The 60,948-nt window shown below is 51.4% G+C and overlaps 3 protein-coding genes across 4 annotated transcripts in view; 1 reads left to right on the forward strand and 2 right to left on the reverse strand.

Annotated features, from left to right (window-relative positions):
- GOSR1 (golgi SNAP receptor complex member 1) overlaps positions 1–19,466 on the forward strand; it is a 27,185-nt gene extending 7,719 nt beyond the window's left edge. For both annotated transcript variants that reach the window (XM_082294474.1, XM_082294475.1), the window contains exons 7-9: positions 10,279–10,308; positions 15,916–15,998; positions 17,237–19,466. In XM_082294474.1, coding sequence (XP_082150600.1) covers positions 10,279–10,308; positions 15,916–15,998; positions 17,237–17,361 — 238 coding nt within the window. In that variant the 3' untranslated portion in view covers positions 17,362–19,466. The remainder of the gene's footprint in view (positions 1–10,278; positions 10,309–15,915; positions 15,999–17,236) is intronic.
- A 14,717-nt stretch (positions 19,467–34,183) lies between these two features.
- Positions 34,184–40,194, reverse strand: TRARG1 (trafficking regulator of GLUT4 (SLC2A4) 1; the record flags this gene model as incomplete). The annotated part of the gene is made up of 3 exons (XM_082294895.1): positions 34,184–34,191; positions 34,759–34,891; positions 39,805–40,194. 3 exons carry the CDS (start codon positions 40,192–40,194, stop codon positions 34,184–34,186), a joined length of 531 nt encoding a protein of 176 aa, XP_082151021.1.
- Positions 40,195–42,896: 2,702 nt separating this feature from the next.
- On the reverse strand, positions 42,897–43,634 carry BHLHA9 (basic helix-loop-helix family member a9; the record flags this gene model as incomplete). The annotated part of the gene is made up of 1 exon (XM_082294552.1): positions 42,897–43,634. One exon carries the CDS (start codon positions 43,632–43,634, stop codon positions 42,897–42,899), a length of 738 nt encoding a protein of 245 aa, XP_082150678.1.
- Between the last annotated feature and the right edge of the window lie 17,314 nt (positions 43,635–60,948).

Here is a 60,948-nt window from a genome sequence, read left to right on the forward strand (position 1 = left end):
TGCATGGGAAAGAGAAAAGAGGAATCAGAGAAGTGAGCAAAAGAAATAATGGGAACCTGCAGCAGTTGTGTAATGGTGCTAATTAATAATACATACCTGAGATGATGAGGAGAAACTAATGTTTGTGCAGTACTTCACGTATGTGAAGTACTCTGGAGTACTAAATACTTTCATTACATTCGTTATGGCATTTTGTTATCAGCAGAACTATTTCAGATTTCCTGCTGTTGTTTGGGCAGAAAGGGGCACATTCAGTCGAGAATAATCGCCAGGAAAACTGCTTCCAAACTTTGTTGGTGATACGGGGAAGATCTTAACAGAGGGAGTGACTTACGGACTGGTTTTCCTTTAAATTTTGTCTTTCCTTACAAATTTTCACTTCAGCACTGATTTGCAGAGAGAAATCAGCTCAGCAATATGCAGAGACGCCTTGCAGGGTTTTTGATTACAGGTGACCTGATCTTTTGGGAAAAAGCTGCCAGTTTTCTACCTTAATAGAACTTCTTTTTTCTTTTGTTGTCCCTGTTCTCTATTCTGCATGCCCTGATTTCCACTCACTGTGCTGCTGCTGCTGCTCAGGTTCCTGTGGATTTCAGTGGAACTTCAGTGTTGGATTAAGACCAGAGAACTGTTGTTGCCTCCCTACCCATCGCCTCCAGTTGCAGGGGAGGACCCACAGATGGCTGGGCAGGAACTGCTCCAGCTGACACACAATTCACCACTACATCTTCTTCATCTTCTCTTGGAAACAGAGGATGCAGGAAAAAACAGCTAATTCACCAATTCCTTTTTCCATCCCAAGGTGGCTGGGGAAGCAGCAGGGAGGGAGGAATGTGATGAGCCTCTTCCCTGGGTGCCTGCTGCCTGCCTGCTCTGCAGCCTCAGAACTGCTGAGCTCCACTTTAGTCAGGCCCAGTAAGGGCTTTTTTTTTTATTATTTTTTTAATTACCAAACTTACCTCTTAATTAAACTTATTTTTTGTTCATGTCAGAGCAGAATGCGGCGTTCTTGTGGTTCCATTCTCTTAATTTGAATGCAGATTTTAACTGAAGCAGCACTTGGGAATGAATAATCTTCTTTGCTCTGTAGCAGTTATGAAAAAACCCCAAACAGCTCTGCCCTGGGAGGACAGAGGAGCCCTCCATGGCCCTGGGTTGGAGGGTTTGCACTGGATCTGGTGCTCTTTGGGTGCAGACCTTCTGTGCAGTGCTGGCGAAGGGCTGCAGCACTTAGCCCATTGAAGTGGAAGTTACAGTGCAAGGAGGGATTGGGGAATCTGGGTTTCTCTGCTGGCCATTAATTGCAAGAGCTCTGGCAACGGTGTGCCACTGTTTTCCCAAACACCACTGGCTTGTTTTCTTTGTTTCTGGAATAAGGAAGTTGGAGAAATGCTGCATTAAAAGTGTGTGCCAGTGCCAGGATGGCTGTGGTAATCACCTTACTGCCTTAACCACTGAGCAACTCAGACTTCTGGGGCAGGGCTGTGTGCTCTGTCTGAGCAGCAGCACAAAGAAAATGGTTTTCAAAGAAGGGATTTGAGCAAAGGAGGATTTTTGGTGTTGCAAAGGCTCACTTAAGGATGCACAACAGCTTCTCCTGTAATCCTGTTTCAAAATACAATTCTAGTCTGTCTTTCTGCTTTGTCTCCTATTGCTGCAGAATTTTTTTGATTGCATCAGTGATTCTTTCCTTTAGCCTTATCTCTGCCTGGGGTTGCCAAGGCTGCTGGCAGAACCTCTGTCTCCTGAAGACTCGTGGCAGAGGGATGCAAGGCCACTCTGGAAGTGGCTGGATCAGCTTCCCCTGTAACAGTCCCAGACTGAATATGACACTTGGGCACATCATATACTCAACTGCAGCACCAGGCTGAGAATAATTTGCTGTTTTCTTATTTTAATAGTAAATACTGTTCAGAGAGGGAGTCAGTTCCTGTCTCCTGGAAAAGGAGAAGCTTCACTGTGTATAATTATATGACTGTATGAGCAAGTTACTGAAGTAGTTTAATGAGAATTTGGGGAGGTTCAAAGCTTCCAGGCAATGAGGGAAGATGCTCTCTTGGGTATTATTATTATTTATAAATAACTTAATAAAAGATCATGAAAATCAGCCAAGCAATTCAGGATTTAAGAGGTTTTTTCCTCTAAAAATAGCTTGAGTTTCATTAAGGTAAAATCAACTATTTCTTTTAATCTTCCTGTTTAGGACTTAAAAAAACCCTACCCCAAACCACTAAACCAAAGATTCTATGTTTCAATGTTTATTTACATGCTTTGCTGATAGTTGGATTGCTTTAACAATACTGTAATCAATAATTTCCCTGACACTGATGACTGTTGTGACATTTTTATACCTCAATATGTCTAAAGTGATGGGGACACCAAATGAAAAAAAAAACATCAAACCCACCACAGACAGCACAAAACTTAATTTGGGAATTTCCTTTGTAACTTCCAGTACAAAACTGAATTATCTGGGTGACAAAGGATGCAGCCACACATTGAGCATTAAGAGCTTCAAGCTCATTGTTTGCTTTTCACCTTTATAAAAAGTGAAGGTTTATGGATGGAATTCCATGTACCCCAGGGAAAGTGGCTATGGAAACTCTTGTAGGTCTTTATGAATGTCTGCAGAAGCTAAAGAGCAAACCCTCACAGAGTGAAAGATTACCTGAATGTATCATGGAAAAAAGTCTGCTCTGGTTCTCAATTCTGGGCTTCCCCTTAGAAACAGCACTTTGTTCTTATTGGGGGACGGGAAGGATATAAAGCCACACTTCAAACTTCAGGGCTCTGTGGTTTCTTCTGAAGTTTCTTGCTCCTTTCAGAAATAAACAAGTCGGTGATGCATGTTTTATTTGTTTTTAGCTTTCCTTTCAACACTGTTTCTTAACTAGGACAGCTTCCCCCCTCCAAGGTCTGTATTGAAATTAGGGCTTTCATGAGTGCTGAAATCCATCCTGCATGGGTTGGTTTTGAAAAGCAGGTGCAGCTTTTCAACAGAATCAACAATTGTGGAGTTTTATAGAATTCCTTTTGTGCAATCTGAGGATCACTTTTATTATTCTAATGCAGTATGTAGTTTTTTTGTCAGTGTGGCTGTGCACTTCATTATTCTTTAGGGCCAGAAGTGCTTGCTCATTATTTGCTATTGGATCCTCCAGTAAAAACAAGCTGTTGAACTCAATTTGATGTGCATGGGTATGTTAAATAGTGATTATTTCCATTTTCTCATATACAGAGTGTATCTCTGGAAAGTTACCACACTACTGCATAAATGTCATTCTTGAGTTTTATTTAATTTCTGCCTCTCCTAATGCATCAGAATTAGGTTCTCCTCATTCTTGGCTGCTGAATGGTTGCTGTGCAGATATCTTTGTGTTCTATCAAATCCACGATCCTGAGCAGAACTAGATCCAAATTCCCCTTAAAGCATCCTTATTTTAGCCTAATAATAGAGTTCTGTTTAGAACTTTTCAAGGACCTTAGTTCTGTTGTGATTTGAAGGATGCAGAGTGTTTTCCTCTCACTTGAGAGACTTGTTTACATCAAGTATAGTTGCACTTCTGGAAGAATGCATCTTGTTCAGTCTCAGATAAAAAGCCCTAAGAACGCTGGGAAATTGGGTCAGAAGAAAAATGCTGCGATCTTTACCCATTAATGAATTGCATCCTGAATTTGGCTTGTGCGTGGTTTAAATGTAGTGTGCACTTTACATTTTGAACCACAAGTGTTTGTTATGTTGCAGAGTTAACTATGGAGCTTTAAGAATAATTTTCTGAAACTTAATTAACAGGCAGGTAGAGAGTTGTAAATCAAGTACCACGGCCAAATCCTTGATGAAAGCCACAGAGCTTCTCCCAAAAAACCCTCAAAACCACAGCAGGTGAAAATGCAGTTAGGGAGCAGAGCACGTGTCTGTCAGTGTGGGTTTTAGGTTTTCATACTATATTAAAGTGGGGTTGTCATCCTAGGGATACTTCTCACTTCATTTCTGTGTTAGCTCGACTGGAAATTAAAAAGATATTAATTATGAAGTTGTTTATGTTATCAGGCTCTTCTAGAAAACATTCCCCCTTGTGTTCTCCTGGTTACTTAGGAGTGTGTGAGTTGTGAAATAGTTCTTTAGCTTTGCCAAGCTGTAGTCAAAAAACACTGAGCTAGAAAAGTGATACAATCTATTTTGTTACAGCACAGATTACAAACAGCTTGTGTTTGTTGTAAGCTGAGCATCTCACGTCTGTGTGCGCCCAACAAATCAGCCGTGACAGGTTATCCTGGGAGAGCTCGGTTTTAGTCAGGTCAGTGTCAGATATCAGAGCCTTGTGCTGCTTGGTTTTGAGGGTTTTTCCCTTTAGGAAAAGGTCCCACCTAAATTCCACGTTTTAAACCAGCGGGAATAACGCAGGCAGCCGTGCCACTGACTGCTGGCAGTGCGTGCAGATGTAAAATTTGAGGAAATGCCGATAGAGTCCATTAGGAAGTTACTGGAATTGTTCTGACAGTTGTGGTTGCTGATAATGACTTACAGTAAGGCCTGCCCTCCTCAGTTCATTTCACTTCGTTCCTATGGGTGAGATGGAGCAATTATAAGGGAGGGTCAATCTCTCCAGGAACTTTCCCAAGCATTAATCGAGGCCTCATTATGTGGTGCCATCCTGGCACTGGGTTTGTGCTCAACCAGCTGCTGCACTTCATGTAGACAGTAGGAGCTGTTCTCATTTTTTAAGTTTTTACCTTCGTTCTTTGGGTAAACTGAATGCTGCAGCTTATTGAGAAGGCTCTTATTCCCTTATAGATTTGCTTTAAAGGAAGAAGTATTGCTGCTGCTCACCCTCTTGGGGCTCTCAGGCACTTTCCCAGTCGTCTGCATGCCAAAGAGCTTTCTTGGCCAGCTCCTCTTCCACTCTGTTGATAATTCCCAGACAACTCTGTGCAGTTCAGTGGAGGTGCAGACTATACCCTTTGGAAATCCAGGAGAAACAGCTGTTGGTGTTCTCAGACCTGTGAAGGTGGATCCCTGCTCTCAGAGATCTCCCTGCAAAGGGAGAAAATCCCTTGGTACTTGTTTGTCTCCTTTAAACTGAGTTAGAACTACTAATCTTTTTATTGGTTATGTTGCACATGTAGTTGTGTTTACAGGTGTTGGCTGCAAACAAAGTGCTTTTCTTAGTGTATCTAAAATCCAAGTTGCTGGAATTGATGAGCTGTTGAGGTATTTACTTAGTGATGTAGCTAGAGGTCGAATTTATAGCTGAGTTTTGTTCCAGGATTGCAGTTGGAGGGAGTAGGTTTCACCAGATTATTTTACTGGAAATCCTTTGGCAGATTCTTCCCTACAGTGAAAGGGATGCCTTCTGTGTATTTTCTTTTCCTCATGTACGGTTTCTTTCCATCTGGAAAGAAATTCAGCACCAGACAATGTTGGTTTACTCTTGCCTAGAGCAATGGATTCTGTTCCACTGCCTTTCATTCTAGATTTAACAACTTGCTTGCATTGATTAAAAGCAACGTGGTATTGCGCTTTTTTCTTCTCCAATTTTGCAACTATTCCTCATTCTTATTGAAAGTGATTTCTGAGCATCAGACTCCCCTATACAGTAATCTGCAGAAATAAGCTTAGTTGGGTGTTCAGAGTTTGTAGGTGTGATGATGTTGAGCACATTTGTACATTGATGAATGCTCATGTTTGTGCTGGGTTTTGTGTTTGATTGGTGCCTTCTGCAACAGACAGTGTGACAAAATTGCATTTCCTTAGCATCCAGATTTGTGCTTGAATTAACACTCAAAGAAAACCCACAAAAGAGAGCAGCAGTTTGGGTCAGCATTTGAACCTTTCTTTGCTTTCAGAGTGGTTTCTGTGGGGAAACTGTTCATCCCTGAAAATGCCTATTCTGCCTCATGTCTTTGTTTTTGGCCAGCCAGCTTTTCTCATGCTGGAAGTGGAAGATGTGTGCTTCATAGTCAAATATATTGGTCTTAATCAATGAATAGACTTCTACACCAGTTTTTGTCTTTTTTAGCTACTTTGGAACTAAATTGAATCAAACTTGGGACAAGCCTTATAAAATCTGGAATATGTTGTTACCACAGGGCAAAAAAAAAAAAATGTTCTGCTTTAAATTCTTCTACTTAAGTTTTTAAAGAGCTTAATGATCTTATGAATTTTTAATATTATAAGGAATGTTGATGGCAAGCAGAAAAAATGAGTTTGAGCTGCGTTTTTTTGTGCACAGTGGTTTTTTCATTATTATTCTGTTATTACAATGATGGAAATAACTGAGTGTGTAAGTCAGATTTGCCTCATCATAACCTGTATATTTGTATAAGAGTATATTTTGCAGGATTTGCATTCCTGGAAGCTGCATACTGAGCTTCAATCACCACATTGGTGATCCAGGACTGTGAAAATATGAAAGATTTATTGGAGGCAGTTTGAGAGAGCAGAGACTTAGTGATTTATCTTGCAGTTAGAGAAAGAACAAAGTAAAAATTATTATTTCTGTAGTTATTCTTTACGAAAGGAAGAAAATGTATCAGGTGCTATATTAGTTTATTCTACAGGGCTTTCCCTATTCCTTTTAAATTATTCTAGGTGATAATACTGCCCTTAATTTCATCTGAAGGCTTTAAAGCGTGTTGTGAGATGAGTTGTGTGCAGATGAGTCTTACTGTTCTGCCTTGTTCCTCTGATGAGTGCTTGGTTTGGGTATCAGCAGCAAAATCTGTGGATATGGGAGAAACCCAGTCCTCAGCTAAGTATTCATCTATATTAATGAATTTTGTTTAAATACAGACACAGAGATTTACCTTAAAACCAACATAAAACGCTTTCTTTTAGTTGTGAAAGCCTTACGTGATGGGCAGGACTCTTTTCTATCTTAGAGGCATATTTCACTTAATTTCTCCTTCAGATTAATTTACCTGTCTGCATATTTAAAAGACAAGCTGTGGCATCTTCTGCAGACAGCAGTTGCACAGGGGCCTGGTTATTTCATAGGCATGGCTGCTGCTGCTGTTGGGTTTGTGCCATTCCTTGCAGGAGGTGATTGCCTCAGCATCTTCCAGCCTTTCTTTCCTGTAGTATTTTTAAATGGCTTTGTCTGTCTGGACAGGTGAAAATGCAGAGCTTATTGAAACAGATGGCAAGTCAGATTAATAATGCCCAGAACCATCTTTTGCTTGGATATTCATGAGGAAATGTCCACTGGATCTGTTGTCTTTGCTTGGACAGCAGAAGAACAAAGTCAATAGATTTTGATTTAAGAGCCTCTTTTTGTAGTGTTCTGAATGTGTAAGTTAAGCACAATTGCCTCGTTCAATGTTACTTTTTTATTCTGGCAAACGATTGAAACGAACATTATTTTTAATTGTGAGAACAGCTTCTATTTGTGGAGAACAGGTTATTAATAGTCAGAGATCTGCAAACTTCCCTTGCGTCTCTGGGCCCTGTTGTACTTTGTGTTCTTGATCTTCCTTAAATCTGACTTATTTTTATGATTATGAGCTGTAAAATGAATGAAACAGATGCTTCTGTTTGGGTGTCACTGTGAGTGAACTTTACAATCTGTATTTGCCAAGCAATCCAAATCTGCACATCAGAATCGCTGAAATGTTCCTGCTCACACCGACTGCCTTTATCAGAATGTCAGGCAATGAAAGTCACGGGCCTTTCCTGTGGAGTTTGTTCACCTTGCAAGGAGAGATGAGTTTGCAAATCCTCTCAAGAGCTGGTTCTTCTTGGGGTGGGAAGAACACACTGGAAGTTGTGTTAATAAATCTGTGCTTCCTTTAGTCTGCCCTTACCTACACATCTTCATTCTGAAGAAAATTCCCCTGCATCTCGTCCTTTTAAATATTTGGGGTGACTCCACATAAGTTGAGAAACATCGATGCCTTGTGTTGGCATTTGCAGCTCATGCCTGTGTGTGTTGGTGCTCAGAACTGGTTATTACTGGTTTATATATTTTTACTACCTTCTGTCATCATTGTACAGGTGGCCACATCTCCAGAGTTTATTTTTGTGTGTGTATGAACATACATACACATATAAAAATAATGCAGTGTAATGTAATCTGAAGATTTTAAATAACTTTTCGTGTTTATGACTAAGTAATAAAACTGCCCAACTACAGCTTTCTCTAACATAAAAAGCAGTGAGTATCTCTGCTGCAAACTGGCAAGCCTAATTTTGGTGCTCTAAAAGCCTTGGAGGACATCCTAGTTCATTTGAGGTCTGTAAAAGTGTTCAGCTTCTCTGTCATCTTCAGTTCATCAACATAAAAATTCTATAATTTCATCAGTTAAATGGACAAAGAGCTGGTAATGATTTTTTTAAGGTAGGTTTTTCAATAGGGCTGTTCCAGTAATGCTTCCTTCCACAGAATTTTTTGAAGTGTAACGTGTTTCCAGCAGGGTTTTTAATACTTTTTCATTGATACAAATTTTTTAAAAAAATTGAACCTTTTCTAAAATGATTCATTCTTGTGCACTGCTCTTGCTTTTCAGGCTGTTTTCTAATGGTTTTGCAGTTTATTCTTATTATGCCCTGCCCACATAACACACTTGTCTGTTAGAGACTATCTATGAAAGGCACATTCTCAGCTGGATTGTGTATCTTGGAGATTCAGTGATTACAGAAATCTTCAATGCATTGCTTTTCTGTTCTGCCTGCCTTGGGGACATTGGGAGATGCTGTGAGACTGCTCACATCATTCAGTGTACACAGCTACGGTGTTTTCCTCTTCTGTGCCAGTGTAATAAACACCACACAGTGAATAAAACTGGTTCTATTTGCCTAAACCAAGGTGCTCACAACTGATGTGAATCTTGAAGAGTGTATCTCTGTTTGCTGCCCCACTTGAGTCCCTGGCAGCTTAAAATTGAGCATAATATTTTTAGTGCTCTGTTCTGTGTCTATATTTCAAGCCAGAAAACAGCAACCTTCGTGTTTTCACTCCTCTTCACAGGCAAATAAAGTCATTCTGTTTGCCTCTCCCCCTCCCCGAGCAGGTTACGCACGCGTGCGCTCGCTGCCCAGCGCGCTCCTTCGCCGCACCACCCGCTGGAGGTGTGGGGGGATCTCCAGAATTCCTGTGGGAAGAAGAAAAGTTCCAAATCAGGCAGCTCTGGCTGAGTCAGAGGCAGAGCTGTGCTGCGCCGGGGGCTGGTGGTACCTTCCCTTCCCAAGTGGCAAAACACTTGGAATGAGGAGGGCGGAAGATGGAGATGGCCGTGCCCTTTCGGTGGAAGTAATAAATTCTGATTTAATATTGGAAGCAGTAGCCAGTACAACATAAAATTACTCTTCTGTCAGGTTGATTTCCTCCTCAAACTGCAAACTCCATTTTTTTGCAGTTATTCTCCAAGAATTTGTATGAATCTGTGGGGGTGAACAGAGCAGTTGTAGGGATGCAGCCACACTATGGGAAGTGGGAATGCTGAAGTGACCTGTTCCATGTCAGGGTTACGTTGGAGATATTGATTGCTGTAACAAGAGATGTTTTCCTGGCATTTCACAGCTGGCTGCAAAGCAGTGATTAAAACCCTGTGTGAAAGTTGAGTACAGAAAAGGAGAAGTAGCGGCAGTATTGTGAGGATCTTGTTACTCCCCTTAATGGTGCGTGTCCGGTTTTTAAATGAAATCTCCTCTCTGGTGCTGTGCTTTAGGCTGCCCTTTTCCCAGGGATGCTGCACAGAAACTGGATCGATGTGTGGCAGGGAGGGCAGGGGGCACATGTCAGCCAGGGCTTTCTCTGACACGTGGTGTGTGTTGTGTTCTCCTAAGTTCAGTTCTCATCCAGCTGGTGTTGCCACAGAAGGAATTTGCCAGCATAAACCATGGTTTGGGGAGCTAACCCTGAGCGTGGTTCTGAGGTGGACCCAAGTCTCAGCTTTTTAATCATTAATGACTTTTTCGAAGGGGTGGGCAGGATTAAAAAGCAGTAAAATTAGGTACTCCTTTCTCCAATACTCCTTTCCAAACAGTCCTCCATAAATCACAGTGCCAATTCCCCTTTTCTGTCTTCTCAGTGCTTTATGTGTACTCCTGAGCAGCTGCTACACTTAGGAAATGCTGCTCCAGAGGATACTCCAGTGCATCTTCTCTAAAGTCTATATAAACCAAACCTATGTAGTAGCAAAATGTGACAACATCCAGAAATAAACCATTCTAAGGGCAAGTTTATTAATATGATGATGGGGATCATTGATTAGTGATCTAAAGTAGTACTTAGTGCTTGTTACTGTTTTTAACTTGGTTTTTTTTCTTTTGGCTTTCAGCTCAGATCGACTGATAGAAGAAACAATAAGGTAGGGATGAATGTAAAAATTTTCATTATTTTCCACACAATCAGCCTTTCCATTAAATTGTGCCTATATCAGTCACTATATTTATACAATAACTGTATTGTTTCCAGCTCCTTGGCAGTAGTACTGTGAATTGCTGGTGGGTTTGATTTGGTTTTTTTCTGTTCAATATTGACATAAAATGTTGTTTAAATATTATATTCACCCTAGCTTAAAAAATCTGGGTTTCTGTTCAAAGATGAATCACCTTTGGAGCAGAGTGAATCTCAGGCTGAGCTGTTGAGGGCTATTCCACTAGTCAAGATGTTTCTTCTCACAGTGACACTCATCTAAAACCTCATTTTCTATAATCTTTCAATGTATTCAGAATATTCAGCACCCAGTGTGCAGCTGATATAGCTAAGGGCTTTTACCACAACTGCTTGAGAGGTTATTGCTGTTGTATATTTATTTATCTTTTGGGGTTTTTATATTGTTTGAATACTTGAGTGGTACCTTCTCTTACTAATTTAGGCATTTTAGAACCGCAGCATCATAAATTACTTTTATTATCTGTGCCCTTCCCAAGCCAACCTTTTGCAAACCAGTAACTCAAATTATAATAATGCCTGATTTAATGGTTTTAAATTTTAGATTATTGCTTTAAAACAAAACTAAACTAAAACGAAAAGGAAGAAAGAAAGAAAGCAAGATATGCTTTCAGACAGTGCACGAAGGGTAATTAGAGTTGCAGCAAGGCTGTGTCCATTAGTGCTGGCTGGCTTAAGTACACACAAGTGGGCTCAGGATAATTAACATGGAGCAAGAATGTGTTAAACCACACCAATGTGCAGTGATGAACCAGAAGTGGTCAGTGCAATAATACCTGAAAATGTGGCTACAGTTTCACCACAGCAGAAATATTTGTCAGACTTAGCCCAGGGGTTCTAGTCCTTTCCTCACTGAAAACCTCTCCTTTATTGCCTACATGCTTGTAGCCCTATTTTTCCATCTCAGAAATGCTCAGTGTTTGGTAAATTTCTTCTTGGCTGCCATTCCAAGTAAGGAGAGCATTAAACAGCATATGGTGATTTATTACTCTTAATATCCTGCAAAATTACTTGTAATTACTTGTAATTATGTCATTGGCCTGCCTTCTTGATTCTGTGTCATCAGAGGAGCTCAGAGCTCAAACCTTGCACCATTTGTTATCTGTAGTAAATTCTTGCTTGGGTTGTTGCCAAAAATGTTCTACTGGTTTTTGGTACAAAAGGGCTGGTTTAGTAACTACATGGAGTATGAAATATAATTCCATCTTTATCTGAGTCAAATTCTGCCTCTGTTGAAAACAGGATGAATTTTTTCTTGAACTCTTTTTTCTTGTGGTCCCCGGTAATGGTGAGTGTTTGGGTGTGACATTAATTGATGGTAAATCCTGCTGCCTTCAAAGTGAATTTACCAGATGGAAGTGTACCCAGCTGATCAATTGCTTTATCTATTGTAACCCAAATGAAAGAGGGAATTGTGCAGGAGAAGCTGTTTGAGGACAGATTCCTTGAGATATAATTAGCTTATTCTGGCTACTGCTCTGTCTTCCAGGTTTACATCTGCTGCAGTTCATTACTCATTTTTTAATTAAGCAAGTCAGGAAATCACGTTTTATTTCCTTCACACTTCACACTTTTATTTCCTTAGGGGTTGTTACTTTGTAGTGATTCTAAACACTGGAAAGCATATTTTTGTGCATGCAGAGGCTTTTGTTAACGAGCTACAGCCACTAATTGTGAGCCCCTTGCTCTGATTTTCTGTCAGGAAGAGAACTGAGGAGTCTGACTCTTCCTCTGCATGGTCCTCCACGGAGCAAACATCTGTGCCAGGGAATAAATGGGCACCTAAGCTGAAATGATTAAGTAACTAAAGCAGTGAGCAGGGCTGTCACTCCAGATGTGTCATTATTACTAAACTTTTAATCAATTTTTAAATGAATTACGTGCCATGGGCTCTTACTGCAGCATATTTCTCTCCAGAAGCGAGTGGGATGTGATACTTTGTACTGCAGTTCTTTTGGAACAGCATTCACTTCTCTTGGCCAGATTTAAATATAAGCAGAGATTTTGCTTAATATGTTTGGAGTTCTCAGGTTTTCATTTTCAAACATTATCACTTCTCCAAAATAGCAAACCATTTATTTCTTGTTTTCCAACAACGTGTGTTTTTATGTTGGCTCAGTTGGAATATTTTTTATAGTTTTGCCTGTACTGTGTGACAAGTTTCTTAGGATTTTATTGTAGCTCTGTTTCTGAGGCCTGATCTGTCAGTGTTTGTGTATTGACAGATTGGACTGAAGCCAGACCAAAGCCATAGATTTAATTTTTAAAAAATCATCTCCTTATGTATTCGGGCTATTTCTTTAGGTAGCGATTAGGATTTAATAAAAGGGGAAAACTCAGCTGCATTGAATGTTGACTTTTCAGAATGGAAAGGCATGAGCTACGTTTTGAGAGTTCTCTCATTTCACAACACCCTGCCAGAGTGTCCAGGCAAAATCACTTGCAGTTCTGGGGAAATGTTTCTTCTGTTTTCATCCTAGGCTTCATCAAAAGAAACAATACTCTTTAAAGTAATTTGCAGGGTTCTGTGTGTAGGTATGCATTGGTACACGCACATATGTGTATATTTAGAGATACAAATATAGAAGTGTATCTCCAAACAAAGAATGAGTGATGTAATCAGAATTTTTACCAATTTAAACCTAGAGCTTTCATTTCTATGCACAGTCACAGAGTCCATTCCCTTAATCATAGACCTTGTCATGAATTTCAATGAGCAAGTATGATTCATGGCATGCAAAATGAAGCAGAAGTTCCACTAATACGTGAATTATTTGATTTTTAATAAAACAATTTCTTTCTTTAGAGTTTTGTTTTAGTTCTCCAGCAATGTAGATTTGACTGATGTGTCTCAATGGGTGAAGCCAGGAGCTGATTTTTTGGTACATTTCCCTCGGTGACATTGGATGGATGTGGCTGCAGTGTGGGGTGAAATAACAACAGCTTAAACATTCATTTCAGTCAAAACTCTTTGCTTCCAAGTCAGGCAGCATTCAAAAGTGTATCTCTGCTGTTAGACTTGTCCAACTGGGATAATGCCTGGAAGTATTTATTACCCTGGGGTTTTTATGCCAGTGAAAACAGCAAACTAAGTACAAATAGCAGTTAGGTTTGCTTTGGAGGGAAATTTGGCCGCTCCCATACCCACGGCACTGCTGAACAATCAGGGGCAAACTTGGAATGTGGGAGAAATTTTGAGGGAAATACAGCTCCAAGCACAGGAATTTGAGATACTCCTGCTGATCTGGGGAAGAGATAGGTGGGTGTTTTATGGCTGTGACCTTGGACTTAGCTAGGAGAGATCTCTCCAGTAGTGCAGCAATGCTGAGCGTTGTACTTGAGCAGGGCTTTAATATTAAATATAGAGAGCAGGCCAGATACCATCTGGTTTTAGAAACTTGGTTTACACCCAGCTCTGGTAGTTCCAGCCAGTGCAGCACTGAGCATAGTTCCTGCTGGTTTCCAAGTGAAATGTTAAATCGGGGTCATCTCGATTCCAGTAAGAAACGTTTCATCTTTTTATCGTCAACGTCACGCACGAGTTCCAGGACATCAGAACCAGGTCGTGGTGATGTGGGGAGGTTGTGGTGGGGAGTGACTAAATGGGGCCAATATTGTGAATGGGAAGAATGTGATTAATTTTTTAAAATATGCATTTGTCAGTGAGGCAATGGCAACAGCAAGTCAATGAACATATGTCAGGGATGGGAATGAAACCAAAACCATCTGATGAAGGATATGAGGAAGCTGCAGTGCTCAAGATACAAGATCAAGTGCTGGACTGGTCCCCAGGAACTCTGTTTTCTGCTGCTTCTTAAATTTAATAATCTCCTTTACAGATCTAAACCAGCTCAAGGTTTGAATAATCAAATTATACATGAACAACATTGCTTTTTGCTTGAATTTTGATTTTTTAATAGTAGCTGGAATCCAGTTAAACTCTTGTTCATGAATATCACAATTACATTTCATTACTAGACCATATTATATTAAAAATGGTAATTAACCCAGTTTTTTTCCTTCAGAGCTCTCCAGTAAAACCCAGCCCTTCAAGCTAAATTCTTGAAAATACTGGATAAAAGAAATGAAGGTGGTTTCAATCTCTTAACCCTTTACATCCTGCCTTTTTATATGAAATGGGCAGTTTCACTCCCCAGATGTTAAAGCAGGAACCTTGTGTTCTGTGAATAATTATTTCTAGAGGCATTTTGGAGGTGGCTCAGGAGCACTTTATATATTGGCACTCATCTTGTGTTTTCACTTCTGTAAATGAATGGATGTTTTAATGAGTCATTGGATGCATCTTATAGAAGTATGGGGCTTAATTCAGGAGTGCTTTGAGAGACACTCTATTAAAACCTCATCTGGACATAAGTCAGTGTGGGGGAGGGAGATTGGAATCTGCAGGTTACTGAACCTTTCTGTGCGTAGATAGAAAATAATTTTTTTTTTTCTACCTTGATTCTTAGTTATTCAAAATTCCCTGAGTTCTTTTCTTAACAGCAAACTTGTAGTGGTTTTGTGAGTTTGTTGCCTTTTACTTTAGAGAACTAAAATATCTGTATTGAAAAATTGTATGTTTGTATCAGTTAAAAGCAGCATTTCACATTATCCTATCTCTGAAATGACAGCTTTAGTTTCCTTTTCTTGTATTTATCTGTTGTATGGTTCCACTTAACTTTGACTCCTCCAGAACATTTCCCCTCCATATTTAAGGCTCACGAACTCGTCCAAGAACTTGTTTTATTCATTGTTATTCCTGTAGATGAAGTCAACAGCAGCAGAGGTGACTTTTCTGAGTTATTATGCAGCCTTGTTGTATTTATGTCCTGCTTTATGTGTTTTTGAAACACATGCCAGCAAGGAGAGCAGCATTTGCCATACTTTTCTTTCTCAGACACTGTGTCTTCAGAGCCCAAACTTGTCAACTGAGCAATTCTTTGTAATCTCCATTTAATATCTTGTTTTCAAGAGCAGAGTTGCTTTTTTCCTGACCTCCAAAACATACTGAATTTGAAGTGGGAAATTCTGTTTTATGTTCGCCTGTATTGTATTCTTTATATTTGTATAAAAAAATACAGCTTGGACATGCATTAGTCCAAAGAAACAAAGAAAATGAAAACTTATATACCATAGGACCAGGTCTCAGAAACTGATTTTATCTGTGCTGTGATGGAAGCATCATTTGGGATGAAACAAACTTCTAAATTTAAAGCTTAAGCCACGAGAGCATAATTCTTATGTTGCTTATAGGGTGATACCAGTTTTCATTGGGGCTGGAGGAGCAAAGTCAAACCCTGCCTGTTTCAAGAAATCTCAGCGTTTCCCACTGTTAACAGCTTACATGAAACTGAAATCATTTAACTGCGAAGGATAGAGATTAATGGAAAAATTGTGGTTTCATTCATGTTGCTTCACCCCATTCATTGTCCTCTGAAGAAGCGTTGCCTGCTTGTTCTCCTCTTGTGTGAGCTGTGGATTATTCTTAGCACCAACAACTTGATCCTCTTTCTTTCCCCAGCATTGCCATGGCAACGAAAGAAAATATGACTTCGCAGAGAGGGATGTTGAAGTCAATACATAGCAAGATGAATACCTTGGCAAGTATCCTTTTTCCTAAAAATTGGTGCTGCTGGTGCAGAAGAAGAGTTATGGTACAATTTTTCACTCTCTCATTTGGGAGATCAGCAGTGTCAGTGGCTGTAGAACCTGTCCTGTCATCAGTGACAAACAGGCCAGGTTTTTATCAGTCTCACCTGGTAACCTGACTGAAGCATCTTAATGGGAAATGTGGGGAATAAGCTGGTTTTGGTCAAATTTGGGCACTGCATAAAAATGAATGGAATTTAATTTTCAGGTAGAGATCTGCAGCAGCATTTTCTGGCCTTCCCTGCTGCATGTGTTTGTAGAGTATAATTTCATTTCAGGTCCTGCTTTTTGCTCTCAAAAAAGCTGAAGGTTGGTGTTCATCAGTGCTTGCTGTGGTTTGCAGCTAAGAGTAGTCAGGGCCTGAGTGTCCTCTTGTTTGTCCTCTTGTAGATGTTAATTAAGATTTTGGCTAGTTGGTTGCCTTGCATTTTCTGTCTCAGGGCTAAAGATTGTGCCACGTTGTCAAGTCAGGCAGGTTTGTGGTTTTCTTCCTTCCCTTCTGTCAATGGACAACGTCAGCACTGTTTGATCAGACACGTGACATCTGGAAAGATGCATCTTGGTAACCCAGAAATTTCATTACAGTTCTTACCAATTGGCAAGAGCAACCAAAAAAATTCAATAAGCTTTGGCCTTGAAAAGATTCCTGATTCCAAAGACATGAAGCTCTGAAGCTGATGGTCTTGTTGGCAGTTGTATTTTGTACATTAAAAGATAGATTTACACCGTCATGATTTTACAGAGCTTGCACAGCGTGTGGGTCATGCAACCTGCAGGATTTTCTCACTCAAATGCCTTTGGTTGGCATTTTCCTTCACCAGGAACAGGATCCCACTGAAGAAATTCCACAGATGTTTTATATAACCGCCCCATTTCTATTTTTTTTTCATTCTCATTTAAACACAATTAGTAAAAGTAACTAAGCCTCACATACTGGAGATTAAAATGCTGGTAATTGGGGTGATCAGGTGGTGAATTCTGTGTAAATGTGAGCTCTGGGCTGTTCCCTTTTCTCTGCTGGTCTGTAAGCAGTGAAGTGCAGTTGTAATCCTGCTCCCTATCCATCAGTTTTTACTGCTCCTGCCTTCCCCAGCTTGGGAGTAGTTGCAGTGTTGGCATTTCCCCATCCAGGCTTTGGGGCTGCTTAGTGAATTCCTGTTTGCTGCTATGACCTTGACTCAGACCCCTCCAAGACCGTTTTCCAGCAGTGAACAGCCTGATCCAAAGGATCAACCTCCGGAAACGACGGGATTCCCTCATTCTGGGCGGCGTGATTGGCGTCTGCACCATCCTACTGCTGCTGTACGCTTTCCATTGATGGATGTTCCCCCCCTGGACTCTGCTAAAACTCATCACCACCTTCCCTCCTCCCAGCCAAGGAAAAGTGAGTGGGGGAAGCGTCAGACTTCCACAGCCTGCTCGTGGCTGGGGCTGTCAGCATGATGTCTGGAGCTTCTGATGGTAGACTATGGCACTGGGCTTGGGCTGAAGCTGCAGTGTTTCTCCTCCCCTGCCGTTCACCTTCCTTTGGGTTAAATTTGGTGGGATTTGTTTGTCTTTAATTCCCTTTCTCACTGCAAGGTAAGTGTCCATGGGATGTTTAACCAGAAGTGGGGGAACAGTTCCAGTGCTCAGCAGTGCTGGGGAGTGGGAAAGGATTAAGTTTGGCTTGGGTGGAAGCTCAGTAGGAAGGCTTTTCCCTCTAATCCCAGCCCAGTACTGAATTTCACCCTGAGAGATGAATATTGCAGCTTTAAGCCTTCAGGTTGCTTTACTACTAAATACATGTTCTGTAATTCTTTTTAACTCCTGGTTGAGATTCTAGTTATTTCTGCATAATTTGTGCTGTGAAAACCGTGCTTCACACAAAGTCCTTGAAGTTAACAGAAAAAAAAAAGGGGGGGTTTTCTGTTCACTTTTTGCACAGAATATGAATAAAGTACCCTCTGAGGGAGATCATAAGATTTCTTGTGGCTTTAAAGGGACTGACAAAAGTCCCTCTGTGTAAAAAGGGAGCACGGTGTCCCAGCAGCTGTTTACTCAAGTGTTCAGTCATCTGAAAAGTGACCAAACATGAGTTCACCTAAAGGAATCTTTTGGGTGCAAATACTTTGATTTTGGCTGGCATCATAGAGATCTTTATAAAGACACGATAAGCAGTTTACAAAGTCTATACTGTAGTTTAGGTAAAGTTATTCTGATAGTGCAGTAAGAAGGATATGATCTAAACTGTCCATTAGAAATGAAAATGATGATGGTTATAGCTGAGGCAAAGGTGCCTGTGAGCAAAGGTTTTGGACATAACTCCTCCTAGCAAAGAGCTGAATGTATGAATAGTGAAACAAGTATTATTTACCATTATCTGGGGGGAAAAAACACTTTTTTTTGGTCCAGACAAGCAAAAAGAACACTGTTATGTTTGTCTCTAAATAAAGCTGACATCTGCAGTGGCTTTGATACTGCAGCTTCCCAGATTACGGATTTTCTGCTCTTTCAACAGCACTTTTCCATCTGTCGTATCATAACCCAATAAATTCAAGCCTTGGCACTGAAATACCTTTCTAAGAACTTGATTAACTCTTTTCACAATCCACTTACAGTGCTCCTAACAGATTCCATGTATTCCATCACCCACAAAGGTCACACAGTCCCCAGGTTCTCCTCTGGAACAGTCCAGCGAGACGGGCACAAGTTTTTACTTCATTTTATAGTGTCTGTGAGTTGGAGGGAGTAGAGACTTGTGCCTGTGTAGTGTGCAGACCCACACTGTTACACCCAAAATGTCTGGATTTAAAGGCTTCTTTGCAGACTTAATAACCCTGTGTTAAAAAGTTGACAAAGGCTTCTAATCAGCCGTCCTGCCATTGGGATTTGGAAGCATTTGGAATTAATACATGTAAAACTGTGGGGCTTGTATTTTAAATAAAGGGTGATTATTTGGTTGATTTGGGAACGTTCCCATTTGGAGATGAAGTGTTTATTAAGGGGGCTTATGAAAAAGCTTGATGGATAAAGGAGGGTTATTAATGGATCTGTGTGTTGGGAGATCAAACTTCTTCTCCCTGTTGCCTTTTCTTTGATTCCTCCTCCACCCTAAGGGACCCTGATCAGCACTTGTGCATCTGTTTAGGATTTGTAGGATTTGGTTGCTCTATAGTTGGCAGTATAAGATCTACAGTACCATAAATAAATTCATTTATTTAATCTTATAACAAGTCTTTCTATTGGACTTAACTGATTATTTGGTGCATATATTTAATCTTATTGTGAAAAAGCTGCTATGGAAAATATGTAGATTATAATAAATATGTAAACATAATTGATTTTTCATGTTATGAAAATGTTATGGAGGAACTGATCTATTTTAGTATAAAATAATGGAAATATGCTGAATTATCTCTGATAAAGCTTTACTGGAAATGGTTTCGGTGTTGGCAGCCCCTCCATGGTTTTTGTTTGTGCTGGTTTTGAGTCAGTTTTGTGTTGAAAAATACAGTTAATAATCTTTGTAGTTTTCCCTTCATCATCATTTGGCAGGGTGAGTGTTGTGCTGTGCTCCCTGGAGGGGTGTGTTTGCATCTGGCCCAGGGAAAGGCTTCCAAAATCAGGAGAATTGGCCTCATAACTCATCTCCAACAACCTGGAGCTGTGGTCAGAACAATGGACTGGAAAATGAACACAATGGATTGTAGTATTCCGCCTCAAATCCCAAAATACAGGTTTGTGTGTCTCCTGTTGCTAAATGTGTTCTCTGAGTTTTTCATTCTGTGTGGTTCTTCCTGCACTGAGGAAAAAAGATGTGGTTAAAGAATTCTCATTCCTGCAATTCCTGCCAAAGTGGCGGTTTCCTAACTCAGCCAAACAGAACTGTGCTAAGAAAATCATTGCTGAGCACTGAAATGAAGGGGGAAAACCCATGATATTTCTGCAGGGCACATTTCACACACACACAAAGCCACTTTTTAAACTTCTGCTTCATTCTTCCTACCAGATAAGCAGCTTCTTCAAACCTGGCCAGGCACTGGAACACAAAGGATCCTGTTGGTAACGTTGATGCCACACTTCACACGGGTGGGAATATTTTTATCCCTGTTCTTTAGACTATTTTTTACCTGTTTATCTGCTCTTCATTCTCTGGTTGCTGCAGCAGAGCAATGGCATGTGGGCAACACCCAGAACTGTGTCCACAGCTGTGGCTTCTCCCAAGGACAGTGCCAGGACCTTGACCAGGCACTGTTCTGCTGCTGGGAAGATGAGTTTGCCCTTCCTGGGCAACATTTTTTTCTTAACCAGTATTGATATCAGGAGTTTTGCATATCAAAGTGAGGTATAAATTCCTGCTGGATTCATGACACTGAGTAATCAACTAGAATTTTCATTTGTACTTTAGAAGTCCTTTCGTTGAGTGGTCTTAAGATTAGTGTGCGAAGAGTCAGTTCCTTGCTGGATGTTGAAAATGAAAGAGCAAAAGTACATTTTTAGGTGATATGAAAGTGTCAGGTGAATTGTTCACAGCTTGTTCTCCAGGGCTGTGTCCCCTGAGGTGCTGCTTTCCCAAAACTGCTGCACAGAGAGCTGAGGCTGCTCCACCACTCCTGATGGTGCAGCTCATTCAGTCATGACTAAATGAGAGTTTTAACTCTCTAAATGTAGCAACTTGTTTCCCAAGATCACTTGAGGCATAACCTTTTCCTATTTTTACTGGTTTTGTCCCAAAGCTTTCATTTGAGACAGGAAGGAGAGGTAACAGCTGTCAGTGCTGAAGGAGGAAGTGATTCTGAAACTCCTTATAACAAAATTGGATTATGAAATGTGCAGGACAGGAAACTGCACTGAGATACAAACTGAGCCATGTCCTAGGTGATACCTGTGAATCCCCTCTGTGCCCTGCACCTCTCCTGTCACTGCACATTTGAACCAGTGGTGATGTTTTAGTTCTGAGTACAGAAGCAGCTGTTGGTCTGTGTGGCACTGAGTGAGGAAAGCAGTTAAATAAACACGCTACACCCAAAACAAATCTCACAAAACATCCCAGACCTTGTAAATGAGTTTCTGATTGCACTTTCTGATTTTTTTTTCTTTTCATATACATTCTTGAAACTTCTATTGTAACTGTAATTATTTTTGTTCTCACCTATTGTGCATTGTATGTATTAAAAAATAAAAAGGCTTTGATATGTAATTTAATAATAAATTAGAATTCTAAGCAAGGTGCTTGGTTCTTTCTCCCCTTGACAATCATTGCTTACCTAAACTTCAGGGAATATGCAGAGAGGATTCATTTAATCACTTTGGAATTGTCCCTGAACACACAGATCAATGTATTCTCATTTTATATCAAATATCAGGTGCGATGGAGCATTTCCTGACCTAAAATGGTTTGATGGATTGTGTTCCTCCTGCCTGTGTGTGCAGTCCTGGACTCATCTCCTGTCTGGGAGGGGGCTGATTAAATTGTGGTCTTTTTTTTCCTGCTGTTCTTCACCAGGTGGAACAAGGCTGGTTTTTCTTTAGAGGTAAGTGTTAAAAAGGAGAATCTTTCTCTGAATTCCTGTCTTCGGGACAGACAGGGCTCTGTTACTCTGTAGCTTTCCAGCACCACTGTGGTCTGGTCCACCTCCCTCAGGTGTTCCAGCCAGGCAGTGTCGTGCCTGAAGGATCCACCTGTACCTGGTGCTTTGCAGTTGATGCTAAATCTTTCAATGCCACTCCAAATTTGTATTCTCAAACCAGCAGAGCTGCCTGGCAGTGTGATACATGTCTGTGTGCATGAGGCTGGGAGGGAAGAGAGGGATTTCTCCTTGCAGAGCTGTCGTGCTATGCCTGGAAACTCTGCTTTAAAGCAGATACATCTCTGTATCCTTAATGCCTACTAAATATTCAGGAGTGACCAGATGCTCTCTCAAGGGAAGGCTTTGACTGTTTGTCTCAAGCTAAAGGAGAAACTTCAAAAAAACTTTTGAAAATGGAAAGGCAGTTCTGGTTTCAGATAGTGGGAAGTGCAGTGAGTTTTTCCAGTTGTGGCGCTGGTAATAAGTGGTGCATAAAATTCCATCTTCGTTTGGATTAGAAAATAAATTATTAATGGCACTGAATCCTTTTTTCCAGCTCCCTGTACAGTCAATAATTTATAGTGGCACAGGCATAGGGTATATATTTTTAACCATCCGCCTCCCAGAGTACTGTTGTTCATATTGAGAAGTGCTGTCCTTCCTGACAGGCTCCGGCGCAGTGGGTGTTCCTGCATTATGGATGAGCCGTGCTCTGCTCCCTCAGCCCCGGTGCCATTCCACGAGCAGATTTCCTGCTGAAAGGGAGCTGAGCTCTCCATTAGAAATTCACACAGAGAGACAGGAGTGTCTTTGTTTCCTCCCTTTCGCTGAACGTGGGCGGTGTACAGCGCCGTGAACTTGATTTTTGAGTGTTTTAATAGAAAACCTCAGTGTTTACAGTTGGTATTATTCCCGTTTCCTGAATGCCAGCCTTTTAGCCACCATCTCCAGGTAGAAAAGCTGTGCTGCCAGCGCCCGTGCCTTGGCAGCTGGGCTGTGCTCATTAAGCACTCGGAGCCTGCTGTCACCTTCTTCCCAAGCTGCTGGGGCCGCTGGAGCGTGTGCTGCAGCTCTTCCCTCTCTCCATCCTCGCCTGTCGCAGCCCTTCCCGTGTTCTTTGTTCCTAATGGGACCCGGAGGCTTTGCTAACCCAGATTCCAGAGCACTGCGAGTAAGGCAGGAGGAGCCTGGCTGTAAATCAGAGCCTCTGCACCCCTGGAACAGCATTTGCCATTCTCTCATTGTGGGTTGTTCTCTGCTTGTCTCGATTTTGGCACCCTGTGGTCCCTCTGCCAGCCAGTGGTGTGATTTTGAGAGGTCTCCTGCAATCGTGGCTGTTCAGATCTTACATCTTGTGTTGCTTTGTCTGCTCACTGCACTGCCCATCCAATTCTCCCTTCCTTCCTGGGTGTTTGGCTTCACGTAGACATTTCAAACACGTGAATTTATTTTTGCTTTCATAATATTCTTTTGTTTTTAAAAAATCCATGCTTTGAAGTCCAGAAGGGTTGTCCAGGGTGACTTGAAGCTTATCAATCAAAGCCAAACCTGAAGGAAATTCACTGATAACCTTTCAGGTGCACAAGCACAGTGTGGGGCTCTCCCACAAATGCTGTAAACAGGGAGGTTTCGATGGTTTGTTTCTTTTCTTATCTCCCTTACCCATACCCATCCGTCTGATGCAGAGTTCTTGGAAGTGGGGACAGTATTCTTCATCTTTTGCCTTTCTAAAGCTGCACTGAAAATAGAAGCTCCTCTCTGCAGGTTGCAGAGCCCCATTGAGCTGCCAGCTGTACAGTGGAAACTTCCCCAAGATGTTTGCTGCTACCTGTGCCTGGGCATGTCATCTGCTACAGAGCCCTCCAGCTCCAGACCTGTGCTGAGCTGGCTTCTTCCAGGGTGAAATGCTGCTGAAACGTCAGATTTTTAAGGGAGCCTTTTCTAAAGACTCTGCAGGACGCTCAGGAACGTTGCAGGTGTAAAAGGAAATCATGAGTAGCTGGGAAAGTGCTGATCAGGTGGTGCTGTCAGGCCCAGCTTTAACGCACAAACCACAATTTATTACATTAAAAAGCAACTGGACCGTGCAAGGACCTTGTCCCCACTGGACACTGGTGGGAACCTCGTGGGGTCCTGTGAGTGTCCCCCACTTTCAGTGTCAGGGGAGGCTGGAATCATCCTGAGGCTTGCTCAGCCTTGATGTGGGACAACACCCAAGTGCAGGAGGGGGGAATATGTGGATATTTCCCTGCTGTGCTATAAATGCAGTTCCCTCTAGGTCAGGCATGTATCACCAGTGCTAAATTTACTTCAAAATATTACTGAGGTGGGGAGGTTTGTGACTCAGGTCTATAAAAGCATGCACTGCTTATGTAAAGAAATAAGTTTGGAAAGAGGCAGGAGGGGGCTCGGGCTCCAGCAGGGACCATTCCTGGTGTGTGTCTGCCCTCTCTACATAAATAGGTCTTTGTACTGGGCAACAATTGCACCTTCAGGTTGTGTGTTCCTTAGAGCAGGATCTGCTGGCCAGCTCTTCCTGTGTTTCCAAACATTTCAGGAAATGTAAATAATTTCCAAGCCTACGCTGTGGCTTAGACAAAAATGTTTTAGAATAAAAGCCAACAAATAATGGGGAGTGATCAATTCTTGTAATAGTTCAGGGTGACTTCAGATTGAGTTGTGCCACTCTGGGAGAGCAAATGAGGGAGAGGAGGGATTCTACCGTGGGGATTTTGATATTCGGATCCTTTTCATTCACTCCGGTGCTTGTGTCTGTTTGGTCTTGGAAAACCTGAGTTCCTGGAGTCAGCTTTGCCATGGCAGGCAGGCACGTGTTGGCCATCCTGCACTGCCACCAGCATCCTCCACTCTAACCACAACCACATCCCAGGGGAACGAGCCTCTCCCACTCTTCCTCGGGAAATGCTGTTCCCTAACTCCGCAGCCAAGTTCCTTCTGCAGTTGTGGTGCCTCTGGGAGGTGAGGGCTGGGGTCACCGTGGTCTGGGGGATCTGGGCAGGGGAGGAAGAGCTGTTAACTCATTTTTTGGGACAATTCAGCTTATACCCACTCTGTTTTGCAGTCAAACATCAAGGTAAAAGCAGAGCATTGCTTTAAAGGCAGGAGCTCCTTTTGTTTGATCGCCGTTTGCTGTGTACCTGCGCCGGCTGCTTCAGACCAGTGAGGAATGACACTGCAGGGTGTGAGGGACTGGGTTGTTTTTCTCCCCATCTGGAGCTGATGAAATGATCCATCTGCATTGATCCTTGCTGGGAAGGAGGCTAAAACATGGGTTTTATGAAATTATACCTGAGATCAAATAATTGGAAGAAAACGCTTTGGAATCTGCAGCCTGTAATTAAACATTTCCAGGAGGCAGCGAGGTGCAGAGAGCTCAGCAGAAGGAGGCATTTTGCTGGGAAGCCTTTGCTTTGTTTCACGCTGTGTGCTATTAAAGCAAACAACTTCACAAGCTTCAGAAGCATTGGCAGCTCTTGACCAAGAATAGCATCTCACATCACAGCTAAGCTGGAAACAATGAGGGCCAGCAGTCGTCAGTTGGTTGGGTTTTTTTAGCCCATAAACGAGGTAGCTGAGCTCATGGAGAAATCCCCATTCCTCTATTTCAGGTGTTCTAAGATGTTTCATCTTCTGAAGAACCCACCAATAACCACCATAAAGCAAAAGTCCTCATTTAAAGCAGATCTGCTGGTGCAATTCCCACTTACCTGGGCACGCCAGGCTCTCCTCCAACACATAAATCCTAAATCCTCACCAGCTAACCCAAGCTTGTGCCAAGTCTATCAAACATGTCTTGCCTGACTGAAAAATCACTCTGAGACGTGATAGAAACATCCACCATGTGGGATCATGTGGAATCCCCATCCCTGGGAGCATTCAAAGGCACATGGATGTGGCACCTGGGGGCATGCTTTAGTGGTGAGCATGGCAGTGCTGGCTTGGATGATCTTGGGGGCATTTTCCAGCCTCGCTGATTCCATGATGAGCTGTACTCCTGATCCAAGGTCTCTGTGGGGATGTGGGAGCCGTGGCCGTGTCACTCCTGCTGCGTTTGCAGGGGAGCAGCGACAGCTTTGAGCTGGATGCAAGGTGCAGAGCTGCAGAACAGCTCCTGTCTGCAAAGAGGGGAGGCTGGATCTGGGTAGGAAAATAGGAAGATGGAGCCTTTCAGCACCCTCACAAAGACAAATTCATTTTTTCTCTGCTGTTTTACTGTTGTGTACCAGGAGTGTGTTTGGTGAGCTGCTTCAGATTTTGAAGACGTCCACGATGCACCCAAATTTCACCTTTTTTGAATCTCTGCAGCTAAGAATTTGTGCATTGCCAACGCACAGATCCCCGTTCTGTGAGCAGGGAGAATTTGGGGTGCAATCTGTTCTTTTTTGGCCTAATGCTGGGGGCTGCAACTCTGCACACCAGAGCCAGGATGTTCATGTGCTGCTCATCACAAGGTCTCTCTGCACCTCTGCAGCCCTGAGCTCTCCTGCTGTGGCTGCTGAGCCCAGGGCTCCAGCTCCATCACCTCCCAAATGGCTTCCTGAGAGGCTTTGAGAGAGCCCAAGGAATCCCTGAGCTGCTCACTCTCAACAGCAGCCAGCATTAGGAGCCAGAGAGAAAATGGAAATGTTCTCCCTGCGCTTTTAGTTCCTAGCTCCTGACTGGAGCAAAGTCATGGAAACCAGTAGAGGAACTGGTGGCCAACTTTTTATCCTTTGCCTGAACCCCAAACTCATGCAAATTCATCGGTGAAGACAAACACTGGGAGATGAAGGGAGAGCCCATAACGCTGAGCAGGGAACGTATGCAATGTGGAAATTGGATGTAAACCTCTTGCTGTTCCTGTGTGAATCTATTATACATGAGCCCATCAGAGCAGGGTATTAATAAAACAGGAGCTGAAGCACTTGGCACTGCCTCGCCTTCAGTGAAACATCAGAGCCCGGGCTGGCGGCGGCGGCCTTTGAAGCCTGGGATTGCATCTGCCCGGCTGCAGGGTGACATGGTCAGGATGCTCCAGGGGGAATCTCGCCATGAAGGGGAATCTCTCCACGGCGTGGGGGTTTTTATGTGATTCAAATCCTCCTCCTCCTCCTTCGCCTCCAGGACAAAGCCGTTGCTTTTTTTTCGGCTCAGTCTTCTGGCTTGCTGAATTCTTTAGGCAATGCAGGAAGAAGGCTGAGGATGGTTTAAAGCAGCCTCAGACATCCTGTGCTGGGATGCAAATGGCATCTGTTCCTTCCAAGTTCTCCCCTCCAAGATGCCTCCACGCTTTTTGTTGCACACAGGTACCACCAGCCCCAACCCTCTTTGCTGTGCTGAATCATGGGGAGTGAGTTACACTGGACCTTCTAAACACCTGCATTTTGTGTCTCCCATCAGGACAAATAAATGCAGCTCTTCAGACCTGCCCTGTAATCCCAGCTGTGCTGCCAAAAGTGCAGACAGTGATGCCTCTGACTCTGCTGGGTGAGCAGAGGCAGTGGGGAGATGCTGTGGCTGAGCAGCAGAGGCTTTGTGTGACCCCAGCCTTGGTGTAAAATGGGAGTAGCTGTAGTGTGGTGTCAGCTTGGACCTGCGTTGCTGTGAGTAATTAACCCTGGCTGATGGCTCTTAGAGGTTTGAGCAGCTGCTTTCTGAGCCCTGGGATGTGAAGCTGAACATCAAGAGCACTGATTTAGGTGGCATTACAAGGGGAGGGTGTTTAGGAGGAAGAACCAGCAGATCTAATTAGACTTGCAATTCTCAAAGCAACGGGGAATGGATGCACCAAAGAAATGGGCTTAATTTGTTAAAAATGCCCGAGTGAGCTGCAGAGCTGGGAAGGGGAATAATGCAGTGCCAGAGAAGGGCTGTGGGGTGAACAGGAAGGCTGAGCACGATGCTGGTGTGTTGGAGGCTGTGGAGCAGCTCTGTCTCCCTGGGGAATGGTTGGTGCCTGATCCACAGGAAGCCTGAGGGACAGATCCAATGTTGAGCCTGGCTTTTAAGGGCTGGTCTTTGTGTTGTAGGCAGCAGCTGATCTAGAAGAACTAATTCCTGGTCCTTTGATTAGTTTCTGAGATGCTTGTGAGGATAACAATTCTGTTTTTCCTGAGGTCACAAACATTTAATCTCCATCCTCTCTGGCTTTGAGTACCTGTGAGGCTTTTGCTGATTATTCAATTTTCAATGCCCTAAAACCCTACAGCTTGCATCCTTAAGAAAGGGCAAGAGGCGTTTGTCAGAGTGAAAATAACAGGCAGGCCAAAGATGGTCCCAGCAGAGCAGCTTGGGGTTGGATCCCAGGGGTGGGGCTGCTCACCCTCTGCCTGTGACCGCTTCCTAAAAGTGCCCACAGCAAGGCCAGCAGCTGGATCTGCTCCACTGCAGCGTTTGCTGATGAGTTATTTGGTGTTTCTGTCAGGGAGGAGAGTCCAGACCCCTCGTGCTGGTGGCTCAGCCCTCCAAGGTCCCTGTGGCTGCTCCGGTGGGAAGGACCTGGCCCTGCCTGGGAGGGAATCCCAGCAGGATGTGCTCCAGGCAGGGCCATGAAGTCCATTTGTTGCTGCATGACGCTGCAGAATTTACCTCTGTCTTCTTCCATCACACACGGGGATGGAAGTGCTGTGTCTGATACCAGGGGCCTGGAAGGCTCAGTTTTGAGCCTTGCTGGTGGTGGTGGCACTGCCTCCTTTGCTGGGAGAGGGAAGGGGCTGTCCTGGGGAAGCTGTGGGACTGTGCCACCTCCTGCAAGTCCTACCCTGCACTGGAGCCTGGCCAGACTCAGAGTTTGCTGTGTGGGACAACCAATTCATCCTGCAGGCTTGGCAGGTCTTCTCTCCAGGCTGGGCTGGGTTGGCAGCTGTGCTGCCACTCATTCCCAGAGGATGCCAGGGATGGGCAGTGAGAGGATTCAGCTGAACGAAGTGGTTGTGCACCTCAGCTTCAGTGAGGATCAGTAGCCTTGACTGATCAACCACACACAGATAAACCCTGGTGGGTGTGACAGGGTCAGCAGCCTGCCAGTCTGGTTGGAAAAACTCCTGGGAAGGCTACAGCCAGTGTTTTGGGTAAAAACCAGCACGAGGCTGCTCTGTCTGCACCTCTCTCTGCTCTGACTTGCGCTGTTTCCTTTACTCTTTGCCTGTACATATTATTTGCAACCCACTGCACCCAAAATACCAACCAGTTGCTCTCAGAGTGTGAAGCAATCGCTGAATGAGTAGCTTGGATAATTTTTTTTCCCCTCATTTAGACAGAAGAAACCAGCTCAGCTTTGACCATGCATGTTACATTTTAATTTTTTTTTTTCTCATGCCAAGAAATACAAAGAAAGTATATAAGATATACCATACCATCCTGCAGAAAAAGAAACATTTGTCAGCAAAGAGAAGCACCCAGTTGCAATTCCTGGTGTGTGCATGCTGTGTGTGAGCTGTGGCTCTCCCAGTGGGGGGATGGACCCTGCACTGCCATGCCAAGGATCAAGTCCTGGCACCTTCCAACCTGGGCTCCCAGGTGGTCTCAGGGTTGCCTTGGTGAATCCTGCACACGTTCCCTTTCTGATGTTTCTTATCCTGGATGGGTATTTATAGGTTGGAATTTTGCTACCTACTGGTGTCAGCAAATGCTTTACAAATATTCCCACTTTGAAAAGGCTGCTTTCCCCCCTCCCCACACCCCCTTGGCTTGTGCCCAAGCAGGGGAGTTTTTCAGTCCAAACCTAACTGGTTTTTGCCAAAATTAAAGGCTGTATACTGAAAGAAAAACGAGCTTAAATCTGAATTATTTCAGCTTGACAGTGCAACCCTGGCCGTGGTTCTGTGACAAATACCAAGGCGACAGGGCAAGGGTGGGGCCAGCCCAGTGGGTGCCTTTCTGCAGCCTCTCCCTGGGCTCAGGATGAATGGAAATGGAGATTTCATTTTATAGAAAAGGCAGGATCTGCTCCTCTTGTCTACATGGAGAAATCTGTGAGGGGAAGGTCGGGTACCGCGTGCTGGAGCCTGCAGGGAGCCGGGGCAGAGGTTCCCTGCCCTCTCTGACCCCTTCCAGCAGAGCCCAGAGATGAGATCTCATCGCAGCAAGACCTGTCTGGGTTGAAGGAGAGGCAGAGGGTGGGAGGAACGAGCCGTGGGACTCAGGAATGTTCCGGGGGGAGGAATGCTGAGGGGACAGCATGGCAAAACTGGCAAAGAGCGGGGAGAGAGGGCTAAACTGGAACGGGGTGAAATGCCAACCAGAAAAAGCAAACCCATCCTTAACACGGCGAGCTTTGAAATCCTTGTGTGGCTTTCTCTCCTCTGGCTGTGCTCAGATCCCTTTGGTCTCTGCAGGCGGCCCCAGCGTGGAGCAGTGACCCAGTGACTTGTGCCACACCTTTCCTGACCCTTGCTCACTGCATCCTACCAGGAGCTGGTACAAAACCAAGCCAAGTTTGTTGCTGGTGCAGCTTAAAGCTTCAATCCAGCCTTGATGCAGCCAGCAGCCCTTCTGTGCCACCCCACAGAGCTCAGCTCTGCCCCAAATCCTGGGAAAGCAGCCCAGGGACAGCAGTGGCAGAGAGGTGCCACCAGCCCTGTGCTCTGCTCAGAGGCTCCTTCCCATGTATTTATATCCCACCAGGACCTCGCACTTGTCGATCGTAACTCCTACTCCAGCTTACATTTAGAGACATTTCCCACCTTCTCCATCCCTTCAGCGAGCTCTCCTCCTACCAGCTCATCTTCCCTGGCAGGTAGGGCTGGATTGTCACCGTGCTCTCACCTTTCCTTCACCAGGGGGGAGAAGTTGGCCAGACCCCGAGGATTTCGGGACTGTTTTAGTGGCAAACATGGAGAACTCTGACGTGTGTGCTCAGAGGAGGCTGCAGCAGATGGCAAAGAGCTGGGGGATAAGAAACAGGGCTGCTTGGTGGGGATGGAGAGGAAAGGTCTCACGACACAGTTTTTGTGATTGCCCCCCTGTGTGCTACAAGCCGAGTTAAGGAGAGTTCCCTGGTGGATGCAGTCAAAGGAGTGACTGAGCCTGGTGGCCTCAGGGTGAAGCTCAGCCATCATTAACCTCCCTGTAACACAGCACAGGTGAGGTGTGTGCCGAGGGCTGGGGGCTCTGCAACCTCCTCCTTCACAAATATGAGCAAATCCCATCCAAAAAGGGCCAAAGAGGCAGCTGAGCTGGGATAAAACCGTGGGGGATGGGGAGAGCAAAGTGGCAAAAACTTTGCAAAATGTGTGGAGAAGTTGATGGGGGAGCAGGGAGAAGGGGCTTTCTGGATGTCCCTGGAGAGTTTATTCCTCCAGCACTGGAGAGGCAGGTTACAAGCAGAGCAAATCCTTTGTCAGGGATAACTGCCGAGGCTTTCCTCTGGATTTAAATGCAGGATAAGGAAAAAAGCTGAGTTCAAGGGTGCAGTACAGTGGTATCTATTCAGGAAGATTTTAGAATGAAAGGGATTTAAGTGCCTCAGTTCTTCTTTTTTGTTACACTTACTGGTGAGGTGAGAAGCATCACCTGAGCTGTCCAGTGAGACAGGAGGCACAAACAAATCATCACCATGGGGTTTTGGGGGAAATCCTCTGCCTTCTCCTGGCTCCAGGGGAATCCTGGTACCTCCACTGCCCTGAGCTGCCCTGGCCTGGGATTGCCCCTGGCAAGGACCACTGCAGCTGCCTCACAGAGCACCCTCCTTCCTCCAGCTGCAGGGATCCCATTTGGAACCACAGCGGGGTACAATTTGTCTAGATCCCACTGAATAAAAAACAGATTCCAAGGAAATCTGTGCTCATACATGGTTTTGTTAAGGAGGAGGAGGAGAAGGGGTTGATTTGGAGCTGCTTGGTGCCTGAGCATTTGCCATCCCTGCAATTAGAGCAGTAATGTGAACCCACCTCGTGGGGGGTGGCAGGGTTTGATCCTTTGGATGCAGGGAAGCACTTTAGATGAAAGGCTTTGTACAATGATAAAAGAGCATTTAAATTCTTACTTAATAAACGCTTGGCTCTTTCAAGTCCTATAACTCCCTCCAGCACTTTTCCCTGAAAAAGGTCCCTTCCTGCCAGAGGAGGAGCTTCCTGGGCTCTTCCCCTCAGCCAAATTCCAGCAGCTCCATGGGCAAGGGGCAGGAGATGCAGGGACAGGCAGCACTGCCCTTATGTAGTTCCAAAAAAAACCCCCCACATGTTCCCCAGCAAGCAGCTTTTGGGTCCAAGAGTTAAAGAAGAAAACGTTTGGGGGATTTGATGGGATTTCAACAGCCATAAGATGAAAGTTTGGACATCCAAGGGAGGGTTTCTGAAGGGCTCAGGAGGAAAAGATGCAGTGCCTGGACAGAGGAGGGAGGAGGGAGCTCCCACCCAGCAGCACTCAGCAGTCCCTGTTTGCTGAACTCACAAAAGATAAATTGCAAAAGAAAAATTGCAGATTTGGTCCATTTGAGATGCCAGTAGTTTGTGATGGAGTGCTGGCAAAGGGGTGGATGGGAATGGAGCCTGAAAAAGTGCTGTAGTGATGTGCTATTGCTGTGAGTCCCTGGAATCCCTTTTGGTGGAGAGAAAAATGTTGACAGCGTGTCTGGGGGATTTGGCTTCCTCACCCCCTGCATTCAAATAACATCTAGAGGAAAGAAACACTTGAAAGAGGAGCAATCAAAAAGGTGACAGGAGAATTTTCACAGCCATGCCTGTGGTTTTGCACATGAGTTACTACAGATCAACTACAGCGTGCATTTGCACTTCACCCCTACCCTGTGCTAACCCCATGTGCCCACTCAGAGCCCAGGGAAGGAGTCAGTGCCAAGCAGTTACCATGCTGTGAAGTTTCTTAAGGTGTGTGGTGGATTCTCCATGTAGACAAGCCCTGGGAAGCATTGAATTTGGTCTAAATTTGGGGTGTTTTACAGGAGATTGGTGTTAGGGAGCAGAAGTGCCCTGAAGGACCACATTTCTCAGTCAGTCTGTGGTTTTAGGTCGCAGGTTGTCAGTGGGAGACAACAGAAAGGCTGGGGAGTGCAGCTCTTGGTCGTGTGTCCCCAAAGTTTGGATCAGAGGGATTCAGGAAACAGGGAGCCAGTGGACATGGCCAGAAGTCACCAAGCCTGACTAAAACAACAGGCAATGGAGCTTTGCATAGTCTGGGTGGGTGGGTAGAGGGCTGACCCCAGGAACTCCCCACAGCAAGGATGGGGTGAGCGGGGAAGAGAAGGGCTGGGGCTGGATGGAGCCTCGAGGGAGCGTGTGGGGATTGGATCCCACGGGAATGGGCCGAGGGAGCCGGGTGGTGTGGAAGACATGACAGGGCCCATGCTACCTACAGACAGAGTGGGGGGAGCAAAGTCTGTTTTCCTGTTAAATACAAAACATTAAAAAATAACACAACAACTCTGAACTGACCCCAGGCAGCTCCGGGGACGCCGGAGATTTTCAGAGCTGCAGGAGAGCTGTGTGAGGGGTGCAAGGAGAGGAGCAGGGGTCTAAAACTCCTCCATGCCCCTGCAAACCTCCTGGAGGGCCCTAAGCTGAAGCCCCAGAAGGTTGGGGAGATGAGCACTGGCAGTGGTGGGGGCCGGATCACGCTGAAGCCTCTGCGTGATGGACGTGCCGTGACATCGGGGTGGGAGTGGGTGGAACGGGCTCTCCGTGCCTTGCTGCTGCTGCTGGGCACTAACCAGGCTCTTGTCTCGGTGCCAGGGGTGTTCACCTCCCTTGGGGTGCACAGAGAGATGTGTGGGTTCACAGGGAATGCCTTATTTTGCCTTCCATTAAAAAGCCCACCATGGGATGGGGGTGAGGAGGAGCCTGGGGTTCTCATGCAGCAACATCCCGCTCTGCCAGCTCTGAGATCTGCCCTAAGTGATAAAAGAGCTCATAGGAACAGACATGGAGAACATTCCCAAAGGCATGCAAATGGTCATTGTCTCTTTTTTTTTTTTTTTTCATCAAAAATACAAAAGCACCCACCACATCCTCCAGCTCTGGCGGCTGCGTTTCGTTCGGAGCAGAGCCGTGGTCCTGCTGCAGCTCTGCTCTCCCTCCTCCTCCGTGGAACAGCTCTCAGCTCCTGATGGCAGTTTGAGCTTTGTTTTGTTTTGTTGCTTGTCTGGTTTTTTTTTTTTTTTTGTAGAGACAGAGAATTTGACGATTTAAAAACCAACAACCCCCCCAAAAATCCAGTGACTTGTGCCAAAATTCTCAGGAGGTCTCCTCAAAACGTCCCGTTCTCGCCTTGTATTTTTCTTCCAAATCCAGCTTCATTCTGGAGACTCTCTCCTCCTCTTGCACTTTAGTTGTCTCCCCACTCCATGAGTTCTGCTGGAGGGGAATGAGGTAGTGGATTTCCCCCTTCTCCTCTCCGCGTGGCCTCTCCCATTCCTTCTCAGGGTGATTTTTATCCCATCCCTTGTACAGGCTCATTCCCAAGAGGCGGTGAACTGAAGCATGCGTTCCTTCCGACGGCGCTCCGGAGCAGGCTGGCTAGGGCTGCCCACCTACACTGTGACAATTTTTTGTTTTGTTGCAAGGCTGAAAGTAAAAACCCCAAAAGGAAAGTTGTCTTCCTCCTCTTCAAGGTATTTGCATGCTGAAACATCTTCTAGGAACCTGTAAAAGAAAGAGAGGCTCAGGGCAGCTTTCAGCAGTCAGCAGATGTTCCCCTTATGCTCCTGGCTGGCCCTTTGGGTGTTTCTGAGGTCCCTGTTTGCCTGAGCTGTGCTGGTCTGGCAGGTGGGGTTGTGTTTGGGAGGTTCCCAAGACATTTTGGGATTGTGTTTCTGGGCAGGTTGATTTGTGTCCTGAAACCCTCCTGTTTTTACAGCACTTCACTCTTCTAAACCCACCACGGGCTTTGCCAGGGCAGGACCTTTCACCAGGGAGACCTTGTACGGTCACCAGGGCACTTTGGACAGCACAGGGAGGGCTTTCCATGCCAGTCACTTGGGCAATGTGTGTTTCTACTGGAAGGAGCCCGTTCTCTGAGGTGTTTTTTCTGTGTGTGTGCAGCTGGTGATGGCCAAACCAGCCTGGAGTCAGTGCCCTCCTGCAGCACTTAGGCTGGGAATGGGGTGGGGGTGGATTGGGGGCAGGTCTATCCTATCCCCTGGGCTGGAGCTGGCAGCCAGGTGAGGTTCCTGCTGGAGCTGGGCTGGGGGAAGGAGAAGGAAGCGTTACCTCTGACGCTGAGTGAAATGTAGAGCACGATGATGATGGTCCCCAGCACGATGGAGACGATGCTGAGCAGCCTGGCCATGCGTCCGAGCCGCCGGGCTCCGTCCGTGTCCCCTTGCTGGCCACTGTTCCTCGACTGGGGAGACACAGAAAGAGCCCCTTGAGAGTGACAGCACCTCTGGGGTGACTCCCTGGCTGTGGAGCCCCAAACTGAGACCCGTTTTCTTTCCTGCTCCTCCAGTTGGCAATCACTTGGTTCCCGAGCGGAAAATACTGGAAGGAAGGATTCCTGGTGAGGGAGAAGCACCACTGCTGAGAGCAGGGCCTCCTGATCCTGCTGGGAAGGGAGCACTGGGCATCCTGCCCTTGGCTGAGGGAGCACCCAGCACTTAGCAGAAGGGCAGCTGTGCGAGGAGTTGTGGTGGAATTACTCACCGTGCATCAGCATTTGCTGCGTGTGCGGCACAAGTGCCACCAGCCCGGCTCTCCGGACCAAAAAGCCTCCCCAGATTCGTGCAGTGCCCTTCTGCCACCCACAAAACCCATTGGGAAGTGGGTTTGGAGGGAGGGAAAGTGGGTAAGGGGTTTTAAGGCCTATTGGTGACGTTTTCACCTGGTTGGGAAGGCTTGGAGTGAGGGACAAGAGAAGCGAGGTAGGACAGGGGGAGAAGGGAGACCAGCAGCCTTGATCCAGTGGAGGAGTCAGGCAAAGCTCCCCTAAACTTCACTGGGAATGGGGTTTTATTGATGATTTAACTGCTTTGAAGCAGATATTCCTCCTTTAGGGCTGCTTTGAAGTATTTAACACTTTAATATGGGTTAAGGGCTTCTTGCCCTGCCCTATCCATCTCCAGCCATGCTGCCTTGGAGGAGAAGAGGGGGATGTGGGGCAGGCTGTGGGGCCAGCAGCTCCCAGAGCCCTGTGCTGTGTGGCAGCTCCTCCCTGCTAAAACTGGGGAAATTCTCAGTCAAAAAAACCCAAGCGTACTAGTTAAAAACAGTTAAAGGTGGGAGAGGATTAAAGCAATCCCAGTTTCCTTTCAAAAAATGTGTATCTCAGAAATAGCTGTGCTGGAAAGGATCCCCTGCCACATGTTAAAAAAAAAATTTAAAAATTAAGAGCAGGGAGACCTCATCCAGCTCCAGCATTAACCATGAAACATCGCTGAAAATCTGAACAAATACTTGATGTTACTGCCCCATTTCCCATTTGTCCTGCTTTAATTCCACTGCCTCTTGGCAGCACCGTGACCAAAACATCCCCAGCCTAGGCTGGGCATGGGCAGCTGCTCCATAGGAAAAACACAGCTTTGGAGGTTCCCATGTACTCGTTTTAGTTTGTGTCACCACGTAAATAACACAGCAGAGCCCCAAAAGGGCGCGGGTGGCTGCTCCCACTGCACCCCTGCCAACGTCCTGCTCTGCTCACGAGCCACCCTGGGCATCGCTGTCCCCACCAGTGACACCAGCAGAGCTCAGGACCTTGTTCCTCCTGGTCTCACCAGCAGGTTTGCCAGACCCGCTCTGAAAGCGATGGGATGCAGCCAAGAGCTATTTTCATCCCAGAACAGGAGGTGACAAAATGAAGCCTCATGGGTTGGTGGTGAGAGATGGAGAGGATGCGGGAGCCCAGGGATCGACAGGATCTCGGCCCTGCTCGCTGACAGCTCCAGCTCTGGGGAGATGGTTTTTCAGCCTCTGCTTTTTGTAACCAGTGTAATATTTTGGCAGGGTGTGGGTTAGATTGCAGTGAAATAGGAAAAATATATAGGCTAAGAGATCCAGTATATTTATCACTCCAGCTTCTGGAAGTGTTTATTGCTCATTTATCCTGAACAATTATGAGAAGCATATCAGCGCTGGCATGGGGTGTTTAGCAAGCCTTTGGTACTGTACATATATTATTCATCGGTGTGGAACGGGTTGATTATAGCTCTCTGGTATCACTAATCCCGTGTTTTGCTTTCCACATAAAAACATTAACATCTTGTTTATTAATCGAGGCTCACCAAGGCAGAACATCTCCGAAAGGCTTGAGGGGGAGTGAGTCACTGTGTGAGTGCCAAGGGACTCCCTGGTACAGCCCCGAGCTGGAAAATCTGCAGGACCTGGGGAGTGGGTGCTGTTCTGCAGCACCCGTGGGCCAGGTAAGTCTGGGTGACTCAGGAGTTATTAATCTTACCTGTTTCCCACTGCTATCTGTTCCACTTACTGCTCAAAATGGGCTTTTTCCCTAAGTGGCCTTGTTGCAAATGAAGGCAATTACTTTCCTGGGCTAGTCCCAGGGATGGAGAAGACAAATCATCACATCCTCTTTCCTGCAATCTTTCCCGATTTATGAACTGGCTTTGGATGCTCTCTGCTGCCTTCCACCAGTTACTCAGAATAAATCATTAATCCTCGACACTTGGTGTTTCTCGACATTCCAAGAGAAGTCAACTCCAGAGTGAGCCAGATGACTGTGGCACTTAAAATGGGTGAGGATAACCTGACTTCTCCTGCATATTTTGGGAACAACAGAACTTATTTTGGATACCAAGTGCTGTGCAGAACTGCCCTTGATGTTACTATGTGGTGGTTCTGGCTGGATTTTTTTCACTTCCCTGCATTTGTTTGGAGTTTTGCACCCTGGTATGTGGCTCCTCTGCTTCCTCCCCCAGTGTGGCTGCACTTTGGTGGGAAGGGGAAAAGATTCACAGCTGGAATGCAGCGGGGTGTGTGGTACCCAGCCCTGCCCTGCACTGTGAGATGGATCCCACAGGATGGACCCACCATCCTTGTGTCCACCAGTCCCACTCTCTGTCTTGGGGAGTGACCTGAACCCCTTAGAGCAGCCAGATCATCACTCGGCAAAGAAAACACATCCAAGAATCCATGGAGAAGCCTCCAGGTAACTCATTTCCATGGAACCATCATTAGCAGGAACAGGCTGGGGGGGGTAGAGCAGGGTTTTTTTCCACCTCTGGCCATAGGCCCTGCTGGGATCTGAGAGCAGCTTTTGAAAAATGATTTATGAGACACTAAGCTCAAAAGCATTCATTTACTTTCCTCTCTGGTCACTGCTTATTACCCAGAAAAAAAAAAAAGAAAAAAAAAAGAAAAAAAAAGCTTTCATGTGCAAAAGCTTTGACTCAGGAAAGAAAAGCACAATTGCAGAGCTAAAGGAATGTCAGCACATTGTGGAAAGGTCCTCCTGTTTCCCCAGGTGATGGGAATCACAAAAACCTGGTTCCTGCTCAGATTTGTGCACGATCAGGCACACTTGGGCCTTACTCTGTGAGAAGATCTAAGCCTGGGGGGGCCTTGGGGGTCACCAGGAGCTCAATTCCTGCCTGCTGTAAGCAGGAGAAACATCCCATGCCCTGAGAGCTGTTCCTGCTGGCAGGAGGGCCCAGCCAGATGTTTTCTGGTTCCCCAGGGAGGGAGGAAGCATGGATCACTCCTCATCCTGCTCTGCTGGTGCTGTGTGGAGGTTCCTGGCTGGCAGGTGGGTGTGTGGAGGGGGTGATGGTGCAGGCAGGGCTGGGACTAGAAAGGGCTGTAATAAATTAATTAAACCACAGGACAGGGAGTGCAGGGGTGACTGTGCAGGGGCCAGAGGATGGGCACTGGCTATTAATGTGCCGTAAACCTTGTCCTGGAGAACAAGCCCAGCTGAATGCACCTTCTGCCTCGCCTTCCCCAGCTCTGGATGTCACCCTCTCGGCCTGGCAGGATTAACCAACTCCTGCTCTTTTTCCACTCTTCTCCTCCACAGGGCTCGTGTGGCCCAAGGCACATCCCCACCACCCTGGAGGCTCTGATGCCTGCAAGGGACAGTGTGAGGATCTATTTTGCATGAAGGCTAATGTGGCTGGAAAATCCCCGTGAGAGACCTTGTTTATTACCATGGATATGCAATACCCAGCTGCTTTCCCTCTCCTTGCAGTGCAAAGCCAAACAAGGCTGGCTGGCTTCCCTGTGTGCTGCCTAAACAGGCTCTGCCACACAACTGTACTACGCAGATGACAGCTGGCACTGGCAGAAACGATGATTCCTCCTCAAAATGGAAATTGGTCTCTCTAGAGGGCTTTTTGTGGCAAGCGCCCGTGCCTGCCTTCAAGTCGTTGGTGGTTTTGGGGGGAAGTGCTGGCTGCAGGTGCCCCTCAGTGTATTTCTGTGTGGTAAGCAGGTAACTGAGCTGATTTTCAAAGAAAAGATTTGCCTGTGTTGCAAATCAAAGACATCGAAGGTGCTGGGTGTGTACAAGAGAGCAGCGTGTGATGGAAAAGGGGGTGGCTCTGCTTGTAGGGCTGTGCTGACTGAGCCACCTGTACCCGAGATGGGTGGGAGGCCGGCTGGCTTCATTCTCCCCTGCTCGGCTCTCGGTGTATTTGCTGAGGTGTGGGGGATGTTTAATGGAGAAAAATTGCTTCTCCGGGGCAACTAAAGAGCTGCAGGTGCAGCCGGTCCCTTTGAAGTGCCTGAGGCCAGGCACCAGCCTCCAGCCAGGGTCTCCCCGGTGTTGCAGGGCTGGGCGAGGAGGGGCGGAGGGAGATCCCTTGTCAGTGCTTCGCCTCGCAGCTCCTTCCCGGGGAAGCCCGGCGAGTCGTTCTGGACCGCTGCCTGGCGGCAGGGACCGCGCTTCCCGGAGCCACCGCGCTTCCCGGAGCCACTGGGCTTCCCGGAGCCTTGCCCTGGAATCCCACCCCCGTATCTCCATCTCCATCCCGCCACCTCCCCGTATCTCCATCTCCATCCCGCCGCCTCCTTTTCCATCTCCATCTCGCCGCCTCCCCGCTCGCTGCCCCGGGCTCGGAGCCGCTCCCCGCCCGCCTCCGCCCGCCCGCGCTCCCCGGACCCGCACCGGAGCGCGCCGCGGGAGCCGAGCAGGGCGGCACAGCCCGGCCGAGCGCTGCGGGAGCCGAGCGGGCTCCTCCCGCCCCGGTGCCGGTGCCGGCGGTGCAGCACCGCGGACAGCTCCGGGGCGGCCGTCGGGGCGGCGGCGGCGGGAGGGGGAGCCGGGGGCGAACCGGGAGGGTCCGTGCGGCCGGCAGGTCCCGCACTCACCATGATGGAGAAGACGAGGGCCACGATGTTGAGGGGCCAGACGGGGCAGAAGCAGGAGAAGATGGCGAGCACCAGGTAGTCCCGCGGGCGGCCCTGCTCCGGTGCCGCCGTGCTGGTGGCCGTGGAGGAGGCTCTGCCCAGGCTCAGCCGGGACGGCGACAGCGGCGGCGCCTCCAGGTGCCCGACCGACACCGACTTGTAGCCGAGCCCGTGCCCGTTGCGCTCCGTCTCGCCGGGCAAGGCTGCCGTGAAGGATTTGGAGCCGCGGAGGCCCTTCTCCTCCCGGCCCTCTGTCGCCGACAGCAGCTTCTCTGTCTCCTGGAAGCGGGTGGGCAGCGCCGTGCCCGATCCCGGGCCCGCGCCCCCGGGCGCGGAGCCGGTGCTGGCCATGGCCCGGCGGAGCGGGCTCCGGCAGCGCCCCGCCGCCGCCGCTCTGCGCTCGGGGCCCGCCGCCCCGCGGGAGGCCGAGCCGGAGGAGGGGCCAGCCCGGCTCGGCCCCCGGGGCAGGATCGGGGCCGCGGACCGCCCCCGGGGTGTCCCCGGTCCCCCTTTCCTCACCCCCTTACCGCGCTCGGCCTCCGCCCGACCCGGTGCGTGCGGCGCCGCGGCCCCCGGGGATGCTGGCGGGGATGCGGCGGGGCGGAGCGGAGCGGTGGGAGAGCCGGGGAGTCCTCGCCTCCTTCAGCCCGGCCCAGCCCAAGGCTCTGTCCCGCCCCACCGACCCCCCGCTCTTGCCGGGGCTCCCACGGGCTCCGCTCCGCTGCAGCGGTACGTGAGAGCCCAGCTCAACCGGGCTCCGCCCGTGCCGACGGGGCTCGGGGCCGCCTCCAGCCCCGGAGGTGCGGGGGATGCCGAGGGTAGCGCCGTGCGGGGCACACACAGCCCTGCTGTCCCCGCTGGCTGGCAGCCTGTCCCCAGGCGGGTGGGGGACATGCGACACGGAGCAGACCCACGAGCCCCTCATTGCTGTGGAGAGGGGCTGGAGGTGCCCTGGGTCTGGGCAGGGCTGCCCGGAGGGTGACGGGGTCTGGGCAATTGTGTGGGTGCCCGGTGGCACCTCTGGCTCCAGCCGCTCTGGGAAAGCGTCGTCCCCGGGGCACGGGGCTGGGGGGGCGGACGGGACTCTGGGCACCCTGTGCCGGGCTCACCCTGCCCTCGCTGCGCGTGGCTGACCGTGGGGACACCACAGCTGGGGACAGGGACACCAGATCAGTGTCATACTGCGTCCCTACATAGGACCTGCAAAGCAGAAAGGGTGCTGGTGCAGCGTGAGTTACATCCTCTCCATCCTTGGGAGCAGGGATGCTGTGAGGGGCAGGAGGGAAGGCTAAAAAAACCCTCTGATGCCTGGAAAAGATGGATGTTTTCCACCCCTTCTGTATTATGCTTCAGTTCCAAATTTGCCAGGGGTTTCCCTGGCAGTGAGTGCCATCTACGGGGCACACCCAGCACCTTCTGCCTCCCTGAGAGGTGCCCGAAGAGCCTTCTGCCAGCTGGGACCTGCTGCCCAGCCCTGCCCGGAGCCTTATCCCGTCCTGCAGCCTCCAGACAGAATTAGGACCCGCGTTTTGTGAATGTGGATCTGAGAGCAGTGGGGTGACCCTGCTCGGGGGGGGGGGGGGTCTCAGGGGGTTTTGCCTCCCTTCCATTCCTGCCTCTGTGACCATCTGTTTCCATCTGGCTCACTTTGGCTGACCAGCAAAGCTGGTGTGGGAAAAACATGGAGAGGAAAATTTGGGAGGAGGGAGGATTCCTGCCTGAATTAGGGTGTCGCTTAAACCTTCTTTCAGTGCTGGTGTTGCTGGGCTCTCACTCCCTGTGTGATGGCTGCTGACAGGGCAGAGCAGGGCCATGCACTGCTCCAGGGAGAGCCACCCAGAGTAGGGATGCTGTAGGGAGAAGCAGGATTCCCTCAGTGGATGTGGCTGCAGGCCTTCTTCTGGTGAGGGGAACACATGTCAGAGGCTGAAGCCAGGACCAGCACTTTACAGAGGCTCCTTTGTCAAGCAAAGAGCTCTCTCTCCTGGCTGCCACCAGTTTTCCTCTGCTCCCATCCCAGCCCTCTTGTCCCACCAGGGTTTAAGGAAGGCGGAGGAGATTCCAGTCCAGAACAGCAGAAGGTTGGGATGGTTGTTCCAGCACGTGCCCCCTGGCAGGGAGAGAACTCAGACCGCCCCTGGTATGTTGATAGCACTGGGGTGGGAGCAGCAGGGCTGGAGGAGCTCTGCAGAGCTCAGCACTGCGGGAATCACACAATGCAATTTGTCCTGTCCAAAAATCTGCCAGCTGTGGTGTGTGTGGCTGTAAATCCCTGCCTGATTCCTGCAGCAATTCCAGTTTGCTGAGCCTTGGGCAAGACGGAGCCCTCACAGCTGGTCCAAGCTCTCTAAGCCAGAGGGAAGGGACAAAAGGGACCTTTCCAGTAAAATTCCCCCTTTCTCCCCTCCACAGGAGTTGGCCGGGAGCGCGCTGTTGGCCTGTCCCAACAGAGCCACTTCACTGGGATCAGAAGGAAACCGCAATCGGATGGGTGGGCTTTATGAAAGCTGACATCTGTCTCCCCTCCCGGCCTCGCAAATCTGCCAGGCACAAACGTCTGTACCAATGAGCTTAGCGTCAAAAGTCCCAGGGCAGTAACCTTTGCCTGCTCCTGCTCCCCTCCTTCACCGGCGGGAGCCAGAGCCACCCGCCAGCCAGGGGCTTTAGCGTGATCCCCACGGCCCATCTGTCCATCCCACACATATTAACAGCCAGTGCCCTGCTGCCGGGTTTGGAAGTCGTGTTTTCTCGCAGAGCAAGCAAGAGAGAATAAATGACAGCGGCGATCAGCAGCAGTGAGCCCTCGCGACGAGAAACACAGAGCCGGGACTTCCAGAGGACTTCCCACCTCCTGCAGTTTTCCCGCGGAGGGGAGACCCGCAGCAGGGTCCTGTACAGCGTGTCGGGGGCTCACTGAGCTCGCCAGCATCGCAGCTGAGCTCTACATCCTGCAGCGCTTCTCTCCCTCACCCAACAGTCCCTTCCCGCTCCCCCCATTTGTCCCACGGATCCGTCACCTTCCCGTCACCGTGCTGCCACCCCAGCCCTGCAGGTCAGTGGATGGGGAGGCACTGCTGGTGTCCCCAGCCCTGGCAATAGCCCAGCTGCCAGGGGACGGCCCCGGCCAGCGGTTCTTGCGGGCTGCCCGTGAATCGCTGCTGGCCGGCGCCGCGGAGCGGGATCGCGCTGGAGCAACAGGCGGGGCTGGGCACGGAGCGAGTCTCCTTCGGGCTCTCGTAGTGATGGAGCTGCCTCTGAGGGGAAAACCCAGCGCACAGAGGGGACGGAGGGCACCGTGTACCTGCAGAACCGGGCTCCCAGGGCAGCTGTGGGCGGCTACCCTTCACCCTCGGCTCCTGCGCAGGGACCCCGGCCTGGGCGCGGCACTCTGAGTGGGCACAGGGCCAGCAGCATCCGGCGCCGTGCAGGGACAGCGACAGAGCCGTGATCCTGTGGATGGCTCGCCGGAGGGTTGCGATTTTAGAAAGCCTTTTGCCACCGAGGTCGTGCTTGAGGGCCAGCCGCAGGGCGTTGAAGGCTTGGTTGTAGTCCAGAATCCTCTTACGCTCTCTGACATTGGCAGCCATTCTCCTGGCCTTGGAGCGCACCGGCCTGCTCCTCTTCCTCACCTTCATCCCTTCCGTGTCCCCCGGGCTGCCGTCTGCTTCCCTGCCCTGGGAGACCCACAAACCCTGCCTGTAGCAGGCCTGGGACGCGTCCCCCGCTTCCAAGTCCTCCTCCGAGCTGTCGGGCTCTGGCCCCGTGCCTTTCCCCGTGGCTGCTCCGGGCATGGCAGCGGCGAGGGGGAGCGGGAGAGGAGCTGCTGCGATCCTGCCTCCTGGGAGGTGTGGGTGACACTCCTCCAGGGACAGGCAGCCGCCTCTAAAAACCTTCAGCAGGGCTCGTCACGTGGCTGCCCCGACCCTCCTCACCTGCCGCAGGTGAGGCACAGGGAGAGCCCTGCCTGATCCCTGCTCTGAGCGTGAGGGACCAGTGCTGGGGGGTGCCCAGAGCTCGTGGTGGGATGCTTGCAGGCCCCCGGGGGAAGCACTTCCACCAAGCACACGTTTCAGTGGTTGCTTTAGTGTCTGCTAAGAATTTGGGCACTGCAGGAGTTCCCCTGTGCTGCTCTGCCCTGTCCTCTGCTGGGCACGCTGGTGGCTCAGCCTGGGACAGGTCATCCCTGGGTTTTATATGGTGCCATGAGGCAGAGCCCTATGGGGCATCCCCACCCTGGCTCTCCCTTCCCCCTGCTCCTGGGTTCTGCAGCGCCTCTGTTATTTCTCAGCTAAGGGAAACTGAGGCACAGAATTATGCCATTGCTGAGAAAAGCAGCAAGTCTTGTGCTTGGGTACAGAAGACACAGTTACTCCTGTCCCAGTGAGCTGGGAGCACCCGTGGGCACAGGGGTGGGTGGGTGCCTGAGCAGGGGCAGACCCCGGGAGTCGGTGCAGGAATGTGCAGGGCTTGGCACGCCTCTGCCCTGCGGAGCAGGAAGCAGGAATGTGGGGGGGGATTGGGGCAGGTGATAAAAGAGCTAAAGTGCTACCTGCCTCCAGAGCCTTCCTGTCCCTTCCCAGCAGCCTGGGGGCAGAGCTGTCTGGGCTGGCGCTCCCGGGCCTGCCCGGCACTTAACTTGGGGAAGACGATGCTGAAAGCAGCTCCTTGTTTCCTGCATCCCCGAGCTGGCGGGATGAGGGACTTGCCAGGTGCAGCAGGTCCGGAGGCCATGGGCAGGGCCAGGTCCCCAACCTCTGAGCAATGGGGGACAGCCACGTGTGTTTGCCCATCATCTCATTAGCGAGCAGGTGCTAAATGACTTCCTGTGCGAGGGGTAACGCTTTGAAAAATGGCGCAGGAGTGGGTCTGACAAATTGTTGGGGTGTCTGGTGCAAAAGCAGAGCCCTGGGAAAATGTGCTCCCCCTTGATCCATCCCTTCCTATCTGATCATCCCAGCTCATGTTTGATCAATAGCCACAATTAGTGGGGGGTTATTTGTCTATTGCCCTTCTCCTCTCCTGGCTCTTTGAAGCTGCAGCTAATTTAGGTGCCTCTGCTCCAGGAACCCAATAAATCAGGAGCCAGGGCCTCGGGGACATGGGAGAACAAGGCAGCAGGACTTCAAAGGGAGGTGAAGCTTGCAAATATTTGTGAGCACTCACCTGCGCTCACTATGACCCTCTTGTTCTCCCCAGCATCCTTCTCACCTCCCAGTCCTGCTCTGCTGGGAATGGAGCCTCCCCGACCACTGACTTACCCAGCGAGCTCAGCTCGGGAGCCAGGGGATCTTTGGAATGCTTGAATGGCAGCAGATGTCAGACCCACTTAGAGATGTGCCTGTCTAAAACCCAGCTAGGCAGGACAGATCCCTGCCACGGGGATGTTTTTGCTGGTGTTGGAGGTCAGGAGGTGCAGTCCAGAGCAGACACGGAGGTGACTGAGCTGGGCACAAAGCCAGTCCCAGCTGGGTGGGGCCTGGGCAGGGGCAGCAGTCCCAAAGCTGCTCCCATCCCACCCACAGCCCCCAGGAGCTCCTTGGAAAGCATTACCGGGGTTCTCAGCACCTCAGCTCTGGGCAGCCCTGGCTGCAGGGATCCAGCCCCAGCTCTTGGAAGCGGGCAAGGCCAGACCATAAATCATGGGGCATCTGATGCCACCTGCCACCTGTAATTAGCACATCCCACTGGGCCACCCCCACCTCGTCCTGGGCGCTTCCGACCTAGGTGCCCATTACAGGTTGGGAGGTCAGCAGGAACGCCCACCCAGGCCCTGCTCCCCCGGTCCCTGCTGATTTATCACCGTGTGCTGGAGAGATTTATGGGCTGAGATGGGGAACCAGAAACGTGTTGTGAGGCTCTGCTGGGCCTGACAGATGATGAAAGAGCCGTAATTATCTGTCGCCACACATATATCAGGCCATTCATGGCACTCCCCAGCCTCCAAGATGGGGTTTCGCCCTCAGGGACTCCCCACCTCCCAGCCTGTGTCACTCTGGACTGGAGCACTGCTGAGTGCTGGGTACCTGCCCTTGCTGGACAGCATTGCCACAGCTCTCAGGGGTCCCATAGCCCAAAGCTGTGTTTTGGGTGTGTAACACTGCTGCTGATCCTCAGCCTTGGACTGGCTGCCACATCCATCTAGCACCCCCAAGCTGCCGATTCTTCCAGGTGAGAGCCGCTGGAGCCATCTGGGAGCACGGCCCTCACTGGAGGTGGAACCGTGATGGAGTGAAGAGGCAGCTGACACAGCCTGGGGGGCTGCCCAGCGCCTGGCAGTGTCGCAGCACCACCCATCCTCCTTGGGAAGGCATGGATGTGCCAGAGCAAAGCAAGGAAGCCTGAGGCAGGGAAGGATGAGAGCCGGGAGCTGGCATGCGGGGAGGTGCCCATTCCTGGCGACGAAGGGAAGGAGGAGGCGGCTGTTGCGACACTGCCGGGGCCCCGCGGGTAAATAAATAGGGCGCTTTGTTCCTGCTGGGGCACGACCAGGTGGCACGAGGGACACGGGGTGGTGAGTCATCCATCCCCAGGCAGCCATCCCGCAGGGCACGGGAGGAGGCAGGGAAGGGCACTGGGAGGCCGTGCTGCCTGCAGGCGCCTGCGGGTGAGGAGGTCCCGTGCTCCAGCACCTTGCACAACACAAGGGAACAGCCCTGCTCAGGGCACAGGTCGGAAAAGCCACATCCTGTGGAGTCAGAGTGAGCCATGGGCACATGCTTAAACACGGCACGTGTGGCAGGGAGTGGGCAAAAGGCTTACCTGGGCCTTCACAGAACCGCAAAGTCGTCCCGGTTGGAAAAGCCCTCTAACAGAATCCCAGTGTTAACCCAACACTGCCTTGTTACCACTAAACCACCGAGTGCCACATCCACATGTTTTTTTAACATTTCCATCACTTTCCTGGGTAGCCAGTTCCAATATCTGACCACCCTTCCACTGAAGACATTTTTCCTAAAATTCAGTTTAAGCTTTGAGGCCATTTCCTCTTATCCTGGCCCTTGTTCCTTGGGAGCAGAGACAAACCCCCCACCGGGTTACACGGTCCTTTCAGGGACTTGTAGGTCTTCATTTCCCACCACAGGAGCCTGTGCCTGCTGCTCCATCTGCCAGGAATGGCTCACCCATCCTGAGACCAACAGGGCTGGCAGAGTTTCATAGGCCAGAGGATGAGGATGGGACAGAGAGCTCCGCAGTGAAGGCCAGGGCACATGGCAGCTGGGGAAGGCACAGGAGCCACCCCATGGCACAGGAGCCTTCAAGGCTCAGTTGTTCCTGGCTCGGGGATCTCCCGCAGCGCGCGGAATGGATTCTGGCATGAGTTACCATGTTTTTACTTCCCCGAGCTGCCAGCACCAGGCGCTCCCTCGCCGCATCCCCCGGCCCGCAGCTCCTCGGGGAGACCCGGAGAGGGGCGGCGGGACCGAAGGTCTGAGCTGCAGGAGCGCAGCACCCGCGCCCCGCTGGTGTCCCCATCTCATCCCATCCCACATCTGCCGCCGCCCCCAGCAGCTCCCTCCGCCGGTCCCCGCCCGCTCCCGCCGCGGGCCGCAGCCGGGGCCGAGCCGGGGGGCGGTGGCAGCGCTGCCCCCGCCCCGGCGGGGCCGTGCCGTGCCGAGCCGAGCCGAGGCGGGGCGGGCCGGGGGCGGGTACCGACGTCAGGCCCCGCGGCGGCGGCGGGGGGCGGAAGGCGGCGGTGCCGGTGCCGGGGGGTGGGGGGAAGCCCGGCTTTGGGGCGGGGGATGGCGGCGGGCGAGGCGGCCCGGGCGGACTTCGCGCGGCACTGGCAGGAGCAGTTCCCGGGGGAGCCGGCGCCCCGCATGGAGCTGGGCTCGGTGCGGGCCATGGAGCGGGAGCTGGAGCGCTGCCGTCGCCACCTGCGCCGCCTGCAGCGGGCGCTGGCCGAGGAGCGCTTCAAGGTGGGCTACCTGGAGGCGGCGCTGGCCCGGGCCCCCCCGCCGCCGCCGCCGCCGCCCGCCGCCCCCCGCCCCGCCGGCAGCTCCCCGGAGGGCGGCAGCGCCGGCAGCTCCGACGCGGAGGACGCTTCCTCGGCAGGTGGGTGAGGGGGAGCCGTCCCCAGCCCGCGCCCCAGGGGACGAGGGTGTCCCCAGCCCCTGCGCCGTCCCCGCCGCACGGTCAAGGGCGAATGTGCCGCCGCACGGCCGAGGGCATCCCCAGCCCTGGCGCTGCCTGTCCTGCGCTGCCGTGCCGTGCCCGTGGCGCGCCGTGCCCACGGCCCCGTGCCGTGCCACGGGTAAAGGCAATCCCGAGCCCCTGTGCCATCCCTGCTACACAGTTGGTGCAGCCCCTGCTGTGACTCGGCAGGGAACCCCCAGGTGTCCCCGTCACGCAGCCAGGAGTACCCCATGTTGTCACATAGTAAAGGATGCCCCAACTCCTTTTGTCATCCCCGTCAAGCAGCTAATGCCGTACCAGCCCTTGTGCTGTCTTTGTGCCACCACTAAAGTCACCCCAAGCCCCCTGTCTGCTCCCTGTCCCACTCCCAAGGACATCCCATGCCGAGGCCCTATCCTTGAGTGTGCGAGGAGGGAGGGTGGCTGGCTCTTGGTGATGTGCCAGTGGCCCACGAGCCACCTCTGGGGCTGGGACGCTGCGGAGGAGTCACTTCCTCCCGGCGTGACCTGGCTCATGGGAACACCTCTGCTCAGGTGACACCCTGTGACCTCCTGTGGGGAAGTCAGAAGCATGCCGGGGGTGGTGACATGTCCCGGGGCGTTTTTCTGGGTGGATTGAGGACAATGTTATTTCACAAGTGCCTGGCTGTGTGGTGGCACTGAAGGCACAGCCAGCTAGCGCTGTCAGCCGTCACACTGTCCTACTTCCAGCGGCCTGGAAGTTGTTATTGCATCAGCATTAAACCCGGCTCAAACAGTCCTGACAGCTAGGGAATGTCACTTTTAATGCTGCTAATTCTGCAGCTGACTTGAGTTAATTTTGTTCTTGTTCCATTGTTTGGGGGTGATGGTTTTCCCCCAAGGCTGTATCGTGCTGGTTTAAGATTGCCTGGAGAGCAAGTACTCTGATGTCAAATTATGCTTAATATATAGTTCATTTATATTTATTGCATTAGTCTGCAGTGCTGGAGGAAGTTTCCACTTCACCTTCCTGGGCTGCCTGGAGGTGAAATGTCCAAACTACGTGGCTGCTCTCGGTGTTGTCACCGTGCTGTGCTGGGCTGCACGTGTGAGTGTTTGTCCCGCTCCCCAGTTGACTGTGGAAGCCTGTGCCCAGCCCTGCAGCCAGGACCAAGGACATTGGAAATGCTGCCTTCAAAGGCCTGCTCCAAGCCCCTCTCCAGCTCCCATCACAGGCATGGGCTGTGGTTCTTGGAGAGCTGCTCCGTGGCTGAAGTGGCTCGAGTGCATCAGAGCGACCAAGCACAAATCCTGATTTACACTCGGACCTGTGTTTTGTTTATATCTGGATTATGCTCCTGGATGTTTCCAAACCCAGGATGGTGCAAGGCTGCTCTCAGGCTGGTGAGTGTTGTTAAAGGGGCTTCCCTGAGGCACAGCATAAACCCCTGAGGGTCCTGGCTTTGTAATGTGGAGAGGTCCAGCCCTGCACCAACCTTTGAGACCTTTGCAGCTGGTGGGGGTGAGTCTTTTGGCAAGACTTTGAAGTCCAAGTTTGCATCTGCTGTGGTTAAATGTGGCCTCTTCCTCCTCCTCCTTTTTCTCCTCCCCTAAATGGATCTTCCTCAGGGTTGGCAGCTCCAGCACTCATCAGAGGAGGAAGCGTCCCCTCTGCCTGTCTCCTTGCCCTGTGACATGGCTGGGCTCTGCCCTCCCCAGCCTTGCCCCGAGCCTGTCCTGAGCCTTTCCCAGGCATCAGCATTTTCTTTGTTGGGCGTTGTAAGGGCCCCTGTGTGCACTGACTGCGCTGACATTTAAGAGCAGAGTTTGAGAGTGCAGTAAGAGGTGTGCAGTCATTGCCTGGATCCCCCTTTCAAGGACAGTTGGTTAACCTGGTGCTCCTGTTGTTTTCTTCTCACTTCTCTATGTTTCAGATGTAATTGAAAATTCCTGATTATGGTGCTGTTTGCTTTTCCTGCCAGCACTCTGGCGGTGTGTGACCTGGTTAGTACTGCTCTGCCGGGGTCCCTCAGAATTTTAATGTGAATTTTGGAGCTTAGTGGTGCTGTGGCTGTGGCTGAGCGCAGCCAGTCCCCAGCTGTATCAGCCTGTGGAAGCACCCTCTGGACAGCAAGTGAAGGAGTGTTGAATATCGTCTTTATGGGAATTACCAGGGAAATACAGTGTTTTCCTTTAAGTAGCTTGCGATTAATCTGATTTAAAGCGAGGAAATCTGCAAGATGCCCCTGTCTGTGGCTATCGCATGAGAGCGGCGCGTGTGACAGCCAGATACACGATCCTGGCATCTGAGATAACGCCTGTGCCAGCTCACCCGGGACCAACAAAATCTGAGCGTCAGCGAGCAGATGGCTAAAAACAAAGCGTGGAAAGGACTGAAATTCCCCTCATCTTGGCCGTCACCTGTCCCTGTGGTTAAACACGCAGCTGGCCTCGCAGCTGAGTATGCGCGGTGCCGGGCTGTGCCGGGGCTGGGTGCTGCTTCCATCTCCTCCCGTTTGCCACGGAAGGGACGAAGGGCTGTGGGTTGGTGCCAGCCAGGAGAGGGTGAGCTGAGCAGGAGATGGTGCTGGTGGCCGAGAGGAGGACGCGGTGATGCTCGGCGGAGATGCTTTGTGCCCGGCAGCCAGGTAGCGCGGAGGTGGAACCAACTCGGTGCTGGGTTTCCTCGCTTTGTCCTTGGGAAGTGGAGAAAGAAGCTGGCTTTGCCATGGAGCTGAAGCTCTTCTGGAAGGCTGTGGGGTTTGGGAGTGCCTGACCTGCCCTGTGCAGCACCCTACACCCCAGAAATGTGAGCTGTGGGGTGGGGAGCGCTGGCATAGCTGGAATAGTCCGTGGTGGCGTGGGCTGGTGGATCTTGTTACGGCAGGATGCTGCGGCTGTGAGATGTGCTGTAAGTGAATTCCAAGCCCTCTGTTTAGCTGGAATTACAGTTTCTCTCAAAGAAAGATTCTGGAGTCACGTGGGCTCTTCTCCTCGCTCCGCTGCACTGCCTTCCCTGGTACCTCGGGAAATGGGAAGGGAGCTGCCGGCAGCAGTGGGGTCCTGCCATGGAGGGCGGTGAGCACGGAAAGGCAGCAGTGTCAGGGTGTGCAGCAGAGCGCTGAGATGGGGAAGGGGCCCTGGGGCATCTGGAGTTCCTGGGGCATTGGCCACCTCATCCCTGCATGCCCAGGTGGGGGCTTGATTGGCATGGGTGCCATGCTGCGGGCTCCTGACATGATTTGGGTAAAGGCAAATTGCTACTCCATCCCTGCTTTCAGCTTGTGCTGCTGCTGCTGCAAAAATGGCACCTCTGTCTGTCCCAGAAAAACTCCCTGCAGCTGTGGAGGTGATGGGGCAGCTCTGTCCTGCTGTCTCAAGCCATGTTTAAACCCTGCTGGTTCCTCGTCCCTTTCTTGGGATATTCCCTAAAACCTCAGCAGAAGGAGAATGGAAAATAGTGAGCAAAGTCCAGAGTTTGTCCTGGTACATCTCTTTCCACCTGTGGTAGATCACGATGGGCAGGAGGTAAAAATTGGTGATTCCACAGCCCCAGGAAGGTGAAATGTTACATGGTCTGTGCATCCATGTCCCCTCCTTTAGCATGAGGATGGGATCTTGGTGCCGAAGCAGGGAGGTGCAGTGGGGGCAGTTGTGTCTCCCCAAGAGCCCCTCTACCACCTCTGTGTCCTCATATTTCGTTTTTAAATTTTTACTTGGTCGTATTTTCCTATTGTTAGAAAGTGCTTGTTTGGCTCTGAAGAGGCTGGAAGTTCCTCCTCTGGCCAGAGCAGGCCAGGCAGAGTGTCAGTGTTTTATTTTAACTGCTCAGGCGAGGACAAAACCGCAGCGTGTGTGTGTGCGTGTGCCTGCTGGGGACCTTTGAACTGTCTCCATCTGCTCTGGGGCCCGACAGCATTTGGGGAGGTGATTTCTCTCCACAAACCCCCCGATGGCATTGTGACAGCAGCCCCTGAGTGACGAGAGGCTGCTTCCTTGGAGAGTGGTGCTGCCTGAGATGGGGACTCCAGGGTTAACTCTGGGACAGGTTGTCAGTGAAGAAGATCATAAATAAATGCGAAGTTTATGAGGCTGAAAAGCCTTTGAGTAGAAGAGTTGATGTTTAAAGCTTTAGGTGAGAGCAGTAAGTGCTGCTTGTTGGAGTTTGCCCTGTGATTGGGCTTGTAAAGGAGCTGCAAGAGCCAAGGGGAAACCTGTGACCAGCTCTGCCTGCAGGCACCACCATGGCAGCAGCTGCATCTCCTGGGTGGGGGAACAGTCCTTCCAAAGGGCTGGATGGGTGCACAGAGGGCTGGGGATGTCTGTCTGTCTCACTGGGCAGGGGCACTCCCCTGGCACGGCAGCAGTGCCTGCTCTCGTTGGCACAGACATGCCAACATCCCTCCTGGAGGAGGTGGGTCTGGATGAAGCATCCCTGTGCACCCCTGTGTTCTGTCAGCTGGGCACGGTCCCACTGGCTGGGTTTTGGCCCCCAGAGTTTGGGGCAGAGCCGATGCTGAGCTCCCCCAGCTCAGCAGCGTTCAGGGCTGGGCGGTGGTGCTGGGCTGCACCTTCCCTGCGGAAGGGAAGGAGGGGATGGAGTTTGCCGTTCGGTGCCAGCAGTGCCACGGGCTATGCCCACCATGGGGGCGAGCACTTCAGCACGGAGGTGGCCCCCAGGCTGGTTGTGGGTGATCAGTAGCCTCAGGTAGAGGCAACGGCAGCAGCAGGGCAGGCAAGAAACCCTCATTAGGTGTCTGGATAGAGCCAGAAGTGCCCTGCGGGGCCTGAATTCATTTGCATTGTAAGTCTATTGAAATCTGGTTGGGGTTTGTTTTCTTTCTATTTCCCTGGAAAGACACTTCTGTGCGGAGGGGCTCTTTGTTCCTCGGGTTTCTCCTCCCCTCCTGCCCAGCCGTGCCGCCAGTTGGGATCCCAGTGGATGGCTCTGCTCTGTATTCTGCCGGATGCTGTCTGCTGTGGCCAACCCTGCAGCAGTGATCGCAGGGAGAAGCTTTCCTCTGTGCTGGCAGGGAATTCATATTCCCTTTGGTTAGAGAGGAGAGCCTGGGTTAGCCAGGGCAGCTCACCAAGTGTCCCTCCACCCCAGAAAAGTGGCACCTATGCCCCCTTGGTTCATGGCATTGCTGGGGTTTTCCTCCCACTGAGGTCACCTGGAGCAGGGGCCGGGAGCCAGCCTGAGGGAACACGCAGAACTCACCCCATCCCCAAGAGACATCTTTGAGCAGGCTTGGCTTTCCCACCCCAAATTACTTTATCAGTGTTTGCTAAGCAGGATAATTGGCATGTGTAGATCAGTAGCAGCAGCACTTCTTGGCTCCCTTGGCTGCAGCCGGAGCGGAGCCTGGCCAGCCTAAGCAGAATCCCAGAGGACTCCTGCAGATCTGCCTCCAGATAAGTCCCAGCTGTAAAGTTCAGGGATTGTTTGAAGATCTGGCAGATAGGGAGAGCTTTGTGCTGGGACGGGGCTTTCTGCCATGGAGGGGTTTTGTTCCGTGGGCGGTTTTTGTTCCGAGGCTTCGAACCAACACCTCCTCCTCCTACTCTGCAGCTCCTGTGCTGGGAAGCAAACTTGGCCCATCCTCAGCACCAGGGCTGGGGGGAGAGGAGCAGCTGGGGGCTGTGGCAGATACAGGCACGGCTGCCTCCCTCTCAGAAGAGAACCACGGTGCAATAGCTGGCCCAGGCCTTCAGCTGAAGTTAAAAGCTTTTTCTGACCAGCCACCACCTTTCATTCCTTCTCCATCTGGTATTTAGAGAGGCCGGGGGCAGTGCTGCTGTGGTTGGGTCTCTGCCCTCCTCCCCACACTTGCTGGGCTCTGGCATCCTGCCTGGCACAGCAGGATGCTCCAAGTGACCGCCCTGTGCTCCAGGCACCTCTCAGCTGTGCCCCAGCGAGTGCAGCTTGGGGCTGATGCAGCACAGACCTCAGGGTTTCAATTCCACAGGGAAGTGATACTGGAACTTTAGTGCTGGACTGAGGAGCAGCATGTTTAGGACACCCAGCAGGAAGGACCTTCCGTGGTCCTTGGCAGGGAGGCTGGAAACATTTTCATTTATTCCTCTCCTCCCTCTCTGCCACCTCTGGCAAGGGGAGAGCTGCTGCTCTGCACCAGCAAGGGAGAGCCTGGACCTCCTGAGAGCCCGGCAGAGCAGGCACTGAAGGAGCTGGGGAAGCCAGGCTCTCCTCTGGCATCTCCCACCTCAGTCCCAGACTCTGCAGCCCTGGTTGTGTTCCTGCCATGGCTCCAGGACACAGAGGCTTCCCCTCTGCCAAACCAAAGCACTCTGGCTGCTCTTTTAGTCCTTAGCTTCTTTAGCCACTTGCATAATGCTCCCCAACCTCACTCTCCCAATTCCTCTCTCCCTGTGGGAAAACACCCCCAGTGTTGGGAGGTGCAGGTGGCTCTGGAGCTGCTCTCTGGTTGCTGCCAGCCCTGGGTGCCCACCACCAGCCCTGGGTGCCCAACACCAGCCCCTGCCCAGCCCTGGGCGAGCACTGGGGCTCCTGCAGCTCCTGTGGCTGCGACTGGAGGACTCTTGCACAAGAGCCCAGAAATAGCGATGCGTGGGCTGGCGGGCAGGGGCTGGGCAGATGCCAGGCAGACAGCCAGACACCAGGCAGGCTGTGCAGGGCTGGCTGGTGGTGGGGAGGAACCATGGAGCTCAGCTCTCGGTTCTTGCCGCAGGGACGCTCCCAGCTGGAGCTGGGGGTGGTTGGCGGGGGTTGAGAACATGGTTGGCAGCATCTCCTCACACAGGACTGGTCTCTGTCACCGAGGGCTGATGGGTGCCAGGGTGTGGGTGGGTGCTCCCCCCAGCCACGGGGAGAGAAGGTAGGTTCAGCTGCTCGGCAGGTTTTGAGGTTTTGTTGTTGTTGTTTTAGCAAAGGTGAAATGAACACGAAAACCAAACTAAAAATACAGCCCAGCGGTTTGGTGGGGCTGTTTGGTGTGGGCTGTGCATGGGCCTCTGCCTGGGTTGGTTGTGCAGCACAAGGTGGTCCTGATTTGGCCTTCCCAGGACACTCACCCAGCTGTGGGGCACTTGTCCGCCTGGTCCTCCTGGCCATGGCACTGCCAGGACCTGCTGTGTGGTGCCAGGCTGGGGGTGACCAGCCTGGGGAGGGCTCCAGGGGGTCTGGCAGCTCACGCAAGTGCTCAGCTCATGCCCTGTGTTGGATAAAGAGGCAGATGTGCAGAGCGGGGCATGGTGGCATGGAGAAGCTGGTGCCGTGGGTGGGAGTGGCCAGGAAGTGTATCCGGCTGGGGGAAGCATGTGGAAAAAGCCCCTGCCTGTATGCAGGGAGCTGCGCATGGAAAACCAGCTGCCTGCTGCCCCCGTGGCTCTGCAGCCGCGGCGCCGGGGGGGAGCAGCTGCATCTTGTGCTGGTGCTGGTGCTGCTGCAGGGCTCCCCAGGGCATGAACGGAGTGTGGTTTCCTGCCATGATCAAGGCTGATGCTCTCAGCTAAACCTCTGTCACCTTCCTGGCAGGGCCTCGGGCTCTGAGGGGCTGGGGGGTGCAGGGTTTGCTGTGGAGTATGGAGGAAACTCTCCATCAGAACCTTTAAGGGACAAAGCGAGGACGTGCTCAGCTTGAGCCAAAGCAGGAGTGAATGGGGGAGTTGGTGCGGGATGGACAGCAGCAAAGACATTGTGGCCACCCTTGGGCTGGGCTGGCCTGTGCTGATGTCTTGGGGACAAGGGGAGTGTTGGCTCCCCGAAGCAGCTGGGAGCAGGGCAGGGGGAGGGTGGGCAATGGCAGCTGTAGGGCTGCACCCTGTGCCCCTGGCTCAGCACGGGTGACTCACAGCCCGTGGGTGCAGTGAGCTCGGGGTGTCCTTGCCACACCGGGGCTGGATGCAGCCCCCAGGCAGGCAGGGCTGAGCCGGGGGCAGCGGTGGCTCCTCATCCTGGATGCCAAGTGCCAACGGCTCCCTGTGCTCCAGCCATGCTGAACCACAGCTTTGGCATTGCTGGGCTCCTCCAAAATGCTGCGTCCGAGCCTCTCACGGACATCCCTGGGAGCGGGAATCAGGTGGTAGCAGTGCCCCGGCAGGGTCCCCTCAGGTCTCCCACCCGTGTCCTGGCACTTCACGCTCCAATGGCTCTACCTTCCCCGTGTGCCCGCTAGAGCATTATCCCTCCTGCCCGGCTCCCATCTGGCCCCGGTGCCCGGTCCAGGCCCTTCCCCGCACCCTGGCCCCGCGGGCAGGATGTGGCCGGGGGCGCTGGCAGGGAGTGCTGCCCGCACTGCCCGGACGGGGCAGCGGTGCCGGCACAGGCTGAACCAGGGCAGTCTCTGCACTTGAACGCTTGGCTGGCGCCCTGACATATTGGGGTTGATGACTCTGGCACTTCGTATTTCCTTTGGCTACATGCAGCTGGGGAGGGCGGTTTAACCCCTGCCTGCCCGCGTCCCGCTCTGCCAGCCCCAGTTGTGTGGGGCAGGGCTGCTCCCGGCTCCTGGAGGCCCTGGTTCCCAAAACCAGGGTGAGCAGGGCCGGGAAGAGCCTGTGTCCTTCAGCCGCAGCGGCTTGAGGGGCTGCAGAGGTTTTGCTGTGGTGTGGGCACAGCATCCCCAGGTCACAGCAAGGAGATAAGACTGTGGTGGAAGAGGTGATGGGGCCTTTCCCGCCGCTCTCCTTGGGGTGGCCTGGGGGGGCAGCCGCACATGCTGCTGTGCCACCACCATCGCCTCCTTGTCCTCCTCCTCCTCCTCGCCGGTCCCCAGACCCCTGCGGAGGGTCGGCGTGGCTGCGTGCGGGGGGACGCTGAGCTCGGCTCCCCCCGGCGAGGCAGGGGCGGGAGGCGGGACGCGCTGCCATTGCCAGGCGGCACCTCCTTCCCTGGGCACCCTTGGCAGAAGCGCGGCCGTGCGCCCGGGCAGGCGGCTGTGTCCGGCTCTGCCATCCAGCCCCCGCCTGGGCCCGCGGCCCCCGCCTCCCGCCCGCGCCCGCCGCCTTTGTTGTGAGATGAGAGCGGGCTGAGCGCCGGCACAGCCCTCCGAGCATGGAGCCGCTGAGCCACCGCGGCCTGCCTCGCCTCTCCTGGATCGACACCCTCTACAGCAGTACGTGCCCTGGGCTGGCGGGCGGGCGAGAGGGACGAGGGGCCGGGTCCCCCCTACCTGTTGTGTAACGCTGCGTCGCGCTGGGCAGGGATGCTGCGCCGGGGAGCCTGGGCTGGGGGTCCAGGCGGAGCCGAGCCCGGGCAGGGGGCTGGCGATGCTGGCAAGGGGTTGTGCTCCTCTCTGTGGGCATCCCGCATGCCCCGCTGGCAGGACGGCGCCGGCCGGAATCGGTCCGGCATCCCCCAGGCTCTGGGGACCCGCTGCATGAGCAGGATGGGTGACGGTGGCGGTGGCCCCAGCGCGGCAGGGCTCGCTGAGGCTGGAGCAGCTGGCACTGCCCGCAGGGCGCTTTGGGCATGGGGATGCTTTTTTGCGCCGGGTCCCACTCCCGTCCCCGCGTGGTGGTGGGAAGGCGCCTCTCCCTCCCTCCCTCAGCCGTGATTTTCTCAGCGAGCTCCCGGCGCTGGGCCGAGGGTGCTGTGTCGACGCGGTGTCGGTACCGGGGGCTGGCAGCCGGCGGGGCCGGGGGCGTCCTGCAGCAGCCTGGGGGTGCGAATCCCCCCGATCCCACGGACGGGCAGCAGGGAGGAGTGAAGCCCGGAGCCCGGCCCTGCTCCCATGGCAGCTGTCTCAGCGGCGGCTACGGCACCAGGGATGTGGCCGGAGGATGAGGGGGCTCGGTCACAGGGTCCCCGTTGTTATTCTGGGGGAGCGTCGAGCTGCGTGGGCACCCCGGGTGGGGTTTGGGGTGCATTGATGAGCTCGGAGCCTGGTGCTGGTGGGGCAGCGAGGTTTGGCACGGGTGCGTGGGAAGGTGGGATGCTCCAGAGCATGCTCCATGCGTGGATCTGGCATCTGTCATGCCCTAGAGGGAGCAGGGGCTGCCAAGGGGCACGTTGTGTAGGGCTGAGCCCCCTCCCCGAGTTTTCCAGCCTGAAGCCTCTGACGTCCACAGGCAGAGGCCGCATCCAGCAGTGGCAGTCCCGGGGTCTGGGGTGGCTGTGCAGGCGTTTGGGCTGAAGCCCAGGGGCCACATCCAGCCCCAGCCTCTGCACCCTCCTTCCCGGCCACGGCATCTCTGCAAAGCCATGACTCTGCCATCCCAAATCCTGCTCCAGCTGCCCTCCCTGAGGGATGGGGGGAGGCTGCTTGGCATGCCTATGTTTGGGGGGATGCAGGGCAGAGTCCAGCCCTCATCACACTGGGCAAGGCAGTGATGGTGTGGAGGAGATGCCGTTCATGTTGAGCCACCCTTCAGCAGAGGCCCACGGAGGCAGGTCCGAGGCCAGCTCACACATCTGTGTTGTCATGGTGAATTTTCACCCAGGCACAGGGAAACCATGGCGTTTCCCCAAAATCTCACAGGCTCTGTGTGAATGTTGGGCTTTTCTTGGAAGTGGGATAGAATGGCTGAGCATTGGGGTGTGCCAACACACTGACAGGGTGTCGGGGAATAGCACGTGTCCAGCTGGAAATGCCACCCTGAGCTGCTGTGACTGTGCTGCCTGTGTCCAGGCTGGACAGGAGCCAGCTGCTGCCCTTGGCTGAGCTCCCTCGTGGGGACCATCGTGCTGGCATGAGCCTGGGTCTGCCTGGGAAGATGTGGCAAAGCAGAAACATTTTCCTGGGGAAAATAATCCCTCACGGGGATGTGTTCCTGGCTCTGTCACCCTGCTGGGTCCATGTGCCGGCCCACAGGGCCTCTGTCTTGATGAGTGTCAGCATCTCATGGGTGTCAGCATCCCTCAGTGCAGTGTGGGCTTGGATCCAGCTCAGGGCCCCGGGGCTGTGTGTGGGGTTTGGGCCACAAGGCTGTTTCAGGTCGGGGTGTCTTTGCCCCCCAGAGTGGCTCCCCTGGGCCAGGCTTCCTCCCTCCCCTCGGTCTCCATGCCTGGGGTGCAGCAGGAGGATTTCCACTGCTGCTAAAAATCAGGAGCAAAAATAGCACTGGGTTTTGGCACAGGCACAGAACAGGCTGCAGGGGCAATGCAGCTGTGGGGGAGGAGGGAGGGAGGCACTGGGTTTGGGCTGCCTGGGTGGCACTAACACCCCACAGGAAGGGAGATGCAGGGGACAACCTCTCTGTCCCCTCGCCCATCAGTGGCTCCCTTGCCCTTCCTGGCTGCTTGGTGGTGCTCGGTTCCCTTCCTGTAGCAGCTTCTGGGCGTGCTGGGGAGGTTCCTCTGCCTCCCCAGGTGAGGCCCCTCAAATGCTGCACAGCCATGGGTGGCACAGCTGGGTCCATGTCCCCATGGCTCTGTCCTTCCTCCCGTGGGCAGCGCAGGGTCCCTCTCCTTGGGTGCCTGTTGGGGCACTGCCTATAGATCTCATCCCCAGCTCTGGTCTGGGACTGGGATGTGGATCTGCTCCAATTGGTAGCAACAGGAGCCAGGTCATTCCTGCACCCCTGAAGGCCAGTCCCTTCCCTCTCCATGCCACCTTCTTCCCCGCACTGCTGCAGGTGTCACCTCCCAGGGTCCCCAGGTGCCTCATTAACGCTGTGTTCCTCGTTTCCTGGCTGCTGAGCCACCCCACCTGGGTTGCCAGGACTGCCACAGTGATAGTGCCACTCTGGGTGTCCCTGTGGTTCAGCCTGGAGCTGCAGACCTTGCCATGGTGGAGGGAAGGCACCTGGTGGCCTCCGAGCTGGTGGGGACCATCAGCTTTGGCTTCTCTCTGCTGCCTTGGCTCCCCCTTAGACCCCACCTGATGGGGAAAGGTGCTTGGGTGAGAGGTTTGGGTTGCCCTGGGGAATTTCCAGCCTGGGGACAGTCCCTGGTTGAGGGGGCTCGGGGGAGCTGTGTGGGCTGGGTGTCCTGAGGAGTGGCCATCATGGGGGACAGCAGTGCTAATGAGCCTTATGCTGCCATGCTCCTGGAGGGTGCTGGAAGCATCACAGCTGGGACCCATCCAAGACAGGAGAGGTGATGGACATCCCACCGTGAGGAGGCAGGACAGGTTAAAGCCAGGGATCCTGTTTTCCTGAGGACCAGGGGGTGTTATGGGCACTCCCTTCTCTGCCCATCCAGTCAGCTCCTGGATTGAAGGTGGGCTGTGATGGCCCACTGAGGGTGTCCTCACAGCCTCTGAGGGATTGTTACTAGCTAATGGCTAAAGAAGTAAGGCCTGAGAGGGGCTGTAGTGTCCTGGCAGAGATGTGGTGCATCTGGCCCATGTCACAGCTCTCCTCCAACCCCCCTCAGCTGCAGGAGGGAGCACCCCATCCGTCCCCACTAGCACTGGCAGGGCTCCTGGCCTGAGCCTGCTTTGCAGCGCTCTTTGATTTAAAGATTTATCCACTTTCCCTAGGAAGCAGGATGTAATATTAATGTGCTGAGCGGTGTTGTTGGGAGCCAGGGGAGTCCTTGTCCAGGATGGCAGGGCCGTGGGGACATGAAGTGGCAGCGGTGTGGGATTTGGTCTGGGATGGCTGCTCCAACCCCAGTGCACCCCGTTTTGGCCAGGTTATCAGCTGGGGTCTTAGCTGGGGTCTCCCCAGTGTCTGTGCCCAGGAAGCCTGTGGGGATGTGGCTTCCAGGGATCCACGGGGCTGTCGGATGGGAGGGGAGCAAGGGGCTGGCGTGGGATCGGGGCCGTGTTGGGTGAGCCCCCCGCCTCTTTGGGAGCTGCCGAGGGGGCCCTGGCCGCAGGCATGGTGGGGGGGTGCTGGCTGCACCCCACGGCCGCCCCTGCCGCAGCCGGGCTCCCTTCCCCCTCCCCTTTGTCAGCATCTCGGGGCTGCTGCAGCCACCTCTTCCCGCCGCCACCGAGCCGCTGCCGTTCCCATGGTAACAGGTTAGGATGTACCCCCGTCCCCCGCTGCGTCCCAGGGACCCACTGCAGACCCTGGAGCCCCCCCCTCCCCTCCCACTTGGGGCTCTGGCTCCCTGAAATGGCTTCCCCTGGGCCATGGGTGA

Source organism: Coloeus monedula, assembly GCF_965178545.1.
Source record: "Coloeus monedula genome assembly, chromosome: 20".
In the NCBI taxonomy this organism is placed as follows: Eukaryota; Metazoa; Chordata; class Aves; order Passeriformes; family Corvidae; genus Coloeus; species Coloeus monedula.